We start from the raw sequence: 72,089 nt of genomic DNA, 5'->3' as shown, positions 1-72,089 counted from the left end.
TGACTTTACATCAAGTTGGTATAAGGACCAATGTCTATTGTGGGCTAGTGCTATTACCAACCTTATGGTTTCCAGCCTAGCTACTGGAGCAAATACTTCAGAATAATCCAAACCAGCTCTTTGGAGGAAACCTCTTCCAACTAACCTTACTTTATGCTTGGCTATAGATCCATCTGGCTTTAGTTTCAGCTTGAATACCCACTTCACATCAATGGGAGACTAATTTGAAGGTAGGTCAACAAGATCCCAGATTTGATTTCTTTCAATTGCCCTCAATTCCTCTTCCATTGCAGCCTTCCATTGATCTTGTTGCAGTGCATCTCTGAAATCAATTGGTTCAACATCTGCCAGGAAAGCAAAATGTACAAACTCACTTGCATTCCTCTTTGCTTCTACTTTTTCTTCATCTATAGTTACTGCTGCTTGGCCAAGAATGTTAGGCAACTCCACATGATAGTCTTTAAACTTCAAAGGCAAGTGCCTATCCATTTGTGGTCTGAGATGCACAGCTGCAGACCTATCATTTTCAACTTCAATTCCAGTTTCTTCAATGATTTCTGCCTCAGTATTCTCCTCTTCAACTAGGGTACTGATTGTGGATTTCTTCTTCCAGTCCCATGAGCCATCTTCATCAATTACCACATCTTTACTTATGAAGATTTTCTTATACAATGGTTCAAGCAGCCTGTAGGCACCAGTTGGGTGATATCCAACCAGTATCATAGCTACACTCTTGTCTTGAAGCTTCTTTCTCTTCTCATCAGGTACATGTTTGAAGCATAAAGACCCAAACACCCTCACATGCTTCACTGTTGGCTTCCTTTGTGTCCATACTTCTTCAGGCACTTTATTCTTTAGCTTCTTAGTTGGACTCTTATTCAGTATATAGACTACAGTGGACACAGCTTCTCCCCAAAATTCTGATGGCAGGTGTTTCTCCTTTAGCATACATCTAGCCATGTTCATTACAATTCTATTCCTCCTTTCAGCCAGCCCATTATGATGAGGAGTATATGGAGCAGTAACTTCATGAATTATGCCATGTCGGATATAGAAAATTCGAAATCCTTTGATGTATACTCCCCTCCACCATTTGTTCTAATAACCTTGATTGCCTTTCCACTTTGTTTTTTCACTCAACACTTTAAACTCCTTGAATATAGAAAGCACTTCCCTCTTGGCTTTTGTCAAGTACAACCACATCATCCTACTAAACTCATCAATGAAGGTCACAAAATATTTGTTACCTCCCATTGAACACACTTCCAGTGGGCCACATACATCAGAGTATACAACTCCTAGCACTTCAATTGCTCTAGTAGGTGATTCAGATTTGAAGGAGTTCTTAGGTTGCTTACTTGTCAATCATCTTTCACAGATTCTGTGAGAAATTCTGATTCTGGGCAGGCCATCAACTAGCTTCTGTGACTGGAGTTGATGCAGGCCCTTGAAATTCAAATGCCCAAGTCTTGAATGCCAAAGCCAACTCTCATCTTCATTGGCATTTGATGCTAGACACTGCACATCAGCATTATTCATATTCACTTGAAAGGTTCTGTTTCTAGAAAATGGAACATTGAACACTCTTACATCACCTGGGTCTAGTAAATCCAGAAACTTGTTCTTCAAGGATGCTGAGAAACCCTTTTCAAGAAGCTGACCCAAACTCATCAGATTACACCTCATATCTAGCACATACATCACTTCTTCTATTATTGCTAGACTTCCATCACTCCATCTGAAAGCAACATTTCCAACTCCCATGCTCTTCACAGTACTGTTATCTGCAAATTTTATGGTGCACCTCCTGTTGTTATCAAGATTCACAAGCCAATTCAGATTGCAGGTCATGTGATTCGAACATCCATTGTCCAAATACCATGTTTCTGCATCCACATTGCTGCTGAAATTGCATATGGTTGTCATCAACACAACTGCTTCCACATCTAAACCACTTTCACTTTCATTCTATTGCTTTGCTTGTGCCATATGAGCCTCATTTTTGCTGTATTTCTTCTTCTTTTCTCTTACATCTGCACTTCTACATTCATTTGCAAAAATGACCCCAGCCTTGACAATTGTAGCATCTGATCTTGCTTTTGTCAAACCTTCCTTTTCCAACTTTATTACTTGAACCAGATTCTCCTTTTCTTCCATATGGCATTGAGTGATCTAGAGCAAAGTCAGTTTGATCATTCTTGCCTTGAAATGAAGGATTCTTTCCTTCATGCTTGTTGCTATATCTCTTAGCATTTCCTCTCCACTTCTTGTTCTTCCAACCTTGCTTCTATTTTGAAGCATACAAGGCCTGATCTTGCAATCTTGCTGGGCTCCTCTCATTCATCTTCAACTCATGTGCTTCTAGAGAGGCTTGCAGCTGCTCGATTTTCATCTCAGACAGGTCCCTTGCCTCTTCGATAACAGCAACTCTCCCATCAAATCGAGGGGTTAGAGTTCTCATCACCTTTCTACCAAATCTTGATCCTTGAATCTCTCACCACATTCTTGCATTTGATTCACAATTTTGAGCAATCTTGTGAAGTAATCATAGATCCTCTCATTGTCTTCCATCTGGAGCAGCTTATATTGTCTCTTCAAAGCGTTTAGCTTCACTTTCTTCAACTTGTCATCACCAGAACATGCTTTTGCTAGGATATCCCATGCCTCCTTCGACGTTGTGGCAGCTGCAATTTTTTCAAAATGTTCAGAGTCCACACATTGATGCAAGAAAAAGAGTGCCTTACAGTCTTTCTTCTTCAAATCCTTCCAAACTTGTCTTTGAGCATCTGGTGTGCTGACTATAGGCTCTTCAATCCCATTCTGAACCACCTCATAGACATCCTGAAAATCAAAGAGGGCTCTCATCTACACACTCCATTTGGACCAGTTTTTCCCATCAAGAACTGATAAATTTCCAGGTACATGGCCATTCATGATGCTATCTTGATCTATCCACACTCAAGCTTTTCCAGCAATCACCAATATTCTTTTGCAAGATCCAACAAGATCCAGAATCTACCAAATATTGATTCTCAATGCCTCACAGATTGCTTCACTCACAATCTCACAACTCTCAGCTGTTTCACACTCGAAGGATTCACACTGTTTGAATCTCTCACCACTCTTTCTCAATTCCCACCTCTCTTATCCCACCTAGTCCCAAGACTTAGTGCTCTTGATACCAAATCTGTTGGGGAGAAAGAGAGAAAGCCAGGAAAAAACATATACTAAAATGAGATGAATTGCATTATGAATTGAATTACACAGAGGCTATTTATACAACTCAAGTTCAGTCTCAATCACTGCCTTATCACACTCAACTAACTAAACAAACTACCAAACTTTACATATATTGAATTACAACTAACATAATTAACATAAATCCTTCTATCAAGACATGTTAACCATTTTTTCAACATCATTTGAAGGTTGTATTTCTGTTTTTTGTTCTGTTTAAATCTTTGTCGCATACTTGTTTCCTTCTAACAAAAATATTAGCAACACATTTAGTTCTTTATTTGAAATTTATTAAGACTCATAACTAAGGTGCTCATAATTTGAGTATTTATATAATTATAACCATATCTAATAAATAACTAGATTATAAGTGGATATTATAACTATAATTATAACTAATTTTTAAAATATGGATATATAACTAATTATAAACAAACTAGTTATATAACCAAATTATACAATAAATTATGTCTAAAATTAATTATATAACTAGTTATGGATGAATAAAAATAAATTATTTGAAATATTCATTTCTATAAAATTAATTATAGTTTTATAACTACAACTAATTCTTAAATAAAAATAAGTTATTTGAAATATCTATAACTATAAAATTGAGTATAATTTTACACTTATTTTTATATAACTAGTTGTAGTTATACGTATTTTTTTAAAACTAATTTTTGTAGCACCCCTACTCATAACATGCATGATACGAGTTTCACTTCTTTTATAAGTAGTTAATAAAGTATACCAATGATTTTTTTTTGTAACTCATAATAAAATTCAACAAATAACAAAAAAAATATTAAAAATAATATATAGTGAAAAATCGTATTTGTGGTTATTCTCAAGGTCAAGGGGATTATGTAAGGCCAAATTACTATATTTATCAAGATAAACTCAACGCCAAGATATAGCTTGATAACTTGAACACCTCAGTCCATAGCCACAAAACATATAAGCTTAGTTTACTGCATATAAAACAAAAATAAAGACCTACAAGAGAAAATTCGTAAATTGAGGAGTATATTCAAAACTTCCAATGCCATATATATGAAAATCGTTTCTGGACACTTTGGAAGCTTGTTCTTCAAACCGCAAACAATATTTACTAATTTTGCCAACATTAGACCATCATTTAATCACATGTGTGATTTACAGTTTACAGTTCCAAGTTTCATCGCTAGTGAGACAAACCTATCAAGCACACCTAGCCGCTCCCACCGACAATTCCTTAAGCGAAGTCGTAACATAAATTGATATAAATCTACGGAAAGTTCATATAACGTTATTATTACTTTTTGCTGAATATTCATAATTTTAATATAGCGTAAAATAAAACTCTCTATCACTGAAAAATAATCTAATTAATTAACGCAATATTTAATGTATAGGCTAATTACTTTTAGGCCAATACTTGAGAAATTAAAAAGAACTATACTACCTCTCTTAAAATAAAGAACTATATTTTATTATACTGATGTTTTTGGTAAAAACCAAAAGTACCCTCCACAAAGGTAATTACGCAAGACTAGTATGAACTGTGAAACTTTCTATGCAAAAGGGGGAAAAATATTGTTAATATAGAACATGGTTCCAATTTCATGTTGATTTTGAGAATTTATACACAATTATCAAGTTCATGTTGATTTCGAGAAGATATACACAAGAATCAAGTTCATGTTGATTTTGAGAAGATATATACAATAGATAAGATAGGAACAAAGTTTTTTTTATAAAAAAAATAGAAGAGAGAAGGTAATGACAAGAAAAGGATGTTATTTCTCTCTCACATGGATAGGAAAATTGATTTTTCCTTATATAACAACCTTAATTTCTAGGTACGAAGTGAGGGTGTAATCTTGATAACGAGGCCAGGGAAGACATCATCAGGGTCATGGATATGAGGGTTGTTCTCAACTATAAAAGGGTCACCACACTTGTCACTGATTGTGTGAAGCGTCTCACCTTCTCCGACAACATAGATTTCCTCGCATGGCCGTGACAATAGTTGGCCGCTGGCATATTGACTAGGAATAAGCATGGAGCTGTCTTTGAACATGCTTAGGAGCGCGAGGGCCACGAGAACAAAGGCACAGTACCATGAAGCTGCATTAGCTATGGCCTTTGAAGAAGTTAAGGCTAGTCCCTTTCTAGGGTAATTTGAAGCCATCATCACTTTGAGAGAAAAAAAAATAAAATTAAAATGGGTATATATGGGAGAGAAGAGAGGACTTGAAATTGGAAGTGATTATAAAGAAAAAGGTGGGTGCGTGAGGGGTGTGAGAGGGTCAGTTTTGGCGGTTATATTAGAAGAGGGGATGAGGGCAAAAGAAAAGGAGCACGTTACGTAATTCAATCATCTTCTCTCTTTTGGGCCATATAAATAAACTACTTTTCTAATGTTCCGTTTTGTCTTTTAGAAATTTCCTTTCATTTGGTTTTTGAACTTGTTGGGGTTTTCAAAACCATTGGAATTATCATTTTTTTGATTAAAAACCTTTGGAATTTATATATCATAGGTATGGCCGATTGTGCTCATGATATAGGGAGTATCTACGGAACATCTTAAAATAGCCGAGGAATCATGCGCCATAATCACATATAATATTCATTTAGCTGTTAAATTAGTTTTGGTAATATAACTGACGAATTGATAAAAATTATATTTTATATATAATTTTTTTTGTTATAACTGGCTAATATATGTCAATTAAAAAATAAGTATATATAAATTAGGACTAGATATATGGTCCCAGCTCCAAGACCGACCTGTTAATTAAACTTGCGGATAATGTGTCCTTTTTTTAAAATTCGTATAGTTATATCAAATTTTTAAATTTAATTCGTTAAGCTTGCATACTCATGCACTATTCATTTAATTCGTCTATGTGCTATGTAAGTATTATTAATTTGTTAAGTTAAAATTTTGATCTTTAATTTAGATTATTATTATTATTAATTTATTATATTTAAAATGTTAATATATTTTAACTTAAAAAATAAAGTCAAATTTTTTCTACCATTATATATATATATATATATAGTTTTCAAATTATTATTTGAATGAACTTATATGAACTAGATATCAACTTTAAAAAAAGATCATTTAGTTTACGGATTAAACTTATCCAATCCATTTAAAACACAGACTTTACATTAATTTAAATGAATCGGAACAATCAGTAAGTCCAACCCTAATACAAATTAACAAATTCTATAATTATTTGATAATGCACACCTATTCACTTTTCAATGTTGGAGGCTTGGAGCATGTTATCAAATCTCTTTCTCTCCCAAATATATATATATATATATATATATATATATATATATATATAAAATCAATTTGGTACCGTTATGAAAGTGAGATAAATAAACAAAGTTGTAAATCACTTTACGCGGCGGCTTGAGGGTCATAAGTTTTAAAGATATTTGGCTTAATTTATTTTGAAGAAACAATACTTTTTAAGAAATTTTAATATATATATATATATATATATATATATATTATTTTTTAATTTTGACTAATTACCCTCAAAGTAATATCAATCAACCGTTATGATTAATTCACAATGTAAAACACTTATATGCATAAAAATTAAAACTTAAAAGTTACTTATATGATTTTAAAAAATAATTTTTTCCTGCGTAAATAAATAGTTTTAAAAAATTGATGTTTTTTAAACTTGAGCTTTAATTTCATTTATTGTCAGGTGTAGTGGGTCAATGACTGAGGGATTATATATGTAGACTGATAGGATTAAGAAAAAAATAGCCCAAAAAAGAAGTAGGATTAAAAAAATAAAAAAATCGCAATGATATGCATGTTAAAAATTCAATGGAGGCAGGCAATTTGGATTGGCTTGTGTTGGTTCAGGGCTTAATGATTACTTAAACCGCGGTCATGCATGTTCAATGAAGTGCACAAATTAAAGAAGGGTTCTGAATGGGTGGGGTATTGACTAGTTTATGGGGTCATAATTTGAGTGCTTAAATTAAGATATGCCTCGGCCACCAAAGAAGAAACATGGAAATTTTGATTAAGAAATTTGTTGCACATATATATCGAAAGTGATAGGGACTAGTTAAGAAAAAATGGCAACCATATTGTATTATGTGAATAAAAGTGTCAATATCATGTTAAAACGTGTGTAAGACTGTCATTTATTATGATAGTAAATTAGTGTCACATTACCATTTAGATCCATATAAATTAGTAATTTCTATTAAACAATTAATACGATTAGTTTAATCTGTATTTAAATGAGTGTTAAGAAAATTCATTTTATAAAATTAATTTTGGTTAAAATAATTTTAAAGTGATACGATTTATATTTTGATATTTTTATTATAGAATTAAGTTATGAATAAATCTAAGTAAAAAAATTAAATATAATCTAAAAGTTACTTAAAATCATTTTAACTCGTAATCAGTTCTTAATTATTTTTTAACATGAGATAAAATATGTGAAAAATTATAAAAAAATAATTCTAGGCCCAAAATCAATTTTCAAATATGAAATCAAATAACATATAGTAAATCAAAATTATTAAATTTTAAAAAATATGTTTTGATTTCTAATAAATGATCAAATTTTATTTTTGATCTTTATTAATATTTTTGTTGTTGTTGGTCCCTGGTATTTTTTATTTTTTATCTTTTTTCATGAGGTTCATTCTGTTGAATGCTTAAGTGTCCATTAAATTTTAAAAAGTCTAAACTCAAAAATGTAAATTCTAAAGATTTTTAAGACTCCTATTATTTATTTCAAAATTTATTTTTTTAGAATTTTAAAACTGCTAGAATCAATTAAAATAATAAAAAAGAAAACATATTTGATCCATCCCATTCTCTCTCCAACCTTCATCAATTTTTTTGTACTATCCAAAATTTTCTACATTAAACATTCAAGAACACGAATGAGTACGTCAAGCATAGACCAGAATTTGAAATTTGAAACACTCCTACATGCAAGTTCTTTTGCTCATGGTATAGTCTAAAATCCTCTTGATTGTTATATTCCATATTATTTTCCAAAAGAAAATAATCTTATCAATTCTTTTGGTTTAAGGAATCCATCCAAGTGAATATTTAATTTTCACAATATCATTAGGTTTAACATCATCAAGTTATAGTTACTAGAAGTTATTTGAGTAAGTTAGTGTTGGTTACTCAAGTTAGTTATTTTCTATCTTTGTATAAATACATCAATTTTGTAATACTTTGATCAATGAATGAATTCCAAAATTATCTTTAATTTCTTTCATTCTAAATATGGTATCAGAAGTTTTTGCTTCCGTGTCTCTTGCTTTCTATTGAAGCTATTTATGGTTTTGTCCGGTGGTGTGGATAGTGCTGCTAGCCCTCGCTTTGTGGCACCGAATCCTGACTCGAGGGGGCGTGTTGCGAGTCCCACATCGAGTGGTTCACGAGGATGATTAAGTTCTTATATAACTGAGTAGGACACCCCTTTATGCATCATTTTTTAAGGGGATCTTTCGGATGCCTAGTTGGTTCTTTTTTTCTCTCTCTCTCATGGTCATGAATGTCATTGATGATTAAGTTCTTATATAACTGGGTAGACCACCCCCTTATGAATCATTTTTTAAGGAAACCTTTCGGATATCTGATTAGTTCTTTTTTTTCTCCCATGGCCATGGCTGCCATTGATGATTCTAACCCCTTCATTCTTCATTCTTCTAACAATCTTGGCATTGCCTTAGTTTCTCATCCTTTCATCGTGTTCTCGACAAAGACTTAGTTGCTGATGTGGTGTTGTGGATGAATTGGCGTGGAGCGGTTGCGATGCTCGTTTATGTCACCACATTGTGGTACCTCTTCGAGTGGGTCGGTTACAATTTCTTGTCCTTCGTCACCAAAGTTTTTGCCAACAAGCTTTGATGCTTGTTTTGGACTCTTGGAAGCCGTCATAGTTGGTCGAAGATTTCTCAAAGTTTTTATTTTGACCAATGTATTTCTGACATGTTTCGCTATATTTCATGTTTTCAGATTTTTTTTTCTTTTTTCTTCTCTTTCTTCTTTAATGTTGATGTATTGTATTCTCCAAGCTAGAAGTGTTTTCAATCCATTTCAGCTTGCGGGGGATATTAGACATAAAGTTAATTTAGTTAGTTACTAGAAGTTATTTGAGTAAATTAATTGGTTACTAAGTTATAGTTACTAGAAGTTATTTGAGTAAGTTAGTGTTGATTACTCAAGTTAGTTATTTTTTATTTTTATATAAATACATCAACTTTGTAATACTTTGATCAATGAATAAATTGAATGAATTCAAAAACTATGGTTAATTTTTTTCATTCCTAATACTAAATGTACAACATCCTTCTTGCAATATGATTCAAGGACAAGAGTTCATTAGGAAATATATAAACTTAAATTACGGTGAGTATTTTGAAAGAAAAGCTGGAGGATGAGGAGTTTCGAAAAAGAAAGATCCTTGTAATATGTAAATAGTTTGTGGTTTAATTTAAAAAACATATATGATGAACAAACATAATCAAAACACAATTTATTAGTCTATTAATAATATATATAGCATCATGATTGTTTTAAATTGTGATTACAGTTACAGTGTGATAAGTCAAAATAATCTTTAAATTATAGACAATTAAGGAAAAATGTAACTAATGTTACTGTAATATGCAGACAATAAAAAAATGATTAAGGTGTACACGTACGCCATTCTGATTGTGGATTTAAAACTATGATATGCATTATATATTATTATTAACCCAACAATAATTTAATATTTCAACTTCATATATAATAAATCAAACTATATATGATACATTAGTACTAAATAAGATTAAACCACGTAAATGATCAAGTCATACTTAAATTCACAAAATGATAAGTTCCCAATTTGAACTTAGTAAAACACTAACACTGATCAGGTCAATGGGAAGAAAAAATTATAGTTGATTACAAAATCACTAACTCGTTTCTTGACTCTAAGAATTTATGAGAATTTATCCAAAAGTATCCAGAAAAGAACTCATTTTTTCTAACTAGAACCGTAAATTAGAACCTTCATCATGTGAAGATTTTAGGAATGTGAATGGTACTTCATCCATTGGTACACTGTACAAGGAAACTTTGTCAAGTGGCATCAATCAAGAACTGATCAAAGCCTTCAGAAGCTCAACTAAGAAAGAAAGTATCAAGTATCTCGTAACAGAAACTTGCAATTTAATTACCACTAAACAATTTGCATGAAACATGACAGACATAAGTTAAGAAAAACAGGAATTAAAGAAAATGTCATATAGCTAAGATAACTTTGAGCTACCACATTACATATTAAAATGACCAGCAAAAGCCTATCTGGCCTGTTGAGCACGATATAATTCAGCTAATCTCTAGCCTGCTTAAGCCTTATAATATAAGGGCGAAGCAAGTATCCCGGATCATCCATCTGGGTTACCCTATCTACCATTGCATGGAAACATTGAAGACTCTTTTCCAGTATTTGTTTTACCTCAGCATCATTAATGCCCAAATTATTTCGCGACTCATTTGCCAACGTGCTTATCAAACGATTATATGGAAAGCATGTGCGAACACTGCATATCAGTATCGTGTTTTTTTTATCATGTCCTAGTCTTAGCGCGGTATGTTTTCGGACAAGCCTCAGAAGCCGTACTAAATTCTTGAATGCTACTCTCTAGCTGAGTTTACTTAAACGTGTGGAGAACAAGTCTTTCGTTCTAATCACTCAGCAGATCAATGTCTCTATCGGAGAGGTCGAATTTGGACAGCTTTATGTATGAGTAATAATCACTTATTAGAATCTAAATGAGCATAAATGTTAAAAAATTGTGTAGTGCAAGGTGTAGTTGAAAACAATTAAATTTATATATTTTTATAGGGCAAAAGTTCATAAACATTATGTATAACGATCAAATCCGAAAAGTTTCTTACATTGAATATGTTTCTAGTGTTTTTTTTTACGTTTTAAAATTTTAAATATTTATTTTATAATTTAAAATTAATAAAAATATATTACTTATATTAAATTTATTTTTATAAACTAAAATATTGGCTTTAAAATCTTTTATTGAAATTCCTATCTTATAATATTTTATTTTTAGTGGGTCAATTTGGTTTGTTATACTGAAATTCCTATATTTTAAATTTTACTTTTAATGGGTTAATTTGGTTTGTTATATGTGATACAAGAAATCTATGTCTATATATATTTTCTTTAGTTAATAGACACAAGTAGAAAAATAATTCTTTATTTTTTTTTTAAAATTTCTTTTCTTAATATTCTTAGAACTAATTTGATTGTCATATGTTGAGAGAGAAACACAATCAAATTTTTCTGTCAATATAATGAAAGATATTTTTTTTTCTTTAAAGACAATATTTGAACACTTCAATCTAAATTATTTAAAATTTCTCCTTTTAATTTAAATTATTTTTTCTTTGTAGTTATTGTATGTTATATTACAATGTTAACATGTTTTATCATTTTGTGAAGTTGTATTACTATTATTATTATTTTATTTTATTTAAGATTTTGTATCTTCTTCTTGTTTATTTTATTTTATTTTATTTTCTAATAGTATCTATTTTAATGGAAACGACCACTAAAAATCACGAGAAAACATGGTAGAAGAAACATTCCCTAAAATAGCGTTATACAGAAAATAAGAAACATAAGCAACAAACTGAAATAATAACAAGCTAAAATGTTATACAATAAAAAAGGAACAAAAGTAACATACTGAAATAATATTAAAAAAATAGAGTATCAATTTAACTACAAAACTTTCTTCAAAAAAGAAACAACAAAACTTTAAAACAGCAAAGCCTAGCCAATATATATAACACTGAATCATCCTAGCTCAACAAATTAAATAGAGTAATTCTAAAACGAGGCATAAATCAAATCCAAAAGTCAATACCCATATTAGAAGTTCAAATGAACACAAATTCTTTTTTTTTCTTTTTTGACAAAGTTATATTTTAATCCTTTATGTTATTAAAAATTTTATTTTAATCAATTATGTTTTTAAAATTTTCATTTTGATATAACATTAGTGTGGGGTCAACAATGCAAACTTCATCATTACTATAACTTAAACAATGCAACATCCATCCACCAAACACACCATCACATTATCCCATAACCACATGACGATCCAACGCTAACATAGCAATATCAAGTTTAGTCGGTGATGAGAAACTTTATATATGACATCTCAATGATAATTTTAGATCTTACTTTAATTTTTAGTCACACTATTTTAAATTATTTATTTAAAATTAATAAAACACTAATGTTTTTGTTAAAGAAAATCAAAAGGAAAGATTAAAATAAAACTTTTAAAAACTTAAAATCAAGATAAAATTTTTAAAAATATAATTAAAATAAAACTTTTCAAAACATAAAAAAAAGATAAAAACAAAAAAGTTACATTTAACCAAATAAAAAACCCCAGGAAATAAATTTCAAGTAGTAATAATAATACATGGAAAACGATGGCATGAATGCGTGTAGAAAAAATGAGTAGCAGCTTGTTGAAAATATAGAAGAAAAGGTGTGATCTGTAATGAGAGTGATCAGGAGATGAAAGAGAGGGAGGAGACGAAAAGAAAGAATTGGGAAGAGGCCGGCTTGCTTGGAAGTTAGGGTAAATCGAGACGAGAGACGCCTTGTATATTGAGGCTGTTTTCTTCTGTGGTTCCTGCGTCATGCGTCAGGCTTCGCAACCTCCACAATATTTACAATTATAATTAGTATTAAGTGTACTTTTTAAGAAAAATATTTATTTTTGTATAATTAAATATAATAAATAAATATTTTAAATATATAAATAATATTTTAAATTTATCAAAAAATAACTTAAACTGTATTATAAGATTATTTTTTAGTTGATAAGAAACACATTTATATTAATTAAGGTGATTAAAACGAATATATATTCTTTCAATCAATTAAATTATTAAATATCATATTTGATTTTATATATATTAATACGATATCAGTCTGGATATTAAGTCGAGTATTGAAGATTGTGACCAGTCCACACTTCTCTGGATCTTACATTTTACGAAATATTTTTTGTAATTATGATAATCAATTGGGTGAGTTTTTAATTTTAATTCATTAATTTTCTTTTATGAAAATAAGATATTTTCATGGTTAAAAGTTATAAAATCAATCCCCTTAGCTCTCTTTCTCCTCGGAATTATTCATCTAAAAAAGAATCCTTTCTAAATACATATAATACACATTACATCTTATTTTATTTTATTTCAAAATTGAATCAATTTTATAAGTTAAAGAAGACTAAGTTAGAGATGTCTCGATAGGTAATGTTGTTCCAATTCTTAACCAAAAGGCAACTACAGTACCAATAAAATAAAAACATGATGATCACACTACTGGACGGCCAAATGGATTTTTGAGACACTATTAATAATCCTCTATATACCGATACCATAAAAGAATGCCCAATAACTTATTGGGCGAAAGGATGTGAAAGACCCACTAAGGCAACCGAGATCTTTTATAGAAAATGAATTTCTATTGGCAAGGTACATATCCCCATGGATAAACTTACATTAAAAGTAGAGTATCAACTAAGAAGAAATTTCTCTCTCCACATGTGTTACTCTATACACATGACCAAAATTAAATGATTTAAATTATTTCATTTGTGTCATGTATTGTGAGTTTGATTAAAAATATATATAATTATATTAATTAAAGTAATTATAATTAATATAATTTTTTATGATTTCAACATTAATTTTCAAACTAATAACACATGTATATTTTGTTTGGGAGTAAAAATTTGGGATCTATCTAGTTTTTGGGATAGATGGCAGTAAAGAATTGAAAGTCAATTTTTGTCCACACGATGTTAATTGGTTTGATGTATTGATTATTGTATAACATTTACTTCATTTATGATGGCTACATCAGCAGCTCCACAAATGACACAATGGGTGACAGCACAGATCCCTTTGTTTGGTCATGGGGTAGTCAAAAGCTTCATGAAAGTTTCTCATGTGTTTACCATTTGCTTGCTTGTGAAGCATTGAGATAAATAAGAAACATGTATCAAATCCTTGAATAGAAAGTGAAGTACCCCTCATAACTGAAATAATCTACCAAATCAGTAAGAAGTTTAGATGCGGTAAACAAGAATAATTACAAATTATTTATTTATATGGATGATTGATAAGTTGTTGGCAGAAAATATACAAGAAAATATACAATTGAAGTCCAGATCTCCTATGGTTGTACAAAGTTTATTTGTTTGTTCATAGTGTGATTGGGGGAGATTTTGTTTGCTCAGCAAGGTAGCCAGAGCCGGCCAGTTTTACATTAAATATCGTCATATAGTCTTCAACAGCAGAAAAGTAGTAGTGTGGAGAACTAGGCAGAATTGTGCCTGCCATCAAATATTCCTCCATCACTCTATGAATGGAGGCTCAATAAATGTCTTCATCAAATTCATTTGAGAACTCATCTAATCAAAAGATGCACACAATACTTTGTAACCTTTACATCAACCATCATAGATGGAAAATCATCCATCATGAATGGAAAATCATCTTCCCTCTATATGGTTTACCTCAAAATGAAGTTTGAGTGATTTTCATGGATTAATGATAATAGAGAGATGTTATAAGCTTCCATGGGTTAATCCTAAACTTAAAATAATCTCCACACTTTGTCATTTAAAAAATGGAGCTAAACCAAAGAATAGAGAACAAACAAGCATTCATGCCTATACATATATGGAACTAATAATGTTTTAGGTCTATAATTCGTCAATTTAATTAATTTTAGAGATCCTATTCATAAAATATAAATCAAACCTTTCTTTACCCAAGCGAGCACAAGTTCATTAAATTATAACTTTTTATATTTGTATTATTTTTTGAATTTAATATTATTTAAATAAAATAAAATATGTAATAAATAATTTTATTATTTTAAAAATATTTAGTATCATATTAAATATAATTACATCAAAATTTAGTAAAATATTAATTAATTATATTTTTAATTGAGCAAATATCATCTTCAAATCCTAACCTCTATTGTAATTTATCATTATTCATCTTTTCTCAAAGTAATAATAATGATTCTCATAGATAAAATATAATAATAATGATATAATACATATATCAAAGGTATAAATTCAAAATAAAAATAATAAATTTAAATTTATAATTATTTAAATTAAAATCTATTAAATATGTGTGTTGCATGGATTTATTTAATTAAATATAAGAAGATAATTTAAATATATAAAATATAAGAAAATAGTTTATTATACATAATTCATTGTAAACAAAAATTTTAAGTATTATTTGTATTTTTTAAAATTAAGCATATTAATTGGAAATTTTTTTTCATTAGGTTATCATTATAAAATAAAATATATTAAAAGTATTATAGTTTATAAAAGTAACTTATCAAGTATTTCTTTATAAATTATGTATTTCATGCATATTTATTAATATTTAAGTAAAAAAAAATATAAATTATAAAATAAATAACCTACCTCTAAAATTATCAAAGATGAGTATAGTTTTATGGCACAAAATCATACCAATGGTTCCGAAAAAAAAAAATCATAACAACTGTATGAGTAATTTTAGGTTTATATAAGTTTTCACTCATATATTCATTGTGAAGGGAGTAAAAAAGTATGATGAAACATTTATTTTTTATTTTCAACTCTATTTTTTCTATATGAAAGTTATAAATTCAAAAAGAATTTAAAAATAACACATGAATATATAATGTTTCCTGAGTCCTTTTCCATCCTAAGAAACAAGGGAGTTTATTGTTTTGATCTTAACTATAAGAAACCTAAATTTACTTTAAGATGTATCACTTGTTAATTTTCTTTATACATATTGTGTGAAAAATACATATTCATTCTTTATGCAAAGTGGATTCATTTATTGACATATTACTTGCAACCACATTTGTTGTCGGACAAAAATATCATCTCTTTAATCATGAGTTGTCTCGCTCATTAAATATTATCACTATTCTTGAAATAATATTTAAATTTATAATACTGTGAATTAAATTAACTAACTTACCTAAATTCTATGTATATTCGTTTTTTTATATAAAGGGTTCAAGTGAAATTTACTTACATACATAGATATGTTGTTCAGCCTGATTATTTTTATCCAATATCAACTTTACTTTTACACTTCTCATAGTTAAAAAATTAAAAAATAATCATCAAGGGTCAAATACTTTTTTACGGCAAAAAAACACATGAATCAGCCCCAAACAACAGTAGAACTTTACTTGAACTTACAATAGAAAAGAATAAAAATAAAAGATCAACTTAGTACGAAATTAAAAGAAAAAGATAAGGGCCTCCTACTCTACCAAAGTTGTGTGAGCTCCATTAAAGCAAGGGAGGGGTTAAGAGAGGCAATCCCACCACGCAGTAGAGCAGAAAAGCATACCCATGTTTCCCGAAGCAACACTTTGTTTCACTTCTTTCATCTAAACTCCAAGCGCGATTGCTATAATATATACTTCCTTGACCACTCCAAGACAGATCGATCTTAAGAAGATCATTGCTTACTCCTCAGTAGCCCATATAAATCTGGTGACTATTGGTATGTTCAGTCGGGGCGGCGGTAGGTCACCGTTATGGACACACAAGACAAGGCCAAAACATGTGTGCCGGGCGTGCGACCCATCAATCTACTAGCAAATGGGGGAGAACACTTGATTCAAGGCGTCAGCAAAACATTGCCGCCATAAACAAAAGCCCCTTAGCGCCCCGGGACGGGGTGGGGGACACCCTACGCGCAGGCAACAGCCAGCACCGGCTCTACGAAATCAGAATTGAATCTTTGTGTTGGCTTTCCCAATTCATTCGTGAATAAGAATTCAAGGGCTACGGTCTTAACAATGAACATTATGGTATAATATTATACAATTAAGTCACAATTTTACATTAATGCATGGGTGGAAATTAATTTGAGTACCACAGACATTACACACACGTGATCTGAGGGTTCAGGGTAAAGATTGCTTCTTGCCAGTTTTTCCAAGAAGGAGTCCATGATCAAAGCCCAGGATACTACAAGATAGGTGACATTCACCTAAACTGAAGAAGCTTGTTATACATGAAGCATGAGAAAAAGAATAACTTCACTTCTTCACATGCCAGAAACTGAAAACTGAAATTAGTCCGGCATCAAACAAAAAATACAATTTATTTATTGGATTATTGACTTAAGTTACGGGCAGAAATTGTACAATTGAAGCCGAAATTTCCAATGAGAAGTCCAAAAGCATGATTAATCATCTAACCACTCACCTTTACATGCAAAACTAGAGAAAACAGATAATGACAAACAACAACAAAACAACTTTAACCGTTTACCGAAGAAAATTAACCAGCTAAGTATATGCACATGTGTCTATACTATATATATACATCTTACGTTACATATGCCATTAACTAGATATCCAAAGAAGAAACCAGAAGAACAATGAGGAATTGTTGCCATTTGGGTCTGTGAGAGAGAGAAATTCCAAATAAAGTACGAGGTAGCTCTGAGTTTGACATCACTGCTTCTTCTGCAATGGTCACTACACTGTCCCAAAACCAAGGTTCAAAGAAAGAAAGTTGACGCGTGTGGACTTTGCTGTCCAAGAATCAGATAAAGACACAAATATATATATATATATATATGAGAAGAAAAAAACGTGGTTAATGTATGTTCAGTCCATAAGTGGTGTGGTGGGTATACTTGTACAAATAATGTAGTCTACACTTAACATGTGGAAGAATATTTGTATCTACACGGAATATACAAGTTGAGAAGTTAATTACGGAGTAGAATAGTGATAGTCGTTGAAAATGTGAAATGAAAATCACTAATTAATCTTTGAAATGATAAATACAAGTGGTACTGAACATTTTGGGGGATTAATGTATATATTATGATAATGATAATGATAATTTTTTTACTGAGGAAAGGAAACAAATAAAGCTACCTTAACCCATCCTTGAGAAGATGATAATAATAACAAGTACTAATATAATTCAAATTTATGATTTTTAGAAATTAATACAAAATTTTTATAACATGTTTTTATCTATTGTGACACCGTTGCAGGCCTCTCATTTATAATAAAAAAAATGAAAATTTTATATTATCAAAGACTAAGTATATTTCATGTTAAAAGTTTATGAACAATTTTTTACAGTAAAACTGTTCAAAAATTTATAGAATTATCATTTATCAAAGAGTAAGGAAAGATAACGAATTGTGACTTGTCACAAAACTAAATAATAAAATAGAGAATTGAAAAATAATGTTATAAATAATCTCCTTATATAGATAAATGTATATAAGTTTATATGTGCTTCCATTGTTTCACACTCTCCGCTATCCTTTACATACACTTTCATTTTGAATAATTTAAATGTAACTCAATATTAAAAACTAATTTCAAATATTAAAAATTCAACTACACTCTTTTATATATATATATATATATATATATATATATATATATATATATATATATATTGTCCAACATGACTGTGTATGTGTCTGTCTGTTGGTTGACTATCCCATTTATTCCTATTGTATAACGTATGATCGGCTGGACTGGTGCTTAAAAATTGCACGAGATTTTTTTTTATTAATATTTGTTGGACGGTGTTATATATTTTAAATTTATATCGTGAATTTAACTTTCATACTTAGCATAAAATTTGGAATTTCTAGAATTAAAAATGTGAGCTAATGTTCATCTCATATTTTCTAGAATAGGAAAATCCAGTACAGAAAATGTTTTATCATACATTACTTATATTCTTTAGGCACCTCTTCTGAATTTTGATTGGTTTTATACCAGTATTTATCTCATATTTTCATTAATTTTATTTTATTCATCTTTTGTGATTTGAATTTTTTATTTAATACATCAGGAAAAAAGGATTTTTTTATTTAATACTTATTATTTAAAGTATATGATAAGATAAATAATAAGGAAAGACAACTGAAGTGTGGATGACTTGGCTCGTCTAGGCTCGTCATCTTCAGAGTCTCTAGATGTTCTTGATTCTTGTCCTTTAATTATTAGTTCTCTTGTATTAATTAGCTGATGCCTTCAAGGTTTGCTTCCCTAATACAGCTTGATAGTACTCTGTTTTTCCACTCATAAAAAAAATAAAGATAAATAACAAAGGATAGTATTAATTTTTTAAAACATAATTACATGTGATGAATTGGTTTACAATAGAGGAAATAGAACCATGAATGAGACTGGATCCTCTTAAACAATGGCTTAGGTTTGAATCATATGGATGAAAAAAATATCCTTATAAAAGAATCTCATTAGAGGTATTTAACTAGATTTTTCAAAAAAAATTATTATTACTAATCAAAGGAAAGAGAGGAGATTTAGAAGAAAAAGAAATTTATATTAATTACATTAAATTATTCTTAATTTAATAATTTTATTTGACCATTTTAAGTATGTAATATATTTATTTTCTTTTTCTTTCTCTTGATCCTCCCCAACAAAAGAAGAAGAAAAAAGAACAAGATATTAAATAACCACTTCAAGTCCTAAGTTCAAAAAAAAAAAAAAAAAAACCATATGCGACTTTGAAATCTTAAATAAAAAATAAATTAAACTAAAGTTGTAGAAAATTTTAGGACTTTAATTAAAAAAAAATAACTAAAAATTATAATAGATTTTACAACCCTTAACTTAAAAGTCATAATACCTAGTACCACTTATCTCTTTTGAGTAATAATTTGAAATCCACTCCCAAATGTAAAAATCAAAATTTTTTCACCTCCTTTGAGTATAAGTCCCAACAAAAGCCTGTTAAATAAAACTAAATATGCATTTAGTTTTTTGCAGAGGAAGTCAATAAAACTTCGAGTATTTGCTATAAAAGAAAACGGCCCTTTTGGCAACCCTATAAGCTCATATCAATCGTACTTTGTTTATTCTTCTACATAAAGCCAAAACTATATCTTATGACTTTTAGGAATTAATTATTGATAATAAATGATATTAAATATTTTTTTTGTGAGTAAGACTCTATAAAGATATTTATAATCTAATTATATTCAATTTATGTTGTTAAAATCAAATAAAAATACATAAATCAAAAGTTAAAAATATGTTTTTGCAACCCTACTGTACAATAGCCATGCGATGCACGAATAAACTTAGAGAGGATACATTCTAAAATTATATATAAAATTCTACTAATCTTTTTTTATATTATTAAAAAATATAAAATCAATTCAAATGCCCATAATATAGAACTTAATTTAAAATTTTATAAAAGAAATATTAAAAACAAAATTAACTGAATTAATTGAAAAAATGTAAAATTACTTAAACAATTAAAAGTCATCAGCATAATATTATATTCAGGTTAATTTATGTTGAATTTAATCAGATATCACATTTATTATTTAATATAAAAATTTACATAATTTTTTATGATTTTTTAAATAATGTAAGTTAATAAGTATGAATTTAGTTATTTAATTTCAAATATTCTCAATTTAAATTAAACATTTATAACATCTTTTAGAAGTTTATAACAATTTTCTATTAATTAAAATTACTTAATTTCAAATTATTAATTTACACAAATTGATAATGTTTTGTCACGTACATAAAAAATATTCTATTTTTTTTAGAAATTCATTGTAAAGTAGTGATGGACCATGCTCCTCACACTATACAACACATATATACATTAGAATATTTGAAGTTTTCCAGCAAAAATATATTGAAAAATTCAACAAAAAATAATAATAAAAAAAATTCATTTCTTATTTTTTTAATGAGATATATTTATAAAATTAATGTTTATTATGTGCGTAATATTTGCGATGTACAAAAAGTCTAAAAAAATTATAATAATTGTGATATACATGTAATTTTTTCTAAAAAAAAATTTTAGAAAATTTTCAGACAAAATAAAGTAGAAAATTAAATTATAATAAATAAAGTTTTTATAAATGATCAAATATAATTTAAATTTTTGTGTCTGGTTTTTTTTATAAATAATCAAATGTAATTTAAATAATCAAATGTTTTATATAATATATTGCTAAGGTCATATAGTCATATCAATCGTCCTTTGTTCATTTTCCACATAAAGTGAAAACCATAGCTTACGACTTCTTGTAATTAATTCTCGATATTAATGAGTTTTTTTTTTTTTTTGTAAGTAAGACTCTATGAAGATATTTATAGTTTAATTATATGCAATGCAAGTAGTTAAAATCAAATAAAAATACATAAATCAAAAGTTAAAAAAAAAAAACTGTTTTGGCAACCCTATAAGCTCGTATCAATCGTACTTTGAATATTCTTCTACCTAAAGTCAAAACCATATAGCTGATGACTTTTAAGAATTAATAATTGATAATAAATTATATTAATTTTTTTTATAAGTAAGACTCTATAAAGATATTCATGAGTTAATTATATTCAATGTAAGTAGTAAAAATCAAATTAAAATACATGAATCAAAAGTTAAAAAAAAATTATTTTTTATCCCCACTATTTGTAAGCCTAAACTCATCTTAACTTTTGTAAGCCTAAACTCATCTTCACTTTTGTATGGATAGAAATAGTTCACTTTTGTATGGATAGAAATAGGAGAGTCAAACTTATTCTTAATTTGTCTTATTGTCATGTCTATCAAAAGTTTATTTAGTCCTCTTATAATAAGTTGAAGCTTTTATTTCGTAAGACACTATAATATCTACCTTAACATATAAATCAATAAAATAACAATATATGGAAAAAGAGTTTTATAGGGTTGTATGGATGAGTTACAATCCTAATAAGAAAGCACACATATGAAGTAAATCCAATGTGGCATAGACTTTATAACTACTGAATAGTTTGAAAGCTTTTGGCATGAGAAGTGTGAACTAACTTTTATCTTATTTTTCATTTGTAAGAATTAAAAAAAATATTAAAAAATTTATGATAATTCATACGTCTTATTGAATTAATTTAGATTTTTTTATAAAATGTGAGCTAATTGGTAACTATTTTTTTTGTTTTTGTTTGAGTGATATAAAAAACACTACAATTTATAGTGCAAGTCAAGTTATTTAATGGGCTTCAAATGACTCAACAAATTTTAAGTTCACTATATTTTTTAGTCAATCTTTTTTTAGGCTTAAATATGCTTTAAACCCTTATAAAATTACATTTTTTTTTAGTTTTATTTCTTTAACTTTTATTGTAGGTTTTAGTATTTTATAAACATTTTTTTATAAAATGATTCTCATAATCATTTATGCAATATGTTTAGAAGCATGTCATCTTATCTTATCATACATCAAAGAGCTTTGATTTTTGGACACTCATATAGTATAAATATAACATCCCGAACGAATTATATCGGTATGAAAGGAATCAGTTGTACATGTATGAAACTGTACAATTAAGAATAACTTAAAGGAACTAACTGGTACTTTTTATACCAATAAGATATATATATTTTTTTATAGTCTATCACTTAAGAACTCCACATTTAAGTGTACTTAAAATAAATAAAATTTTAGGAAAATAATAGGCCTTTTGTAATTAAATAAATAAGAGAAATAATTTTATTAATTAAAATAATAATTTTAAGGTAAATAAAATAAATGTGTGTTTTTTTAAAAAATATTTTATTTATTCATTCAATAGGGAGTAAAATAAATTTTCTTTATATAGAATGATAAAATAAAGAAAAAATAGAGAAAATAATGGGCCTAAAGTACTCAAGGTAGACGTAATATGTCACTTTTTACTTTTACAACATTATTCTATGCCATCTCTTCCTCTCAAATCCATTCTTCATTCTCTAAAACCCTTTCTTTTCCTGTATACACTCAAATTTGTCTCAGTAAAATGACGATCCCAGACTTTCTAATAGTTGGATCATTATGAAATTTGAACATGTGATTCATTATGAAATTTGAACATGTGATTGGGAGGTTATTTCTGTACACACCCACCATTGGAATTTGAAAAATAATGTCTATGGTGGAAAAAATGTCATTCGCACTAAGCTTTCTCTTTTTCCACATACACTAAACATGTCCAAGTAAAACTATAATCTCTGACTCGTCAACCGTTAGATTATTGTGAAATTTGGACACCACCTTTGGTACCCCCTTTTACACATACTCACCAATTGGATTTGTGAAATAATATTTTTCCAAAGAGAAATTAGTCTTGCACCTTAGCAGTAAAATAGAGGCTACAATCTCTTTTCTTTCTCTGTAATGCTTGAAAATCCTAACAGAACAATTAGAAGAAAAACTTAAGGAGTCTCACAGAATCACTAGAGATGTCGCTATCACTATCGGACTTCACCCATGATCCCGCTTAGAGGTTAGGGATGAGTTTATCGTAGGTTAGAATGAACATGTGTAGAGATCCTTAGAGGAATAAATTGAGGTTTATTTTAGTATGTTTATTGTATTGAAATTCTTCTTATATGATTGTGTGAAATTGTTTGATGGGTTTTACTCCCCATGTTGTGAGAAACATTTTTGTTTAAATTTTTTATACTTTGGACAAGATATGCTGGATTGGCATGATAAATTGTTATATTGAGATCATGAAATTGTGATTCAAATTGTGAGCAAGTGACTAATTGAACCTGTGATGAATGGTGAGATACATGTGTATGGAGATATTGTATGTATTGAGTTGTGAGTTATGAATTGTGCAATCAAACAATTGTAAGACCCTTTAAGACAACAAGTTTTTACACAACGAGTATTGTGATGGAATCCACTATGAGAACTTGATGACTTGAATCACTTTGAGGGGCGACGAGTTAAAATGATTTTGAAAACAATTAAGTAATTGTGTCTATTGCATAATTTATAGGTAAAATGTATATGATTCATAAGGTCTGATAACATTTTACTTTGGGATTATACCATTGTAATTGTGATTGAGTGTATGTGATAAATTGAGTATGTATTGACTTGTAATACATATGTGCATTGAGATGTTGCGTGCATTAAGTTATGAGCTATGAATCGTACAATCACACGACTATAAGACCCTTTAAGTGTGACGAGTTAATGCGCAACGAGTATTATGATGGGAACCACTATGGGGACTCGACGAGTTTAATCACAAGAACAACGAGATAAAATTATTTTGAGAATAATTGAAGAGTCGTGTGTTTTGTACAGTTCATAGATAGAGTATGTGTGCTAAAATGTTTTTTGGGTTGGACCTGAATTAGGAGGGAGAGACTCGGACGGACTCTTCGGAGTCTAAGCCTTAGGGTAAATATACTCGCTTTGAGTGCTTCTTTAAGCATGTGTCGATCCCACATGGTTGGAGCATTCTTGCAAAACAGCATGACTCTAACTGATCTCCTTATGATTTTACCTAGTAATAGTGATCTGACTTACTAGTGTATGGTCTATCTTGTTATGTACTCCAAGGCGCCCCACGAGATTTTTCATTGGTATGGTACCACATTGCATATAAGATTGAATCTTAGAGTATCTATTGTATAATGTTTGTGTATTGATCGATATTGATTGATTTAGTGATATTGTGTTTTGATCCTTGAGTACGTGAATGATGTGAAAATGAATAAGACGTGTTGTGTTGAGATGTGATGTTACGCAACAAGTGGTGGAATAATGTGAGTTATGTTTAAGTAAGTTGTATTTCGTGTATATGATATGTATATATGCATGTTGTCTTGTTTCTCTCTATTAGGAATGTGATAACTCACTCTTCGTGTGTTGTTTCTGTTTGGATCCTGTGATAATCTCGAACTTTGTGTTCGTGAGAGTAGATAACTAGGTGCATCGCTTTAAGTAACCTTGTACTGAAGGACGTTGGGACACAATGCTCTAACAGAATGTAACTTGGGGCATGAGTTTTTGTTTAAATACATGATATTTTGAGCCAAAAAATTTTCTAACACATTTTATTTGGTAATAATAGTGAAATAAATGTAAATTTTTTACTCTCGTGAACTATTTTATGTTAATCAAATAAAATATCATTTAATATAATTTCGTATTTTCATGTTATATATATATCGGGGTAGAGAGTCACGGTTATGATTATGGAATGAGTAACATTTGAGGAAGTTTTTCAAAAATGTAAGTGAGAATAAAACACATTTAAAAATCTCATGTTGGTTTGTAAAAATAGTGAATGATCTTGAGAATAGGAGATCTTAAAAAAAACTCACCTATAAAGAATTCTAATTGATGAAAGATTTTAATCAACAAAAATATTAAATAAAGTATTATCATATAAAATATCATAATGTAAAGATTATAGAATAATTGATCATCAAGACATTACACTAAACAACTTATTTTTTATTAGATCATAATTACTTATTCTATTTACATTTCTCTTTCTTAAATCTCCTTTTCTCTCTGGGTTTCTACTTAAATGGGACATTCATCTAACATTTTTCTACAATAAGTTTCGGGAGACCACCAGTAACTAAATATATATATATATATATATATATATATATATATAAAAGGTTACGAAAAGCATGACTGATTTAATTATTTTTTCAAGAATTTAATTTTGATTAATAAAATTGTAAAAGTTTTATCATACTTTATATTTATATTATCATATCAAATGAGTTTGCCAATCACAGTTATACATAAGATTAAATAATTTAAAAAATGTCATCAAATAATAGTAAAACAGTTATATATACTCATTTTTAGCTTCAGTGGTAGAAATGCTTTGTATTTGAACTTTTTCAACATTAGCCTGAAAAGAGAAGTGCTACATGCTGATTAATTTCCTTTACAGATATATAGAACAACAGCACAATCAAAAGACTTCCTCAGTACCTGTACCTTAACAAAAGTAGGCATGAGTTATGCCTTGAAATCCACTAATTAATATGCTACACTCCAAAGTCCAAAATCTAATTAAGCCATAACTAAATTTAAGTACAGTACAGCCCAATCATGTACTTATGTCCACTAGCATCTCATTACCCCTTCATATAACAGTATCCAAAACTCACCAAACTCTGACCTATATGTCCTTTGTTACCACAAAAGTAGGCATCCCTCTGCCCTTGGTTGGTAGGTATCCTTATTTTTCTGGTCTGGTTGGTAAGCCTAAAATCTAAATGGGTGCTGTAGGATGAAACCTACTTTTCTGATTCGGACTTCAAGTGCGGCCAGATAATTTCTGTTGAGAAAAGTGAGGCTAAAGGCCCAGAGATCTTAAAGAACTTGAGGCAATTGCTTCCACCTAACCTGGAATGTAAAATTACATTTCGAATTAGTCTTTCTGGAATGTAATTTACATTCCGAATTAGGTGTTTCATAAACTTAAAAAGGTACACGAAGCCATTATGGAGGCGAAGAAGCAATTGCCAAAACTTGATTTGAACTTTGAAAAGGGAAACTATTAAGTATTAAGCATCCAGGTCCAGAAGATCAGCAATCAAACTATGCAATATAGCTGTCTCAATTTCAAAGGCCAATTCTTCTTGATCCTCCTCCAACCTACTCCACTGATCTCTCCTCTCCATGTCCTTTATGTAAGCATGTTTGTCAGCATGCCCTGCATCAAAAGCAAATGACCCATTTATCCAATCCTCAGTTATTCTCAATGTCTCCAACTCAAACTCCTCTTCATTCTTGTATTGGTTTCTACTTCCACTTAGTTCTTCCCTGAAAAAATCCAACAGAAGTGTATCCAAATAGTCTATACAGCCATGTGCTGAAACTCTTGCTTTGACACAATGTAGCAGCTGCTTTGCCTTTTCCTCAATCCAATCTTGTTCTTCAATGTCATCATTATCATCATCTTCTTCTTCTTCATATTCTTCATCATAGCCAGAGTTGTCATCCAATGAGAGACATTGGTCTAAGTTTGCAAGGTCAAATTTTGCATGACTCTCCAATTTTTGAACTGTTTGTATGAACTTCTGTTTTCTCCCTGCTCAAAAGTGAAAAGATTATTATTTATTAGTACTATTTTCATATGAAGCTCCAATTTGTCTATACAATTAGGATTGCACAATTGATGAATATCCATGGCAAACAAGCTAGTTGATTGCATGTATAGTTCATCTTATTTCAAAGAAATAATTATTTTTTATTCAATTATTAAGATAATTTTTCTTCTTCTTTTAAATGATTATTTTCCTAAAAATAGTAGTACCCAAACATGTCCTATAGAATGCATTGGTTGATAAATTTGGACTTAAAAGAGACAATTGAAGGGAAAGAAGGAGCTCATTACTTAGAATATTGGCAAGACTTTGATCAAAAGGTGAGAAATCATCTTCTCCAACGTGAAGAACTGAAACTGGACTGTGTTGTTCTTCTTGGCAAGTTGAAGTGTCCTGTCAAGATTACATACTAGTTTATATCAGTAAAAAAAATATGATCCCAATAAACAGTTTGCATGAAAATCAGCATTAATGTAAATTAATTGTGATCAGCACCTGCAACTAACCCCATTTATCATGTATAATTCGCATTAGAAAAAATAATGAAGGAAAAGACAATCTAACCAGGTGAATTAAAATCTTACAATAATAAGCAAGATAAATTTGCAAAATGTTTCCAAAGGTCTTATAGTCATTACCAATACATATATTCATATAAAATAGTATATATTCTTATGTAATTTTGTTACCACGATAAAAATATATATGAGAATGAAACAAACAAAAATTGGATTATTGGAAAATATAAAAAAAAAATGAAAAAGTGCTGCACAATTCCCACCGACAGAAGATAAAATAAAATATTGTCCACAAATTATTTCCTACCAAACTCCTTTCTTTTGTCCTTATGTGATAATTCGTAAAAGAAATTAAAAAACAGAGAAAATTCTAACATGAAACGTAACAAAAGACAAACAGGCAAACATAAGAGCCTCAACCGCAGACACACGAATATTTGTGAAGATGCGTTGCAGTAAATAATTGCTCACCGTAGCCCCGGAGTCCTTGCCGACAACAAGGGGTGAAAAAAATGAAAACCTTTTACCCGCTTCAACGTTGTCGTTTTGTGGTTCTTCCCAGGACGAGGTTAAAAAAAAATCACTCTCAGTCCAACTAGAGCCACTGCTACAGCTACTACAAGTGGTGTTGGTGGACCCCACCATGAAATCCAACGGTGGTGGTGGAAGAGAAGGTTCCACCACGATATCCCTGAATGACTTCCACCGTATGATGTCCTTGATCTTCACCACCGTTGTGATGTTGACATCGCTGCTGCACACATGGCTCCTTCTTCTTCTTGTTCTTGTTTTTCTCCTTGAAGATGATAGCTTGCGTGAGAGGCTCCTCGGTAGAGAAAGCACGGAGGGTGATTTTGAGGTGAAGAGAGAGATGCTTCTTATGGTGTTCATGAGTGTTTGAAAGGGTGATGAAGATTTGAGTTCCATTTCGATGAGGCTGTGCATGCTGTTGTTGTTGGTTGGTTTTCTTGGAAGTGATTTGAAGCCGCTTGAGGAGCACGAGTTTAGATTCTCGCTGAGGAAGTCCTTCAGCATTCTTGGCCTGCGTTCCATTGAGTTGAACCTTTTCAGCTGCGTGCTCATTTTGGAAGGAATAATGTAATATGTGTAGTGAAAATGATACAAGGAGAAATTGAGTTATGTAAAGAGAGAAAGAGAGAATGGGGTTGGTGGAGAATTGAGTGTGAGAGTGGAATAAGAATGAATATATATATAAAAGGGTGAGGGAGAGAAGAAGAAGAAATAGAGAGGTAGGTTCTAGGTGGAGATCTCCATAATATTATTCTCATCAAGGTAAGGTAATAATATGGATATAGATATATATATGAATATGATAGGTGGTGCTTGCACGCAAGTGAATTTCTGGAAGTTGCTGTGAAGAAGCAGTGAGGAACTAACTAATAACTACAGTGGTTGATTGTTGTGCAATACTAAAATGAAAAACACTTTTTAGTTTTTACATTTACGTCCGTACGATTATTGGTTCACTTAGTTAATTATTTGGTTGAATCGCATAAATTAAAAAGGAAAATTTTCCAAAAATCACTTAGAAATGTGTTGGGTCATTATCAGTTTACTTGGATTAGTTTTATTAAATAATTTTTCAGCTGAATTGAATCAAAGAATTTGTGAGAACAGATCTCAAACTTAAAAAAAAACTTAATTACCAAATACTCAAGAATGATCCATTAACAATATTTTTATATATGTAATGAGATTCTAACTCATGTTCTTATATAAAATATGAGTCTAATATTTAACTGGATAAATTTTTACTAACTTAATTTGCCTGAATCATATATGTTAATTCTAGCTATAGCATTTCTCAATTGAATTATGATGTATGGTGTATTTGGATCAATGGTAAAGGACATAAAATCACAATATGACACTAAAAACTAAAAATAATGGTGTGCTTGTTTTTGCCTTCAACGTAAATAATCTTAATCGACTTTGACTTAAAACTTAAAAGTGAAACTAAACCAAATATCTTGTTAGTTTGACTAGCCTGTCCTAACTGCTAAGCTAGTTTTTATACCACTACTAGTATGTATATCTAATAAGAAGAAAATGAAAGGAAATAATAAATACTATGAGGGAGAGACGACAAATTAAAAAGGGTATAAAGTTTAGGGTGTAAAAAATGAGGATTAACTAAAAGAAGGGTGTGGTTATTGAGGGGGGAAAGAGACAAAAAAGTGTAGCCAAGTGGATGGTTCTGTGATTAATTCGTGGGCAATATTTTATGTGTTTTGGGAGTGAAAAAGTGACAGCGAGGATCAAGTTGGAGGGTCTATTGGACTTGGAAGCATGTCGTGTAGTAATTGAGTTGACTAAAATGAATGTGCAACCGTGCAGGGCCCGGATTTGTCTGATAGTATCTCCAGCACATGCAGCAATCGGGACAAATACCTACTGATCAGTACTACTACTATGCCCTTGTCTAGCCGGAAGTATAATAGGAATACCCATAGTGTGTACCTTTTGTCAATATATAGGGATTTGCTTTGGAACAAGACCATGCAAGGATCTTATTTTAATATAGCTAACACATTCACATTTCTCATAATGAAGCAAAAATGATATGGAGAGATATTGTTATTTGTTTATTCACACTCTCACTAGTCAATAATAATTTGTTATTATAATTTGTTTATTAATTATGTAAAATAATTTTATATTTTTATTTAATTATAAACTATTATATATATATATATATATAATTTTTTAATTATAATAAAAATGTTAAAAGTTATGTGAACAGTAATTTCTCTGATGATCAGTTGACAGCATAAAAGTTTAACATTGATAATATATAGCCGTTAAATTCTAATTTTAATGGCTTGATAGTTTGAATTCTTTTAACAAAAAAAAATTAACCTGGCTAAAGCATTACGAATTTTCAATTTTTCTTGATTTTTTTGCTCAATATTTCATGCTAAACTAATAGAAAACCATCTTTTGATTTCGTACAAATTTGTGATTTGTACCATAAAACATTATTCTTTCTATTATGTCTTTACTTACGGGCCCAAAAGCCCATAATAGAAAACCTAATAAAACTAAGACATGCTTTTTTTTCAAACTCTCACTTTTACTATTCGCACCCTTCAAATTTTTTGTTAACTTTTATCCCAATTTATAATACCTTTATACATGATTTTGACTTGCCAAGATTTTGGTTTGAGTAGAATTAGGGTAGGTCCCTTTAAATAAAGTTTTGTGGATAAAAAATGTATGTGATTGAGGGAGATTCTTCATTAAAGGTGATCATTCAAGTTTTTAATTGATATTAGTCATCAACAAAGAGATTGAACACTATTTTACACTAATAAGTAATAACATGTTGCATCCTCATTCTTCATTTCATTTAATGGCTTTAACAAATGGATTAAAGGAAAATAAAGGATGAATTGGAGAAGAGAAATAACTCTTTCAAAGTTGTTTTTCGAGTAGCTTGATCATTCTTCATGTTTATTCTATATAAATTTTCAAATCTTTAACTAAATTATCTTTAGTAACAAGTCTTACTCTCAGTGTTACTAGGTATGGTCTCTTAAACAAAATTACAATAGCCATGCGATGCACGAATAAACTTAGAGAGGATACATTTTTAAATTATATATAAAATTATGCTAATTTTTTATATTATTAAAAAATATAAAATCAATTCAAATGCCCATAATATAGAACTTAATTTAACATTTTATAAAAGAAATATCAAAAACAAAATTAACTGAATTAATTGAAAAAAATGTAAAATTACTTAAACAATTAAAAGTCATCAGCATAATATTATATTCAGGTTAATTTATGTTGAATTTCATCAGATATCACATTTAATATTTAATATAAAAATTTCAATAATTTTTTAACATTTTTTAAATAATGTAAGTTAATAAGTATGAATTTAGTTATTTAATTTAAAATATTCTCAATTTAAATTAAACATTTATAACATCTTTTAGAAGTTTATAACAATTTTCTATTAATTAAAATTACTTAATATCAAATTCTTAATTTACGCAAATTGATAATGTTTTGTCACGTACATAAAAAATATTCTATTTTTTTAGAAATTCATTGTAAAGTAGTGATGGACCATGCTCCTCACACTATACAACACATATATACATTATAATATTTGAAGTTTTCCAGCAAAAATATATTGAAAATTTCAACAAAAAATAACAATAAAATAAATTCATTTCTTATTTTTTTAATGAGATATATTTATAAAATTAATGTTTATTATGTGCCTAATATTTGCAATGTATATAAACTCTAAATTGAGTTAGGCTCATTCACTCGAGGGATCTTGGTTTGGGTAATTTCTCAGCATAAGAACACTAGGATAACAATTAAATAGAGAAAAATATTTAACAACATCAAAGGAAATTCAGTAGAATGACCCAACGCTTTTTACTTGACTATTTTTACTTCTCAATCTATAGATATTTTGATTTGTATTTAATTAGATTTCCAAACAAAAACCCAAGTTAATATTTACTTGCTTTAAATAAATGTTTTCTCATTGAACATATATTTTCTGAGTGAAACAAGTTCTCTGTGGATTTGATACTTGATTCTTACCATTTTATATTACTTGCGTGACTTGGTACACTTTTCGATTAGGTTTGCCGAAGAGCGAACAATGATATGTATATATACATGTTGTCTTGTTTCTCTCTATTAGTTAGGAATAATATGATAACTCACTGTATTGTTTGTATTTAGATCCTCTGATAATCTCGAACTTTGTGTTTGTTGTGACACCCTCTACCCTGACATTTATATAAATAAATAAAATATATAAAAAATATTGGTAAACAAATTCACACGGGTAAAAGGTTCACATTCACTTCACTATTACCAAATAAAACTCATTAAAAATATATTCGGCTCAAAACAAGGCTGTCAAAATTTACAAAAATGTTTTGTTAAATTAGTGAGGTAAAGTAAAATAGACTAACATCATGCAATTAATATTAGAAATTTATGCCCCAATGTCACATCCTATCATAGCATTGTGTCCCGACGTCCTTCAGCACAAGATTCCTTAAAGCAATTCACCTAGTCATCTGCTCCCCAAACACAAAGTTCAAGATCATCACAGGATCCAAACACAAACAACACACGGGGAGTGAGTTATCACATTCTTAACTAATAGAGAAACAAGACAACTAGATATACATATCATATAAATGAGATACAACTTACTTAAACATAACTCACGTAATTCCGCCACTTTGTCATTTAAACTTCACTTTTCAATCATCAATCACATTACACAAGAATCACACACTTCGATCAAGACATAATAACACATCAATTTCATAGTAAACAATTAGCAAGCGGCATGCAACAGTTATGCTAAGACTCAAGCCTATATGCAATGTGGTATCATGTCAGTAAATAACCACCCTGTGACGCTTAGGAGTACATAACAAGACACATAAAAAATGAGTATGTCAGGTTACTCTCACTAAGTAAAATCATAGGGAGACCAGTCAGGGTCACGCTGTTTGGCGAGAATGCTCCAATCATGTGGGATCGGCACAAGCTTAAATGAACACTCAAACTGACTGTATTTACCCCCAAGGCCTACACTCCGAAGAATCTATTAGGGTCTCTCCCTCCTGATTCAGGTCCAACCCCTAAAACAAATTTTTTGCATGCAAACACTGCTCATGAATTATACAATACCCACGACCTCACACTCGTGTTTTAAACACGTTTAACACATTGCGCTATAATTTAACACTGGTTCCTAAATAGAAAACCTACACTTTCTCTTTAACACTGCGCATCAACACTTTTCTCAAGATAACACTGGTCAGGTTATTGTATAATTCACAGCTCACAACACAAGTAATGTCATATCAAGTGTTAACCACACACTTATTCACAACAAAAACTCATATTCAAGATTTCACATCTTATAATGTCACAATCCACCATCACATGTTTACATGTATCTCACAAATTAACACATGTTCACTTTGCACTACTCAATCTTCATAACAATATTTTAAAATTACATCAAAAGAAATTACTATTAGGCATTAACCTTACAACTTTCTTCGATTTATTATTTTAGTTATATACACATAACAAGTTGATCATCATCTTGGAAAATTAGAACAAGATAATTTTTATAAAATAAGTCATTAAAAAATATTATTTATAGTATAATTCACGTTAAATAAAATAACTCATTTTTTTAAGGGCTCACACTCAACATAAGAATACATTAATTTCAAAGCAATTTTTTAAATTGGAACATCAATTGGTTCATCAAACATATATAATTTACAGTTATAATTATAAGGATAGAATCAAAATTGGTAGAAACATCTCAAAACTCATCCCAATTGATACTCTAAGGATCCCTACACATGTTCTCACTATCCCCAATTGTGAATAACTCATCCCTTACCTCGATGTAGTCGCTCAAGCATTCTCCATTAAGTTCCTTCTCTAGTTGCTCTGTTAGGATTCCCAAACGTTAGAGAGAAGGAGAAGAGATTGAAGTCTTCATTTCATTGTCTTTGTGCGATCCCATTTCCTCCCTCTGCAGATATTATTTTGTAGGTCCCAACGGTGAAGACGTGAGGAATTGAATCGTGAACCACATATCAAAATTTCATGACAATCCAAGGTTACTGAGACAATTTTGGGTTTATGCGGGAAAAGAAAATTCTACGATGTCAAGGACATGTCTCTCAGATCCGACATGTTTTCGTAATTCCCAATGGTGAGAATGTTTGGAAATGATTTCTAAACCTGCTGCCCGAATTTCATGACGATCCAACGATGAATAAGTTTGAGATCGTCATTTTTCTGAGATAAGTTTGGTGGTATGCGTTTGGGAGGAGGAGAGAGGAAAACGAAATTGAGAGAAAAATATTTATAGCTAGAGTATTTGCAACTTATTATTTACTCTATTTTATTTATTTTTATTATTTTATAAAAATAAAATCTATTTTATTCTCGAAAAAATGAATAAATAAAATATTTTTTTCTTAAATCATTATTTTAATTAATAAAGTTATTTCTCTTTATTTATTTAATTATAATAACCTGAGAATTTTTCTAAAATTTTATTTATTTATAAACACAATCCTTTTTAAATTAGTTTACCAAACGAATGGGATGTTACATTCGTGGGAGCAGATAATTAGGTGGATTACTTTAAAAAATCTTGTGCTGAAGGACGTGAGACACAATGCTAGAATGTGATATTGTGGTATGATTTTTTGTTTAATTACATGATATTTTGAGCTAAAATTTTTTCTAACACACTTTATTTGATAATAACAGTGAAGTGAATGCGAACCTTTTATCCACATGAACTATTTTATGTTAATCAAATAACATCTCATTTTATGTAATTCCGTATTTTCACACACACACGCGCGCGCACACACACATATATATATATATGGGGATAAAGAGTGTCACAAATATAGAATGAGTGAATGAGAACAAAACATATTAAAAAATCTCACGTTGATTTGTGGAAATAATCAATGATCTTTAGAGCATGAGATCTTAAAAAGAATTACCTACAAAGGATTTTAATCGATAAAAGATTTTAATCAACAAAATATTAAATAAAGTATTACCATATAAAATATCTTAAAGTGAAGAAAGTCGGATAATTGATCATCAAGATATTATAATAAACAATTTATTTTTTATTACATCATATTACTTTTTATGTTTACATTTCTCTTTCTTAAATCTCTTTTTCTCTTTGAGTTCTATTTAAATGGGACGTCCATCTAACATTTTTCTACATTAAAGTTTCGGGAGACCACCAATAACTATACGGTCTCCCCTTGCCTCCACCTATATATATATATATATATATATATATATAGGTTACGAAAAGCATGATTGATTAAATTAGTTTTTCAAGAATTTAATTTTGATTAACAAAATTGTAAAAGTTTTATCATACTTTATATTTATATTATCATATCAAATGAGTTTGCCAATCACAGTTATACACAAGATTAAATAATTTAAGAAATGTCATGAAATAATAGTGAAACAGTTATATATACTTATTTTTAGCTGCAGTGGTAGAAAGGCTTTGTATTTGAACTTTTTCAACATTAGCCTGAAAAGAGAAGTGCTAAATGCTGATTAATTTTCTTTACAGATATATAGAACAACAGAACAATCAAAAGACTTCCTAAGTACCTGTACCTTAACAAAAGTAGGCATGAGTTATGCCTTGAAATCCACTAATTAATATGCTACACTCCAAAGTCCAAAATCTAATTAAGCCATAACTAAATTTAAGTACAGTACAGCCCAATCATGTACTTATGTCCACTAGTATCTCATTACCCCTTCATATAACAGTATCCAAAACTCACCAAACTCTGACCTATATGTCCTTTGTTACCACAAAAGTAGGCATCCCTCTGCCCTTGGTTGGTAGGTATCCTTATTTTTCTGGTCTGGTTGGTAAGCCTAAAATCTGAATGGGTGCTGTAGGATGAGACCTACTTTTCTGATTCGGACTTCAAGTGCGGCCAGATAATTTCTGTTGAGAAAAGTGAGGCTAAAGTCCCAGAGACCTTAAAGAACTTGAGGCAATTGCTTCAACCTAACCTGGAATGTAAAATTACATTTCGAATTAGTCTTTCTGGAATGTAATTTACATTCCGAGTTAGGTGTTTCATAAACTTAAAAAGGTACACGAAGCCATTATGGAGGCGCAGAAGCAATTGCCAAAACTTGATTTGAACTTTGAAAAGGGAAACTATTAAGTATTAAGCATCCAGGTCCTGAAGATCAGCAATCAAACTATGCAATATAGCTGTCTCAATTTCAAAGGCCAATTCTTCTTGATCCTCCTCAAACCTACTCCACTGATCTCTCCTCTCCATGTCCTTTATGTAAGCATGTTTGTGAGCATGCCCTGCATCAAAAGCAAATGACCCATTTATCCAATCCTCAGTTATTCTCAATGTCTCCAACTCAAACCCCTCTTCATTCTTGTATTGGTTTCTACTTCCACTTAGTTCTTCCCTGAAAAAATCCAACAGAAGTGTATCCAAATAGTCTATACAGCCATGTGCTGAACCTCTTACTTTGACACAATGTAGCAGCTGCTTTGCCTTTTCCTCAATCCAATCTTGTTCTTCAATGTCATTATTATTATCATCATCTTCTTCTTCATATTCTTCATCATAGCCAGAGTTGTCATCCAATGAGAGACATTGGTCTAAAAGTTTGCAAGGTCAAATTTTGCAAGACTCTCCAATTTTCATATGAAACTCAATTTCTCAGCAAAGATTAATACTAAACAAAGTTATGAATGTTCCACGTCAATGTTATCTATAATTATTAATATTAATAAAGATAATTATCTCATTTGGTATACACATTTATTATTCTTAATTTACCTTAGCTGCTTTTAAAAATCACTCACAAGCACATATAGTTATGTCTAGTAATTTTTCATTTTTTTGAACATGATAGTTATAGCAATATCTAACTAAAAAAAAATATAGTTAAGACACAAGACACGGAGTGCCAGTTTTTCAACCATTAGATATAAAAAAATACTTGTCATCAAGATAAGTTTGGATAATATTACTATCATCAAAATAATATTATAACGATATAAAGCTTTTTAATTATACTTATAAGAGAAAAAAATGGAATGAATTAAATTTGAAAATAAATTGATTTTTCTTTAATTTAAAATTAATTTATGAATCTTAATTTTTTTTAAATCTTAATATATAGGCAAAGTCTTTATACTTTTATATTGATGAATCAAGTCCTCAAATTTTAAAAAACATGTGAATTTTCTTCATCTTTTCTAAAAATTCATTGCATCTTTTAAAGTTAAGAAAGAAGTAAATTTATATATTTTTTAAGGTTTGAGAACCAAATCTCCAAATTGTATAAAAGTCCTAGACTGCATTTAACCAAAAAATAAAAGACCAATAACATTTTTCAATTTAAAACAGGCCAATCATCAAACATTTAAATGAATCATATTAGATTATTTTAACTTAATTTTTCCATTTGAAAATCCTAATTGTATCTCTAAGAGAAGATTTCGTTTTGAGATCTTAGTCATTTTTATGGATATGCATTGTCACAATATTGTCTAAGATCTTCTCCATCTTTTATTCTTATAATAAATCTCATTTTAACATTTTAAATATTTTTTTATGCAAATAATTTTTATAAAGAGAGAGTAAATTTTTTTTTTTTTAAATAGATGTAGATGATGACTTTTTATTTTATAAGAACTGATCTTCAGATCTTTAGACTAAAATCCTTATGGAAGATGAAGGAAGTTTCTAAAACCGCCAACCCTTGTTGTTACTTATTCATCGGCGGATGATAGAGCTTTTCTTGTTCTGCTTTCCTATGATATGGATTCGGTTGATTCTCCTGTGGTATCGACTGCCTTTGTTCGGCTGAGACTTCAGCGTCTGCGGATTCTCTAGTAGCTGCTATAGCATCTGCTTCGTCGGGTGCTGAATCGGATGCTTTATCTACGCGGTTTGAAACTCTTTGGAAAAGAAAATGCTTTGCCCAGGAATTCTAGGTTGAAAGCCCTCTCTGACCAAAAAAACCAGGAACGAAAGTCTTCATCCTAGGCTTTGGAATCAATCAAAAGAGCCGGAGTCGAGTAAGGATACAACGCATCAGTATAAGCTGCTACAGCATCAGGCAGGGCAAAGGTACTTTCCAGACCTGAATCTACAAAAGATGGAACCTAAATAAGAAGCCAGATGAAAGGGTCACTACCATTTGTCACGGTTACGATGTCGTCGTGATCCTTGATACTGCAGAAAAATATAGAGAAAATGGGACTCATGCAGTTGCAATTACTACTGCATTTGCATGTAGTCTCGATGAGTAAAAAAACTTTACCTTGAGGCCGCAATCTAAAACCATGTTTACGACCGACATCCTATTCGTCTTGAAATCGCGATTCATTCACGATTCAGGGACAAAAACGAGACAACCTCCGATTCGCATCGGTAGCAGCTGGAATCCTATCGAATCGTGCGATACTTATCGTGAATCGTACGATACTAACTACCATGGTTCCAAATTGAAAATTTTCCTTCCAATGACTCCTGTGTGTGCGTGTGTGTTTTGCTTCCATAATTATGTTCAGGGTAGAATGGTTGAGTTCAGGGGGACAGGAGATGCATTATAAATTTGTGAGCAACATAATTGGCATTACATGATTTATGTATATCTCTTGGAGTGTCTGATACCCATGTCTCTCTGGAGAAGCAGTTGGCGAAATGATGCTCAGGGGGGAAGATAACTGAAGGAAGAAAAGAAAAACGACAATGGGAAGTTGAGATGGTCAAGATTTGTTCTTCTTCTGGTCAAAGGTTTGTCTATATTAAAGTTACTTGTATCCTTCTTTAGGCTACTCTTTGTGTTGTTGTTCTTGCAAGTTTGAGTCTAAGAGTACACCTTGACTTTGGTGCTTTAGATGTGCAGGAACTGAAGGATTTTTGGAAACAAGAAAAAATTCAACCTTTCTGCCCTTATAAGAAAAATGGAAAATCAGCATCAACAAACTCAAGAAGTAGCTGGATGAATGTGAAAAGATTCTAGCTAAACCAGTGAATACCGAGAGAAGAACTATCCAAGAACTTTGACAGTGAAGGCAGTGGGTCTTCAAATGATGCCTCAAAAACAAAAGGGAAAGTCTCAAGCTTTAACCTTTCAAAATGTGTGAAGTGTTTTCTTTTATCTAACTCACACGGTTGGCTTTGGATCTCTTGGTACCATTAGGAGTTTAGGAGAATATTGAACAAATGACAGTAAAATTGTATCGATCTTTGGATCTTATAATTTAGGTTATAGTTGAGCTTACGCTAGTGAATATATGTAATCCAATATTAGGTTTCATTACCTTACTCTAGATGTGTCAGAGGAAAGATCCCATTATTTTATCAGCTTCTCTCTTTATTCCTTTAGCCATGTTTAGATCTAGTTTTCTCTTTTCAATTAGCTGTTATTCTCAGTATGAGTTCTTTATATTGCCCAATCCATAACTACTATCCATATTATACTGTCTTATGTGTAGCCAGAACCAGGGGATTGCATTGGATGCATCAGAAGAAACTTTACAATGTAAACAATAGCATGCAGTGATGATAAAATTCTATTGTCAAATTCTTGCTTTCAATGCTAGGTCTACTACAGTCTGTATCAAAATAGAGTTTTGACACTGAAACTCTGCAAGTTTGCAATTCCAACCAGTCATGAAACGTCAACTGAGTGACTGATATTGGCATTGCTTTTACAAAACTGTAGATTTTAGTGTTTTCTACAAGTAATGATAGCGCTATTTGGCCAGGGTTGATAATGGCTTTAAAATAAATGAAACTTAGTATGAGTGCTTCAGATTCTTCAAAGAATATTACTCTGTAATTGCATGGTCTTACCACACAGAATTTGGAATTTTCAGTTGAAGAGGTTGGATTCATCTTCAGCATGACATTTCTAAGTAAACATCCTGCTGCCTATATATGAAGTGGTAAGATAAATAGGTGGTTGATATTTGGTTCTCATTTGGGTGATACTATTCAATGCTAATGCTACACCAATACACCATGTATATGGATCTTGATTTGGTACTTGAAATATGAAGGAGGCACACCATACAAAGTGACCCAAGTCAATTTAACCCAATGCATCAACGTGTTGGCTAGCCCAATGGTTGATCATTGGGTTCCCTAATCTCTCATGTTAAAAATTATTGGAATGGTGTATTGGAAGCTGGTGTTGGCAATTGCAGGGTGGGTATTCATGCTTCTTGTCGTGATTATTAGAATCTTACAATTCATGATTTGGATCACATGATTCAATACGAATTGGGTAGCCAACAATTCATATCATATGATAAATCATAGATAACTTTGAATCTTGCTATAGATAGATAAATTAGTTCAATTTCATATCATTGATACAAATCACATGATTAATCTATTAAATGTTTTTTATTTTTTAGTTTTCTTTCACTATTTCTTATTGAAGACATCAATGAGTTAGATAAGTTTAGTTTAAATTGTTCAATGAACCGGAATTGAAGGAGCATTATTGAATGCACCTTATTTAATTATTCAAATGTTTTATTTTCATTCTCTAAGACAAGGATTTCACACCGTCACTCTTTTTTATGCATTATATTCTGTTTTTCTATTTTAGTCCCTTGAAATAAAGGTTTCACTCACTCAATTGTGACTTATGATTTTGTTTCATGATATTGATGATAATTTTCTAGATTAAAATTATTACATTGAGTACTATACATCATTTATCATTTGATATATTTTAGCCATTTTTATTGTCTTTGAATTTTACAATTTGATATCATTTATGATTCATAAATTAGCTTAACAATTCATTTAATGGAAATTTAATAACCTCGGTTATGAATTTAAGATTGTACTATATTTTCTAAATTCATTTATTTCATTGTATTAGCCGTTAGTCAAATGCCTATTTATTTACTTCTATCCTTAGCGAATTACACAAGTTTAGGTTATAAACAGAAGTGCAAAGCTAGAAACCCTAGGAATTCATCAGATCCGCCGCATCTTCTCTTTTGCTTGGGTTTGCTTGGGTATAGGTGAGTACCTGACAAGAATCATCGGGTTCAAAAGATTTTAGTAGCGCTTGTTGCAGGTAAGTTCTCTAGTTTCTTTATTTTTCTTTTGAAGGTAGTTCGCACACCTTCTCTGAAACTTTGATTTTTAATCGTGCTGAATGACGTCGTGTGATCCATGTAGTCAACCTCTTTTAGTGGGATAAGGCTTTATTGTTGTTGTTGTTGCTGCTGCAGTTCACTCACCTTTTGTTTTTATATATTAATGTTAAAATAGTTTCCTGGATCATATAATTAACTTGAGTTGATTTATATATAGTGAAATTTTAGTGAAACATTTTTTTCTCAATTCTTTAGGTGTTCCCTTAATAGTTGTCATTAAGGTTTTAAGTTATGGTAGTGGTTGCATCATTGTTGCATTGTGACTGTTGTGGGACACAAAAGTGATATGATGTGGTTGTAGAATCACTTCAAATCAACATTAAGTGATGTTAAAACCTTAAACCTTGTCTTGTCTATATCCTTATCCACGCCTCATTTCTTTTGCTACACGATCGGTGCTTGAGATGTCACATGCCCAACAAGTCTTTTCAGTGAGGGAATTTCTGGTGGAACGGTGAAATGCGTAGAGATTGGAAAGAACACCAACGGCGAAAGCACTTTGCTGGGCCGACACTGACACCGAGAGACGAAAGCTAGGGGAGCGAATGAGATTAGATACCCCAGAAGCGTAGATCCGGAGATTCCCGATATAGGTCAACCTTTCGAACTGGTGCTGAATCCACGGGCAGGCAAGAGACAACCCGGTGAACTGAAACATCTTAGTAGCTAGAGGAAAAGAAAGCAAAAGTGATTCCCGTAGTAGCGGCGAGCGAAATGGGAGCAGCCTAAACCGTGAAAACGGGGTTGTGGGAGAGCTATATAAGAAAGGCTTATGGTGGATACCTAGGCACCCAGAGATGAGGAAGGGCGTAGTAAGCGACGAAATGCTTTGGGGAGTTGAAAATAAGCGTAGATTCGGGGATTCCCGATATAGGTAAACCTTTCGAATTGCTGTTGAATCCTCGGGTAGGCAAGAGACAAACTGGTGAACTGAAACATCTTAGTAGCCAGAGGAAAAGAAAGCAAAAGCAATTCCCGTAGTAGTGGCGAGCGAAATGGGAGTAGCCTAAACCGTGAAAACGGGTCCTAGCCGTAAACGATGGATACTAGGCACTGTGCGTATCGACCCGTGCAATGTTGTAGCTAACGCGTTAAGTATCCCGCCTGGGGAGTATGTTTGCAAGAATGAAACTCAAAGGAATTGACGGGCGCCCGCACAAGCGGTGGAGCATGTGGTTTAATCCAATGACAAGCGAAGAACCTTACTAGGGCTTGACATGCCGTGAATCCTCTTGAAAGAGAGGGGTGCCTTCGGGAACGTGGACACAGGTGGTGCATGGTTGTCTACTTTTTTCACCCCCATCTATGTCGTCACACGGGGGCGACATGGATGGGGTGAAAGTGGAAAGAGAGGGATGGGGTTTCTCTTGCTTTTGGTATAGTGGGCCCCAGCGGGAGGTCTGCATGACGGGCTAAGGGCTCTCAGCCACATGGATAATTTAATGTACTCATCGAGACGTGGATCATCCAAGGCACATTAGCATGGCGTACTTCCTCTTAGAATGTGAGTTTGGGCCTAACTCAACCCCAAAAGTTAGCTTAAGTGGTGAGGGTTGCCCCTCACTTATATACTCTAACTTGACTTTATTTCTAGTCGATGTGGGACTTGGGTTTCCCAATACACCCCCTAACGCCCAACACTTCTTGGGCTTGATGCGTGGATAACAATGATGGGTGACCCTTTGAATTAATCTTGGAGATGGTCTGACACCATCTTAGAATCTTAGAATGTGAGTTTAGGCCTAACTCTACCCCAAAAGTTAATTTAAGGAGTGTGGGTTGCCCCTCACTTATATACTCTAACTTTACTTTATCTCTTGAAATTTTAGAATGTGAGTTTAGGCCTAACTCTTCCCCTAAAGCTAACTCAAGGGGTGTTCCTTACTTATATACTTTAACTTGGATTTATTTTTAGCCGATGTAAGACTTAGGTTTTTTCTATTACACTCCCTCATGCCTAACACTTCTTGGATATGCTCTGATATCATCTTAGAATATGGGTTTGGCAACCGCAAAAACTAGCTCAAGGGGTGAGGGTTGTCCCTCACTTAAATATTCTAACTTGGCTTTATTTTTAGCCAATGTAGGACTTGGGTTTTTCCTAATACTTCCTAACTCTACAAGGTTACCCATCTCAAATCGCTCCAAGTCAAGTATGTCTAACTAAAGAATTTTTAAGTGATGGATTATCAAAAAGTAGACTCATGTTGTTGGTATATGTAGCAATTTATCAGTACCGTATGATTTGCGATACAATACATATGATTCAAGTAGTTGGCAATACGAACCGGTGAGCTAATCATTTTGGTGCATGAATTGCAAGAATCACAACCTAAAGAAGAATCACACAATTCTTGCATAGGTTGAGGCCTTGGAAGGAGTTGTGATACCCTATTGCTCCTCCAAGGGTCGTTGTGCCTAGCCATCATTACTGGAGTAGTGCTTTTATCGCCAAAATTGCAAAAAGTGTTGGTTGTAGTAGACAAATTGCATTGCACTATAGTTCTTACTCCTTTCAATCATGGTCAAAGAAGAGAGATGACCCAATTCACAACCCTAACCGTAAACAATGACTTCTTTTTTCACTTTAGCAACTTTTGTGTTTTAGTTGCAAGATATAAACCGTGTTTCAACTTTGGACTGTCAGTTTTAACTTATTGATTGATATTTAAGTATTGACTGGTATCAAATAAAAAATATTTAATTGATGTGATAATTGTTTTTTATTTCAATTATTTTTTTTATCATAAAATCTATTAGAAAAAGTAGTAAAAATCTTTCAAATACAAATATTTAATACTATATATTAATTTTCATAGCACAATATTTATTATGAATTTTAATGTTATTCTATTATAACAATTTTTAACAGAGCTCATACTTCTTATGCTCTTAGAGTTATGATTCTTAGTTATTGATCATGAATATGTTCTTTAGAGTTATGCTTCTTTGTAAGTTGTATATGCTACGTTTTATTATGATCATGAATCTTACCATTCATAATTCGGAAAATGAACCTTTTGATTTACTATTTGAATATTGATTCTACTACAATGATAGGTAGTACCAATCAAATCCATTTTAAGTTATCCTTAACTATATAATCTTCTTGCACAACCTTTGGATCCTTCACATTCTGATGTGTATTCGGTTCATTTATGTTCCTTACTGTTGGAAGTCTTCCTGTAATTGCTAATTGTTTGTGCGACTGTGCCTCATTTTTTTTTTTTGCACTGATGATTACTCCTTGACCTCATTAGCTATTAGGATGTCGTAACTATTTTTTTGTCTCCCTCTTGGAGTTGCTTAGAGGGTTCAGAATGTTGTGAGGGACTTTTGTGGTTAGGAGGAGAAAACAAGAGAGTGATTGGTTAGTTGGGACTTGGAAGGTTATCTACAGAACAAGATAATTCAGAAATTAGGCTTCTAAAACACGGAGAAAGTATTTAGAGTCCAGTTAGTAACCTAATATTTGATTAGAATAGTTCTTGGATTGCTATTGTGAGGAGATGTGATTGAATGGGCCAATGGGAATAGTATTGATAGAATAGTCCTGAATTTGTACAGAGATTGATTTCTCATTTTATCAAAAATATGCAAAGCTTGTGGGGATGTTACTGTTAGAACTATTTTCTACTTGTTGGGACGAATTTTGCAGTGTTTCAGTTTGCAAGTACCACCACCTTGTTAAGTCCATTTGTGTCCATTCGCAGAAGAGTTGTCACACACCAACAATTGTCTCTAACTGTTATCCTAATAAACTAAGATTTCTTTGTTCTTAAGAAATTTCACAAAAGACATGTAACTCTTTAAAATCTTTATTTTAGAATATACTATTCATCACTGAATAGCCCAAGTTTTAATTTAGTTCCAATGTCACAAAATTACAGTTTGATCTCTATTGTTATCTTTGTTTCTGACCAAATTGTCTGTAATACATGTAACTCACAGATGTCAATTGAGATTGTCAAATTTCAGTATATTAATGGCAACTTGATGTTGCATGTGCAGAATGTGGAATTAAAAATTCGATGACAAAAATGAAACTTGCATTGAAAAGTTAATTTTAATTGAAATTATATTTATATTTAACCTCTAAGAAAGAACCATATAAAAGTATTAAATGTTAAACATTAGAATCCTGTTAATTACAAGTAGCATACTTAGTTTAGAAATGAAACTATGAGATAAAATTTGAACAAACCAGAGCTACCTTTTGATCAGTAGGACCAGGAGCAAGGTTTAAAAATTAAAAAGTAAACCAATTCCTAAAAGAGAGGTACCTACACGAGGGAGATAAATAACAGGCCTAATGTGTTGTTGACTTGCATGATTTAACTGTGTATCTCTTATGTTGCTTGTTGTTTTTTTAATTTAAAAATATTTTAGTGTTGTAGCTAGTGAATCAAATGATATATTTTTACTGACCAAATGTGAGTCTGAGTCTATGATTCTATTCCTATTTCTTCATTGCCGGAATTTTTACTACAGGAAAGGAAATGAAAAAGCTACAGTCATTCATAATGAGCATTTTCTTTGGAATTACGTTGCTAATTTTACAAACAAAAGTTTATAATATTTATCTGCTGTCTTTTTTAACTGAACTATAAAGTCAAACAAATGCAAATGAGAATCTTGTTATAACCTTGATTTTTTTTCTTTTTGGCAGTGGAGTTAGTTTTGGTTGACTAATGTTATACAATTATGTGTTTATTGCTAAAAACATTTTATAAATAGCAATATAGTAGATGCATGTGATATTTTTAAATGTTAAATTTCCTTTCCTACTCTCACTCAACAATTTTTCCCCCAGATACTTTCGTTGTGTTATATACTCTCTCTGAGATGGATTCTGACAATTTCCAGTCAGTTGATTTGAGGAAGTACATATGTCCAGTACCGGGTATCCAAGTTTTGGTGGTAGATAACAACTTGACATGCCTAGCAACTGTATTGAAAATTCTTCAAACCCTTGGATATGAAGGTAAGTAGCAGTGAACATATATTTCTGGAAGCTAAAAGTTATTTTTCTTTTATATATCTGTGGCTTATATGCTGTTTAACTGCATTCCGATATATTTGCAACCACAATTTCAAATGTTCCACAATGATAGCTGTCATATATATTAACACTTAAAAGTCAATCTGATTATCCATTGTGAATTAAGTGATGATAAATTGATCACATTCATAGTCTATGTTCAATCATCCAACAATGTTTATTGTTTAGTACAGGGTGGAGCTAGATTAGTAGATTGTTTTAATTGGGCTGGCCAAGGTTTAAATTTGTGGTCTGCAACGGCACATGTAAAAGCAATGTTATGATTTTGGAGGTTTTCAAATCTTATCACAATATTAAGGTTTTGGAAGTCTCCACAACTACAACTGTAATAACAATTTAAAACCTTCGGGGTGGCCAAATAGAAATACCATTAATTGAAAAGGTTTAGCTAAAAAATAATACTTAAAAAAAATACATGTAAAATGGAGTGAATAAAAAACTTTGGAAACATATTAGAGACATAGATTAATAGTGTTACTAGCATTAGTTAGTTACTCTTATAACCAATTGTATAACAGTTTACTAGCATTAGTTATATAAGGCTCAATGTATTCATATAAAGATTTGATTTGCTCATTTGAGCATTATCCTAAATAATATTCAGTTTTTCTTCTCTCTTTTCATCTCTATACCTTGAACTTTATCAGAACACAACTCTGCCTGGGACTATGCATATATAAATTGTGCATCTTTCTTTCTCTTCTGAGATTATCATATGATTTGATAACATATTTTAATGTAGCCATAAAAGTTGTTTTTAATTTTGTTACTTGAGGCTAAACTATTGGGATATTATTTCTTCTTCTCACTACTTGTTAATGAACTTGATGACACCCACAGTATATAATTATTATTTTGGATTGATTTATTATTGAGTTTTTCCTTACTTTCTTGTACTACTAGTTGTGACTGCTTCATTAGCTTCTGAAGCATTAGCGATTATTGAGAAGAAGAAAGATGAACTTAACCTTGCACTTTTGGAGGTTGACTTACCAGACATGAAAATAAATTCCCTGACAGAGAAAATAAGAGAAATCTCTGACCTTCAGTATTTTCGTTAAGTCCTCATATTCTTTGGCTTGTTTTACTTTAAACCACAAGTTCCATTCATGAGTTAAATTATTAACTCACTATCTGTTCATTATTTCTGTAGTTATGACTGCTAATGATAATCCATTGTGCAATGGATCTAAGAGGTATTTTAAAAAGCCAGTCACCATTTATGATCTAAGCAGCCTGTGGATGTATTTGAAGTGGAAAATAGAAGATGGAAGCATAGTTACTGAAGATGTAAGAAGCTATGTAAACAACAATCAAGAATTCCAACCATTCCTGAACGCCAGAGGGCAGACTCTCCAAATTGGGAAAAGAAAAGAACAAAGACATAAGATAGGGGGAAATCAAAGTGAATCATTATTGCTGAAAAGGAAAAGGCTTAGCTGGACTGGTGACTCACATACGAAGTTCTTGGGAGGTGTTGAATTTTCAGGAACCAGTGGTAAGTTTGGACTAAAGTTTATTGTTTATTTATTTCTGCTGTTACTTCCAGCTATAAGAGTAACACTTGCTGTCTTTCTTAGGAGAAGCTCCTCCAAATCAAAGACACCAGCTTAGAAATGTGCCAGGACTTGCAAAACAGAATGTTAAAAACCATTTGCAGGTTTGTTCTTTTCAATGGTGCATGTGTCCTCATTTAACTCTTTTCTTGAATTTTTTTAAAGTATCTTGCATCCGGGGAAATGAACAAGCATTGCTTCATGTAAACTCTGAAACTCAAAATAGGCAGAATTGAGGCAAACCAACGTATGGGGTTCTCATCATTGTGGTGCTTGGGGAGGGTCAATTGTATGCAGCTTTATGCCATGGCCTGTGAGTGAAGAGTTTGTTTCTGTAATTAGAATCCATGATCACCAAGTCATATGGCAGCAACCTTACTGCTGCACTTGAGGCGTTTCAAAATAGGCAGTATATACTTGAAAATTGGTTGTGCTTATTGAAAGCCTGCAATGCGGTTTCAGTTTTAGTGCATTACCTAGTTTTATGAAACTGCTAAATACTACAGTTTGGAATTTTGTTTCAATTGATTGTGTTCACTGTTCAGGAAGTGAAGAAGTGAGGAAGTTAGAGAGTTAGTTGAAAATTATTCATAGAATTAGTCAGGGATTATAGTTAAAACTTGGAAGGGCTGGGGCTTATCTGCAATAGTGGGAAGGATAAAAGGGATAAAGGCATTCAGATTCGTTAGCATTTGCACTGTTGTAGAATTTTTTGAAGGGGAAACTTTTGGAAGAGTTTTCTCTTTTCTTTGTTGACATTTAATACTCAATAACAGAAGCATACTCTCTCTCTAAATTTCATATTCTTTTTTTTTTTTGGTTTCCCTGGTAATATTTTTTTCAGCATTATCATGTTGTATTTGAATCATGACCTATCTGTATATGTATCTGTTTCAGCAATCTCTGCAACAAGCTAATCCAATTCATCAGCACAGCAATATACATTCATCTGATTTGAATTTGGGATCGCAGTATGTTTCTCAGACTGACAATTATAACGGTAAAATACACCAATTGCCCAATTGTCACGTTAAGATCTGTAATTGCATGCATCTGCATTCTCAACGCAACCCATTATATGAATTATCAATTTTAAGTCCAAGTGATCAGACATCAACTGGGCAAAATCAATTGTATCCACCGGGGGAACTGTTCGGTGCTGCACACTACACATCCGGGTCTGGTGAATTTATGAACAATGGTAATGGTAAGTCGGGGGAGACATGTGCTGAAAATACTACTGATATAAAAGTTTTCAGTGAGGACACACATGTATACTGTGTGGATGATCTTGCTGTGCAAAGTGAAATGGATTTTTCAACTCTGTTAGCCAATGACATGTGCCAACGATTTCACCCATTCCTTCCCGTTCCTCTTCCACCATCAGATGGAAAAGAACATGGCATTTCTGGGGCTGAAGCAGGACAGATTGATGAAATTTTTTATCCTCCAAATGGAACTCAGCAGTTTAGTGATGAGGATTTAAATATCTGGTTATCAATGGTTAAATCCCTGGTAAGAATATGCACGTATGCTCATGAATATATACACATAAATATTACTTTTTTTTTTTTTTGTTTCTATTCTCTTTTTTTTAATCTTTTTTCTTTTTGTTGACTTTTATACAGAATTGCTCAATGGTGTTGCTTGAAGCTGTGGAAGGCTGAAAAGAGAATAGAGTTTATCATATGATTTGTCGATGTTTTTTTGTACTTTTGCTTTGAGAATTTTGTCTTATTCGAAGTTGTTGCTGATTTCATTTAGAGTAAGTTTGACAATTTCTAGTTTTATTTTACTATTTGAAAAGTTTCTTTAACTACATATTTCTAATTGCTTATATTTTAGTTTTATAAAATTGAATTTCTTTTTTACCTTTTTCTTACATAAGAAAAGGTTTTATTGTTCCATTTTGACTTTTATATTTTTTCTTGATATTTTTTTTATATTATTTATTTCATTATTTTAATATTATAGTTCAAGATATTGATAATAGATTATTATATGAAAATATGATGTATACTTAAACATATGTTTATTTTATTTTTAAACTTAGTTAAAAAAAATTTAAGATGTAAAATTAATAGTAGAATGGCCAACATGAAAAAAATAATTAAACTAAAAATATAATCAAAATAAATTATCTTTAAATAAAAAACTATACGAGTTTAAAATCAATTAAAAGATATAATTATAATTATCTAAAAATATATTTATTAATAAAGTTAAATTAAAATTTATATAAAAAATGTCATAAATATGTTGATTTATATTATGCTTTTTTTATTGCATTTATATTATGTTATTATGTTCTAGTATTTGTCAAGAAATTTTAAAGAATACTTATTTTAATAACTTTAATAACTTTTAGTTATTAGTTAATTTTCTTATCTTCATTTTATCTCGTATAATGGGACTTAACAATAATAGTAGTAGTTAAACAGTTAGTAAAATTTATTTTCTATTTTCATTCTACCAACACCTTGAGCAAGTGGACTCCAGATATGGTTGATTTCTAGTTCAAAAATGTGAATTTGTCACATAATTTGAACAATAAATTAAAAAAAAAACATTTGCAGCTGAAAATATCTAGGGCAGATACTAAACTTTAAGGGTGTGTTTGGATAAAATAATTTAATTAGGTAATGTATTTTTTATAGGGAATTAAATTCTTTTTTATTAAAAGTAACTGTTTGGATATTTTAGTAAAAGAAATTCAAAATTTTAGAATTTTAAAAGAGATTTTAGTTAGTTGAAAGAATAAAATTTTAAATTCTATCTTCAAGGGAGTGAATTTGAAAATTCTGACTTTTGAACTTCCTCTCTCCGTCGCCGTCATGCCCCTCCTCCGTCACCTTCACCTTGGTGACAACTTCTTCTCCAACCAGATCCCTCCCGAGTACGGCACCTGGTGGCAGCACCTCCAGTACCTCACCCTCCCCGGCAACGAGTTTGTTGAAGAGAGAGGTTGTATCCAAACACAGAATTTTAAAAATAAAGGAATTTAAATTGAAGCATTTGAAATTCTCAGAATTTAAAATTCTTTTTAGAATTTTAAATTGCCTTATCCAAACACACTCTAAAGCCAATTTAAATACCTTTTCGGTTTGCTGTTTCTTATGCTAAAGAAGACTTTATAATTATAAGGTACAATGGTACATTTAACTACATTTAACTAGTGGTAATTCCTCAAGATGAAGTCTACCCTCTATTGCTCAAATGTGCGTTTGAATAGCTGTGTGAATGTTTTCTGATGCGGTCTTTTGGTTTCTGGTTTAAATTCTGGGCTAACTCATTTCTACCCAAAATTTTGCCAAAGTTGTTGGTGGTAACTTGATTCAACCCCTCTTCCCCCTGATGTTTTCTTCACCATCAAAAAGAAGGGAAATTGAACCAAACAAGATAACTTTGGCATTGGTATAACGCTTCCATTTCATTGAATGAGCTCATTAGGGAAATGTAAGTAGTTCAGTGTACTGGAAAAGAACCTCATTCCTCTACAAGCTTGATGATAATGCACGCAATCCTAAGCTTTTAAAAACGCAAGATAATCATCAATTATAGGCATGGCTGAAGACCGGTATCCGGAACCAAAGAGATTATAATGATTTAAATAGTGATACAGCATATAAAGGTCTCTCCTCTCAAAGCCTGGCTGTTTAGGCATCACCTGTAGAGACCATTTGAAAATTGACATAACTATCAGAAAATTATTGTATGAAACTGACATTTCACATGCCAACCCAATATCATTAAGTTTCTTTGAAACATGCAACTATATCCAGCTATAAACTAGTTCAACAAGGATATTGAGAAACCAAACCAAACTATTCACTTTATTGAGGATTTGAGGTAGAATGTTTTCCATAAAGTTCACAGAAAAACATATCACTAAATTTGATAGATCTTAGTTGACACAACGGAAATTGGCTGGACCAAGAAGATTGCTGGAAGCATTATTTGTTGTTTAATATAATATGATCTTACATCAACAAATACAGATAAAAAAAAATCATATATCATGTTCAGTTTACCATGAGATCAAATTTTGATTGAACTTACAAATGACATACCCAACTAAGGTTGTAAGAGTATCAACATTCAGACACAGAGGTGGGGACCCGGAAATGGAATGAAAACACAATTACTAGAAAACAAATTTCATCGATGGACAGTGAGTTCAACAGACAGACACGAATTAGGGTTGCCTCTTGTTAGACCCTAAATACCATGTATAAGAGAGTAAACAAGAGGCATCTGATTAACTCTGTTTTTGAAATACATATTGGAAGCTCTATTGTATAGAGTCCATGTAATACTTACAAGAATCACCAATATCCTAATTACCATAATTACATGATTATGGTTAGCAAACAGTATTACCTCAAAAGAAATAAACAAAAAAGAGAAAGAAATCCATGAAGGGAGAAAAGGTGGTGTTAAGATAATTATGAATTCCATTATATCATATATCAGCAAACAGTATAACCTCAAAGTAAGAATTATAGAATGATCCTCCAAAGCCAGCACACCAAGACATACCAAATTCTGCTTCACTGTGTCCATCGACAGAATAAAACAACAGTCACCACAACTGTCAGCCAATTTTTTTCTTCAAAGTTTGTATGAATATTGCAGTCTCACATTCACATATTTGCATTAACCCCACTATGGAAAAATTTAGAGGACCAAGATAGCACCCAATAATTGTGGGGATGCAACTTAATTGAGCTATGCTTCCTACTTCCCATTCTTAGCTCAATAAAGGTCCTTCAAAATGTGTCTGATAAAATATCAAATTACACTAAAAATTTTAGCCATTGACATAGTAAAAAATAGTGGCTACGAAAGCTCACAAGAGACATTACAATTTACAACTCACTTAGAAATCTACACTTCAAGTTTTGGAATTTTCTGTTGACTATTTTAGCAGGGAATTAAATAGTGGGTCACCCATATCAAAAGTCACAATTTTCCAAATTTTAACAAGTTCCTTTTAATTTTCCTTTGTATTTTTGTGTGTTAAAACATCCTGTGACACAAATTTCAACTGCTAATCTGGTTTCAAACTTTAGCTGCCATATAAGCAAATGCTTGACTTACAATAACATGCAGGGTCCAATATGATAGGCTCTCCATTTATGTCAGAACTGATGTTTCCACTCCAGAGGTCTCCATGTAGTAAGCATGGTTCTATCACCACATTGGCAAACAGGGGCCCCATGCTTTTCACCAGTCTCTGTCCTGTAGAACAAGTCAAGCAGATATATATGGAGTCATTTTCGGAGTTTTAATACAAACAGAACATTATATGTCAATATGATAGGCCACTACAGGTTTATGTCAAAAATAAAAGGCAATTAAGACAGTTATTGCTAGTATCATCAGAAATAGACAGTTATTTTCTACAAGTGGTAGTTATTGTTTAGTATCAGCAGACATAGGCAGTTGTTTTCGACAAGTGGCAGTTATTTGTGGAATACGGATAAAGGAAAAGCGATCAGTTAGAGTGTGTGTGTTTTTTCATTGCTTCTGCAGTGTTGAAGGAGGAAACTCAGTAAGGGAAGCAGCCTGTGTTAGCAATTCTGTACTCTAGATTCTGGTTAAATTCCAGAAATGTGATCAATAAAAATCTTTTATTTGTACTGGAGAATCTTGAGTCTAACACAGATCATGAACAAATGGCAAGTTTGAGTGACATAACTACTAGTGCTCAGTGGTACTTACTTTCTTACGTAATGTTTCTATGATATATATATATAATACTTACTCGACATTTAGATTCTAAATTAAATAAAATATTTAGAATGCCTTAATAACTTCTTCCCTAAAGGTACTGCATTCTTACTTCCAGTCAGACTCTTAAAAGACATTTGTTCTATGGTTATTACTCCACCAAGAAGGATGTGAAAACAGGAAATTGTCACTAAATGAAAGGTCAAAATATATACAGTTATCCACTAGAAAAGAATAGCCTCCTATTCTCCCTGTGTCAATGAACTTAATGTACTCTATCACGTATCCAATCTGTCTCTGGTTTAAATCCTATTGACCTGCTTATTTTATTCAATCTAAATATTCGATAGACAAAAATGTGATGTACAGCTAGAATTAATTAATGGGAACCCAATCTATGCTCTCCATAAAATTGAACCCAATCTGATGATCAGGTGTTTATTTCTGGAGTGCTACAGCATAATATACATAACATAATTAGAAAATTAATTAGAACAAACAAACAAAAGATGATAATTGATAACTGATATATCCTGACAAGTACCACGTGCCTTGTTAAAATGGAAAGATTCATGATAAATGATAACAAAAACAAATTACAACAATGATAACTTTCATGAGGAAGGCGCATTAAACCTCCCAATGGTGTTATCAACATCGAAACCAAACCCTTTACTAGATTTTCCAGCTTTATGCATTTCAGCAAGCTTCCTCCCTAAATCAGACTGGGAAGCAATAAATCACAATTAGGATGCACAAATTTTCCTAATCAGAAGCAATTTCTAGGTAACTCACCTGATAGCCTCTGGAGGCACCAAATTGTATGAATTCCATAATGATGAAAGAACCACCAGTAGGTAGCAATCCAACCTACAACTCCTAGCAACAAGTCAACTCAAGTTCCCTCCACCATGATATAACTAGTAAATATTAGCTCTCACAACACTAATGGTAAGCATTCTCACCTTATAGGGCTTAGGTACACGGATAGTCCCGGTTTCATACATAGCTCCTAAACCAAGAGCCTCTGCTTCAAACATGGATGGTCCAATATGCTGAGCCAAAAAAAAAAATGGATGGTCCAATACTCCTGATATAGAGTTTCAACTTTCAACAACATAGAACTTGTCATATATAATATAAGAAGCAAAGGAATGAAGCTTTTGCTCCAAGATAATTGAAACAACGCAACACATTCAAAAGGAAAAATTCAATCCCAAGGCACAACTCAACCACGAAACCAAAAACAGAAGGTCCCATCTCCGGGTGCTATACCTATTTGTTTTAATAAAGAATAAACCAGCATTGGTATCGAAGCGACAAGCAAGATTGATACAACCCCACCAACAGGGCTAATTTTGGTTATCTCCGTAGCTTTCCCTTCAGAAAGAATCCACTCACGAACCGGATCTTTGCTCATGCTCATGCTCATGCTGAACTCTAATAAAGAACTATAAGCTCAGAAACCACTGTTATTTTTCATCAAGATATATCTAAATGGCATTAAATTACTCAAACCAGGGTACAAATTTTGCAAAGTCATAGCACAAAAGCTGCCACACAGTCATTATAATTTGTTAGACTGAGTTTTCATCAGTCTCCATACCCTTTTCACAAAAGCCATAACAAAAAGAACAAGAATTAAAATCAACTATATGGCAAAGGTAAAAGGGCAATTTCAATTATTGAGGGACACCAAAAACATTTTCGAAAGGGCAATTCCATTGTAATCAACAAAGTTGTCACAAACTACAAATACATTGTCATTCCTTAAAATTGTGTTGAGTAATGATTGGCAGTGTGTCAAAAAACCTCGTACTGTGTTCCAGGACAAGTGAAACTGAGCTCATGAAACTAGAATCTGTTGAAGTAACGGAATTATGAGTAAGTTAACTTACTTGGTGATGATTTGGTTTTGGTGAAAGAAGGTCGAAGAGGTCGAGAAAGTGAAGAGAAACATGTAGAAGACGACATGGCTCCCACGTGTGCACTCGTCATCCACTTCCTTCCTCTTCTCCTTCCCTTTACCAACAGTAACACTACAACCAATCACACACGGCTGCTTATGCATAATTTTTTTCTGCATTACTACCAAAATAAGAAAAATACATACACTCTGTCCGTCCGTCACATACAGGAGAAAAAATATTTCCTAAAATAAATGTTACGTGTTAGTTTTTTTTAATGTAACATTATATTTATTATTTTTTCTGTATAAAAAAAAGAAATAAAATTTAACTTTTTTATTAATAATTATTTAAAATTTAATCTAATAAAAAAATATATCATATATTTTATATGAAAATAAATATAACTATTTTTTATGCAAAGAAAACAAACAAACTTGTGGCATACAAATAACTTGATAGAGTCAAAATGATCAAGGTGTTTGTCTTTCAACTCATTTTGTTTAATTTTAAAACATAATTCAATCAATTTTGATCGGTTTGTTTCGGTTTAATTTTTATAAAAAAAATTTTAAAACTCAACTTATTCATGAAATATTTGGTTTGGTTCGAACTAGCAACTTATCTATTTAAATTTGATCTCTTTTTTAAAATTATTATTTTATATCATGATTCATCTTAATATCTAGCACAATTAATACAATATTATCACATATTTGAAAGTAGTAGAATTGATTCATTTAATACCATCAACATAATATTCTAAACTAATAAAAATTAATACAAAATATTCTTCAACGAGATTTACTATAATATTCTAAATTAATACAAATCACAACTATTTCTTACAAACTAATTTCTTACAATAAATTTTGTTACAATCATATTTGTTGAAACAAATGAACAAAATATGAGTCATTAATATTATAAACATGATAAAAAAATATGAAAATAAAGTAAAACAAATAATAATGTACTTGAAAGTAATATATTTTAACACTAGTAGTTCAAATACTTGTTACAACACTTGTTGATATTAATAGTATTTAAAGTCAAACCAAACAATTCTAGCTATTTTGATGGGATCTATATAAGTCTAATCCGTGACTCAACCCGTACATGAATAGTTTTGATCCGTTTAATTTTGACCTAAATATATAAATGAATCAACTCAAACTATTTGTCTGGAATCAATCCGAGTTTGCAAATGATCCATACCGATGAACACCAGTACAAATTATTGATTGTTTTTAAAGGAAGAGTTCTTTGAATTGTAATAGAACACTTCAACTACAATTTCTTTTTGTGAAACACGTAAACATCAAAATAACATTGAAAAAGTAATTTAAGAAATCCAGATAAAACAATAATTGTATACTTGAAAATCCTCATGCATTTGCAAAACATTTGTAGAGAGCCTTCCAATAAGAAAGGTTGTTATAATTTATAAATATCAAATATCAATATTCTAATATTTAAATTTAACTTTGATATAAAAAGTTACAAATATATTTAATAGTCTGAGCCATATATGCACACAGTTTGATTGCCTATCATTTTTCTATCTAATGTATAAATATTTTGTATAATTCGTGAATGCATATTATAATGCCTTGTTTGTTCTATGTTTTTTATTCAAGTTATTCTTTAGGAATGACACTTTTCGACCAGCGAATTAAAAAGGAATCATTTTCTTATTTCTAACTTTCTTTAAAGGATTTTTTTTTTAACTTACCAAGCGTGTGTTTCGTTTTACATTAAATTATCTTGAATCACATTGACATATACCAGCTAGCCTAATTTTAGGTAGATTTTTATATGTTTAATTTTACACAAAGTAATTTTTAGATTTAGAATTGATTTTAAGTTGGAAAAAATTTTGTGTAACTTTTTTTTTTTATAAAAATATATATTGGGCCTTACTATTAACTTGTTTTCATAATAAAAATATTCAAACATAAATTATATCTCTTTAAAATAAATTTTAACTAATTTTTTTTTATCAACACTCATTCAAATACACACTAAATGTTAAATAATTTAAGAGCAAATATATGTTTACTTGTTCCCTTTTGGACACAAATTTATTGATTATTTTCTTTTTTCAATTGATATATAAGTATATGAATATTTACTTTAATTTCTAATGATATATTAATAACAAAATCTACAGCTTAAAAGTAGTAAATAAATAATAAAAAAATCATAAAAAAATTTATGACTTCAGTTAAAAAAAATACAAAAATAGAAGTTATAATCGTTGTTAAGACTTTCAACTTAAAAATCACAACTTCTGTTATCACTTATCCCAAAATGAATAGTAATTTAAAATTCACCCAATTGACGATTTCCAAAAAAAATGACTCCTATTTAGTAAATCGGCCGATTATATTACTCGTTTATCCACCCTTGAAAACTTTTTCTTGATCCCTTCCTGTCAAGTAGCATTATTTAGAAAAGTGGTTGTTGAAAAATAACGGTGCAAGAGACATAAATCATTGTTAATCTTTAACACGTATTTAACTATTTATAATATTAGTGTGCTTGCCCAAGTAGGTAAGGATAAGGATGCCATAGTCAACAGATATCAGCTGGTGGTACCTAAGTACATATTAGTGGATAAATTAGCTAAAATTAGCTAGATGGATGTTGGAAGTTGAAAGTTGATCAAACTATTTAATTAAATCAACGCATTGTTTGTTGGGAGAAAGGAAACAAGGAGAAAGTAGATATGATAAAAGATATAGTAGTAATTATTTCAAAAATAAGAAAAGTTATAGTAGTAACTATTTCAAAAATACATGTATTTACCAAATTAAAATTATAACTAAAATAAAAGATATATTTTTGTTATTTTACACTTCTGAACTAGCTAGTTTAATTATAGGCTTTCCAGACCCTTCTAATTCAATTAATTAGTTTATATCATCTTTTAATTTCCATCTTTCAATTAATTTCACATTGCATATGCTACAAAAGGAGACACATGCTGTACAACTAAAACTAAAAGGCAGAAATCGTTGTAGGCATACATCCCCCGTTTTACACTAGAGGAAAAGGCCATAAAACGAACAAAGAATTTGAATTTAATCTATTTAAAGCATTAAAATACCAATAAAACACACCCTAACACTTTTTTTTTTATTATCATCTAAAATAACTCTCTTTTATCATCAAATCAATTTTATATGTGTCTTCCTTAATATATTAATATATTGAAAATAGTTCTGGGTTATTTAGTGAGACTAAAAATAAAATTTGTATTAGTATAATATGGTGATCCAATTTAGTTAGTTGAACAAAATATATGAATTATTTTAAATTCTTTTATTTCTGTTATCGATTACTACTAATAAAAAATATATTAAATAAGTGTGCTATTAGTATTTCTAGGGAGTTACTAGCCTTGTTCCTTTACATACACAGATTAGGCACACACTACAACAACTCCTTTGATTAGCTTTCTTACATTACTGTCTAGCTTCTGCTTCTCCCAAAGTTGATTGTTGAGAGTTGTTACTAGAATTAAGTTCAACTTGCCTCTGATCACTATCTGTGTTCCTTTCTGGGGCATTGGGCTCATCAAGAGAATGCCTGATGGTAAATGTTACATGCCTCGCATGTTTTGATTCAAAAGCATTCTGCAGTGACAAACGGCACACTGGACATGTGGACTGTTTTCTCAGCCACATATCAATGCAAGAAAGATGAAATGTGTGGCCACATTTTGGTATGATGCGCAATAGTTCTTTTTCTTTGTACTCTGCCAAACATATCACACACCTGTAAAAGCAAAGTGAATAATATATCAACAAATTGACTATTATTTAGAAATAGAAACTGACAATTTTAAATCAGATTTTATAGAATAAAAGGTAAAATATATTTTTATCCTTCAAAATATTTTAAAATATTGATTTTAGTCCTGTAAAAAATTAATACATTTCAATCTCTGCATTTACCAAAAGTGATGTAGTTGTAAGTCTTCATCAAGTACTGAAAAAATGTTTCTATCAAAATATCAAGACTAAACATTAAATTTATATAAAGACTAAAATTAACATTTTAAAATATTTTCAAGGACTAAAAAGCATATCTTTATATTAAATTAAAGAAAGAAAGAACATTGTCTATGACCTACGAATTAGAGAGTAGAGACCGGAAACTAGACTCAACTGTGTAGTTTCAATTGAACTGAAGGCTTCATGGTTGAAATTCAAAGTGGGGATAGCAGCTACAAAACCAGGTGCAGGGTCATGACCATGATATTCTGCCTGTCAAGTAAACAATACAAACATTAAAATCTGAAGCACCCAACATGAACAGAACACCAACATAAAGTAAAAATTCTAGGCAAGAAAAATTACATTAAGGGGCAGTATACATGTTAATTAATAGTACCAAGCATCCATTTCTTCATCTGATTGAAAAATTTTGACCAGGTATTTAAAAATTTTCATCACATATCTAGCATAAAGTTGCAGCTATCATTATTCCTCGAATAAACTACAAGAATAAGTACACCAATTTAGAAACCATAAACTCATAACCAAATAAGAGCTTAATTTTGATTCATTAATTACCTACCTCTAATCATGTTAACTAGCAAAATCAACACACATGAAGAAGGGTACGTCACAGCTGAAATTAATTACCCGTTCTATATCTGTTATTGGTTCAATTTCATATATAGTCCGTGATCGCTCTCGTAGTCTTCCACAAATTATTCTTGCGCAAACAAAAACAATGAAAGTTGCACTCAAACCAAACCCAATAACAGTAGTCACCAAATTGGTATCAATACCCATTGTATCCAATCCCCCACTTCACAAAACTAATCTCCAAGACCAAGCCACAAACCTCAGAAGAAGCTAAAACAAAAAAGACAATAATAAGAAACCAAAACTTGACACACACTTCCCAATTCACATATAAAACATGAGAGCAGAGTGCACTCAGGTGTCACATAAATACATAGCCCACAAGTTTCCAAGAGATAAATAACATGATAAATAAGGGAAACGGAAAAAATAATAGACACCAAAATGAGAACTCTTTCAGAAAAAAATAGTAAAAAAAAATTAAATTTTTATGGAATCCTAGTGGCTTTGGTCTGACTCAAAGGGAAAATATATGGATGGTGGGGAAGAGAGAGGAGAGTTGTGGAAGAAGAACGTTCATTTTTTTCATTCTCTTGTTTATTGGAAATTTGGAATGATATTCTTGGTGGGGTCCACGACATGATTTGACCAACTAACGACAAATCGAAGGGTTGAGGCCTTTAGAGGGTGGGTGTTGAATCTAATGATTTTTGGCAGAAAAATAGATCTCAACGGTGTGAAGAAAGTGCACCATAATCAGGTTTCTCTCCATTTCTCCTTGTCTGGATACTTCAGGATAAGTTCCAATGTTCAAGAATTGCGGTGATGCCATTTTGCTTGCGGTTTTGTCACCCACCAAAGTACGAATAATAATAATATAATAATAATAATATGATGTTAGAAAGGTTTGCATTGTTTTCTTTTCTTTAAGCTTCACGTCAAATGATCAGGTAACTTGTTATTTTCAAATTTTGAAAAATGAGAATTATAAATATTAACTATTCCATAGTATTTCAACAGATAAGTGCAAAAAGAAAAGTGTTATGAATAAAAGATAAATATACATGAGTGTTTCAAGTAATCATTTAACCACTTATTAATTCTTAATCTCTATATCATTATGATTATATGACTTAATTAAATTTATGTTTATTATTTCTTATAATAATTAGTAAGAATTTTCGCTTGATATGTCACACATATATATAAGATATGTATTTATTGACAATTTGTTAAGTGAGAATGAGAAGAATAAATATTAACAATTAGATCATGATTGAGATTGAAGTAAATAATTCAGGTGAATATTTTTTAAAAATCACGTGTGTTTTTAACTTTCATCCACACAACTAATGCATCAATCTTGTTGGGCTTAGAAACATTACCAGTTTTGGTCATAAACTATTATTGAGTGGTTTCGTTTTCAATAATAATAATAATAATAAATGAACACACTCGAAGCACAAATGATAAGCAAACAAAAGCTTATACGTGGGTAAATCTACGAAGACAAATTTCATGGTTACTAGACTTACTCCCATGATGAAACAAATGTATACGGTATACCTCAATTTTGTTTGTTCAACAAATAATAATCAATTTTTCAATTCTCTTTTTCATTTGTGTATGACTAGTACTGTACTAGAAGGGTTCTTGCCTGCGATGCTTAAGAGGACACAATGGTTTGTTGTTATCAATATCAAATAAATATTGGAATAGGATTGCAACAAAGTATTGGCAAATGGAGGAGAGGGTGATATTGTTCAACCATGTGTAGTACTGTTTCTTGATTTTCGGTCATAGATTATTTATTTACGTTTCCATTCATTTATATTGTTTGCTTACCTACTAAACCAACCCCTTAAGGTTTGCATATTAAATTTGATGACTTTTTAACATTAGTAGTTGAGTCACAATTAATCATTATGTTTAAGAAAAAAAAAATATTTGTTATTATCAACATGCTACCGTTTTTATTTCCTTCTTCATAAATTTTAAGTACTTGCCATAAAATATTAATTATTTATTAGTTACCAAGAATCAAGATGAAATATTTATTTGTAGGTTTGAATCTTACAGGGTTTTTTTTTTTTTGAGATCCCCGTTATAATTAATTAATCCTCGTATGTTAAGTTTAGCAGCCGGCAAGATAAGCTTGTAGCTCTGACAAGGTACTTATACTATCACAGAGATAATCCAATTAATCTCATATTCAACCTTTTTACTCTGTTTAATAGATCTCTTCAATATAGATTATCTTTAATGCGAAATTATTAATGACGGGTTACAACAAAACCGGGTGCTATCTTGCTTTGTAAGCAAGTCAACTAATGACCAAAATAAATAGTTAACTTGTGAAGTTGAAAAAGAAATGCAACAAGTTATTGCTTCGTCTCATTAAATTTTTAATTTCCAAATTGCAAAAGCTTCTTTCCTGGACAGCTTTTCGAGGAAACAGGTTAGTTAGCTAGAACAGGTTGATTAATTAGCTATAGTATTTCATCCACCACCTATGCCAAAAAAATTATACCTGTATCCTTTTTCAACAATAGAATTTCAATTCATGTAGTCTTGTCTTTAAAAATGCTTCCATATGTTAAGAGAGTAAGGTGTTTATAAATTATACTTATCTCAATTTCTAAGCTTAGTGCATCAAAACAATATATATTAAGAGAGGAAGATATTTATAAGTTGTCTTGCTCGATTCCTAAGAGAGAAGGGTCTTGCACGTTAAATCCCCAAAAGCTAAAATCAATGAAAATGCAAAGAATTTGATAAGCATATATGTTTCCCAATTATAGCCAATGATGCCTACGGGCCAATTCGGATTTACATAGAGAGAATTTCGAGAATTGCTTTTCATCACTCAGAATGATTTTTATTCTCTTCCGTTTGGTTCCAAAATAATGTAGCTCTAACGTAAGATAGAGACTAAAAAAATTATTCGTCGTCATTTTCACCCGTGCATAAGTATACTCTTGAAAACGTATATATATAGCAAGTGTATTACATCCAAACTGATCCAAGTCAGACATAATTTAAAATATAACAAAAAAAATTATCAGAAAAAAGTACAACAATTTAAAACTCGCATTCAGAGTCGTTAATCGTTATGCAATAACTTGTGATATACAAGTACATGCTCACTTAAATTAAAGCGAAAATTAGTTTAATAAATTCATATGATAATCGCTATGTCAAAATCTTCAAGATTCTAGCTTGTTCAGTTTCAAGCTATTTTATGTTGAATTAACATAGATTTTTGTTCAAGTTCATGAAAAAAAACTGATAAATTGGATAATCAATTTATAAAACGTTAGTAAAAATCTCTTTCACATCTACAAATAAATGTCACATCATATAATTTTTATTTAGCACTTGACAATCTGCTTTAATGAATACCCAATAAGTTTTTTATTTTATGAAAAATCTAACTAAACACTAAACTTTTTTTTTCATTTATATAAAAAAATCTAAAAGTTTTTTTTTTCAAACAAGGATCTAAAGGGTGTTTCGGCCCAAAGTTTAACATTCCATGCGTATAATTAAACCTAACTTCACTTTACCCGCCCAACAATTTTCACATCTAAAGCAATTAGCAACAGGGCACACATGTGCATCACCAAAATCACCAGTATATGAGAAAATACTATTGTTGAATGGAATCAAATAGAATTCTCATAAACAGGATGGGCTTAATAACGCTGACAGCTTGACATCCCTCAAACAAAAAATATGAATTCTACTTAGTTTTATGCCTTTATCCAATGCACACACTATAAGGATATAACTCTTGCAATTACATGAAGGGTGTTGTTAGGTGCACCCAGCATTATTGCTGGTGCACCCAGCACTTAAGGAGAAAAGACTGAAATACTCTTGATCCGTAAACCTTTAAGTTGATCCATAAAAGACATACAAATCAAGTTGATCCATATGCACTTAATATTAACATACGGATTAACTTGATCCGTATGCGTTTAATATCAACATACGGATCTTGATCCGTAAAAGGCTTACGGATCAAGTTGATCCGTAAGATTTACGGACCACCCTTATGCACACGCATCACAAATGCGAAGAAAGCGCAGGGGTAATTTTGGCATTTTAAAAAAATGCTGGGTGCACCAACAATAATGCTGGTTGCACCTAGCAACACCCTTACTGAAAGTATCTGAATTTGAAAGTAACAAGCCCATTAATATAAAATAATGTATTTCACACACGGAAAAAAAGTTAACAGCCAGGAAAAGTTGCAAGCACAATATTAGTTGCTGTGCAAAACCATAATGTCAAGACATTTTTGTTTGCGGGGAAGATTATTCTCAAAAAGTAATGTCCGGAAAACTGAGAATTCATTTCCAAGTAATCAACCAAAGTCATAAAGTTGGGTAAAAGACCCCTCTTTTGGGGGTTTCACCAACAAGTTGAACATTTTGGTTTGCATATCTGATTGACCATTATATTCGTTGAATTGATTTAGCTAATTACCTAAAGTTAGTCACATCAGATTAACGGCAAACACTTTTCATATATGTGGTAAACTGTAAATAAATTATTGTTTAAATGAATTTAACTAATAATCAGAATGTGAACATGTTATGGCCAGGCCAAGCTAAACAGTCGTGTTTTCCCAAGTTACCCTTCTTTTGTTAGCATTCTCTATTATACAATTATCCCAACCTTTCACTTGTATAGACCTAGTTCAAAAATATCTCTCAAAATCAAAGAAAACAATAAAACTTGTCCCATTTTAATTTTTTAAATAAAACATTTTCCTTCCTAATTAATTGCCATCCAATCCCAACTTGTGATAAAGCTGAGTGCCCTTGCATGAAGGTTATTCAACACATGATCATCAATGTCCTTCTTGGTGGCTTTAATTAAGCTTAACCAGAAATTAAATACAAGCATGTTGCTGTCAAGCTAGACGAGAAAAATGGTACAAGTCAATGTCCATCAGCTTGTGCTTAATTACGGTGAGGACTGACTTAGATAGACTGAATGAATTCTCCCAGCAATGTCTCAATATCAAGTAACCATTCAGACGGTTCATCATAAACTAAATTTGAGAACCTGACCATCATCAGGGGAAACGAGCCTAGAATAAAAATGTAGAAATTACCAAGAAAACTAGTAGACCCTTAATGTATATTAACGCATTAAAGGTCAGTGTATAAATAAGTACTAGTATGCAGAAGAATCAGAAACTTGAAATTGACCTCTGTTTCATAATTCAGATTGGAATGTTGCATTCTGTAAAATTTTCATTTAATCACTGAGATCATGTCAATTAGGATGGGTTTAATTTCCTAAAAAATGAAAAATAATTACAATACACATGCACCACCTACGCACTATATCACCCCCAAAATTGTTTGTGCTATAAGCAAACTTCAAGATAACAAGCAACCTAAAATGTTGTACAATAGCTCAATTTCTTGGATTCTGCTCATAACAATTATTAAGTCATTTATTATAAAATCAACAGGCAATGTTACCTGTATATACATGATAAATTATCAATGTATTGAAATGTCAGTTGTTGATTTCATTGTTAACAATAAAAATTACTTTCTTTAATCATTACTCACATTCAAATCCCAATTCTGTATACCGTGCAGTCTCACATTAAGCATCAAACGTTCCCTTGTTTTTCAATCACATAACCTTTTAATTTTTTGTTATAAAGGAGGGCTAAAGCCCAAACCACAAACAAATAGAGCAGGGTGCAGATAAATCCATTACATCCTGAAGAAGCAAACAAACGGAACTACTGGCGTGTGTTTGGATGCCCGGTTCCAACCTCTATTTACATTCAATCTCTGTTTCCAGATAACATCATCTTTCTTGCTTCTGTGGTGAAAGTGTGTTGGACTTTGTACCATCGCATTTGAAACGGCAAAGTTTGGTTGAACTTAACTATGTAAACTTAAGTTTACTTGAAAGTAAGTATAATGTAATTTAATTTATGTTTGGAGCTTCCTACGTCCAACAAAAAAGCAAGTCCAACAAAAAAAACAAGTCAGGAGTAGTTTTGGGACAAATTTCGGTTTGGATGAAAATGAAAAATGTGTTTAACTCAACTAGAAAAATGGTTTGCAAAACAAGCAACGCAACTTTCCATAAGAAGTAAGCCTCATATTGGGTGTCCAAACACCAAACCCAACACACCCTAGGTGTGTATTTGGTTCACAGTTGAATGTGTTGAACATGAATGACATTATATGTTGCTTCCGATTTTTGTTCTTTGGAAAGTGTGAATTCTTGTTTGCATTGATGCAAACTAGTTTCCCTCCTAAGTGGTGTATCTAAGCAATGCAATCCAAGTGCTTGGTCATGGGCTAAAGCAGCAAGGCATGCAGCTATTGTATTCATCTCTATACTGAACATTCATAATGCATTCAATTTATTCCTAATTTCCGATATTTAAAAAAAACACCAGAGAAAAAGCAAAAAAGAAACAATAACGGAACCATACATTATGGCAAACAAGTTATTAAAAAAAAAAAAAAACAACACTCAACAAAAGAATACAACCCCAAAACCACACCACAACTTAACTAGATTAAGAGTCACCCACTTATACCAACAATTTTAAGTGGTTCGTGAGTGTGTTTCTTTAGGTTTGAATTCAAGATTTATAAATAAATAAAAAAATATAATTAAAAGGGAAGAATCTCACCAAATGTCTCTTAGAAGGAGAAAAATTATCGATAAAAAAGAGGTGAATACTCAATCCACAACAGAAGTTCCAACGGGAACACGAATGTCCCTGTAGACACAAACATAAGGCTCATCACCCCCACAGTACTTCCCACACCACTTCCCTTCAGCAACCCAACTTGCATCCCACACCGAAGCGTACAAAAACATAGCCTTCTCCGGAAACCCCTCCCCCTCCTTCCTCTCCTCCCTCCTCACCACCTTCCCATCCACGCGCCACTCGATCGCGTCGCTCCCCCACACAATCACGTACTCATGAAACCCATCGGAAGCATCGAACCCTAAATGGTGAATCCTCTCCTTGTTTCCTGCGCCTTCGGAGTAGAAGTTCGTTTGTACGATGGTCCTGTCGCGGCCCAGAAACTCGAAGTCGATCTCGTCCTGGGACTTGTCGCCCTCCAGGGAGGAGAGGTAGAGGTTGAAGTTGAGGCCGCTCGTGTCGCCGGAGGGACACCGGATGAGGGCGGAGAACGTACCGGAGCGGAAGCGGGAGGCGGTGCGCCACCGCGCGCCGCCGCGGTGGTCGTAGGTGAGGGTGATGGTGTTGGAGGTGGCGCAGTGGGAACAGGCCTCGGGGGTGTAGTCGATCGCAATCTCCTTCAAAGGTTGGGTCGCTGCATCGGCCATTGGAATGTGAAATGAAGATTCCAGAGCTGAGAATTGGAATGCATGCGTATTTAACTTTGTTTATATATATATATATATATATATATATATATATATATATATATATATATATATATATATTACTAAAGTACCAAATTAGTCCTTAACTTTTGGAGGCGCCATCAATTTGATCTCTCAGATTTTAAAAATGTTAAAATGATCATCGACTTTACATTCTATTTGTCATGTGAGTCTGCAAGCGTAATTGGGAAATAATCAATGTCACGTCATAGGGACTAATATGACATAATTTTAAATGTTATATTGAAAAATGAAGAGTCAATTGTTGTATATAGTGTCAAATTGATCCCTAATAGTTTTCAGTCTAATTGAAAACGTGATGAATTTTCTCTCACATTTTTTCCCTCCTATGGTTGAAGGATACGGTTCTTGTGCTATGTTCACGTCGATCATCGCTCTCCCAGTGGTGGTGGTGGTGGTTGTCGTTCTTCGTCACCCTTTGCCAAATGTAGAGAGCCTGGGTGTGATTGAGAATTTTTTTGCAGTAAGAATGTGGGTAGAAATAGCTTCAAAATCAAAAGCTTTGAAGATGAACACAATTGTTGTCGGGGTTTTAGGAACAAACAAGCAACTAGACAATGAGTAGTGAAAAAGTTGGAAGATAAAATCTGAGAGCAACCAAGTTTGAAATACAATGAAGCACTTGATTTTTTTAAAAAGGAGTATGGTGTCCAAATTGCTTTGAGAAAGATATTTAGAGCAATGAAAGAAGCTAAGGAATTGGTTGAGGGGAGTGAGAAGGAGCAATATGGCAGAGTCTGAGATTATGCTTATGAGCTTTTAAGGAGCAATGTCGGATCAACTTTGAAAATAAAGTAGCCTAGTTTGAAATAGACACATTACTTACTTGTGGTAATGGACAAGCATAAAACAGTCTCCGATTATTTCTTGTCGTCCTTGCTATTCGAATGGTAGCTCTTCTACGACAATAGCAAAGACAGTTTGACGTGGCATTCCCCTTTGTGCTTGAATTAGCAGACATGATAGACCACAAAATAATAGAAGAAGAACTACAAAGATGGAGAAAGATGAATAGGAGAAAAATAAGAATTGGATGAGAGTATGAGTAGGAGGAAAAATGGAATGAAAGCGTGAATGTTAAAGTAGCCATTAGGGTTTTAACATTTTGGGGAAAAAGATTATCACCTAAATTATGTCATTTTAGTTCTTTTAATGTCAATTTAGTCCATTCTTACGTAACAAGTAGAAGAAACTGATGTGGAAGTTTCACATGTGCGTCCAGGTGACACTTAACATGCCACATCACACATTTACTAATGGTGTTAAGAGACTACTAACGGCAGGGACTAACGTGGTAAACGAAATGTAAAGTCGATGATCATTTTAACATTTTTTAAATCTTAGGAACCAAATTGACAACGCCTCATTTAGTACTTTACTATATAAACAAAATTAAATAGGGCATGCATTCTAATACTATGTAAGTTTTAATCTTACTATATAGTATTGATATGGGTGTTTGTTGTACGGTTTAACCTTCAAATGAGTTCGAAATCAAACTAAAAAATAAAAAAAAGTAAGTATGGTCAGTTTAAATTAATTATGAAATTTAAATGAAATTAAATTGTACAAATTTTAAAATTTTACTGTACATCTTTAAAATAAAAAATGTTTAAATAATAATCATTTTACTTAAACGAACAATAAAAGTTTTAATAATTAGAGTTAATGTAAAACAGTAATAGTTAAATAATATTTGAATAATAATTATTTAACTTAAAAGTAAAAACAACTAAACTTAGAAAAACATTAAATAACATACATAATACTTGTTTCCAATGGAAACATTAAAAAAAATCATAAAATAACATACATAATGATGTGGTTTAGTTTGGTTTAATTTGATTTCAAGATGTCAAACTCGAACCGAATCAAATTGCACAATTTGAAAAATATAAAAAAAAACTGAATTGGTCCAATAACAATAGATTTTACTATGATTTTTTCGGTTTGGAAAATAAAAACCTACCTCTTATCCTCCCCCTTCACTCTTCACATCCCTTCTTCATTCTCCCTTCGAATTTCTCTTTCGCTATCTAAAATGCACCGCTTTAAATTCTCTTTGATTCTTGTTCTTCTTCTTCTTCGCGATGACTCCACCAATCGAGCCACTACAACATTTTAAGTGATTACTCTCTTTCTCTTTCGCTCTCTCTAATTCTTTTTTAATTCTCTGCATTGAAACAATATCATTTTTTTTGTTTTCACATAAGTAGAGTATATTTCAATGGAAGCAGTTCTTACCAGTAAATGGACCCTGACATCATTCAAATTTCACCTCCACTTGAGAATAATGCTTTCAAATCCATGAAACAGAAAGAGGTATATCTCACTATCTTTCATCCTCACTTGACTAATCGTTTTTTAAATTTAGTTTTATCTTATTTTCTCACAATTATTTTATTTAATAATATTTATTACACAATTTTTTAATAAATAATGGTATATCTCACTATCCTCCATCCTCACCTCACTAATATTTTTTTAAATTTAATTTTCTCTTATTTTCTCACAATTATTTTATTGAATAACATTTATTACACATTTTTTAATAAATAATATTTATTAAAAATGTGTAATAAATGTTATTCAATAAAATAATTGTGAGAAAATAAGAGAAAATTAAATTAAAAAAAATATTAGTGAGGTGAGGATGGAGGATAGTGAGATATACCTCTTTCTGCTTCATGGATTTGAAAGCATTATTCTTAGTTGGAGGTGGAATCTGAATGACGTCAGGGTTCATTTACTGGTAAGAACTGCTTCCATTGAAACACACTCTACTCCTGTGAAAACAAAAAAAAATGATATTGTTTCAATGCAGAGAATCAAAAGAGAATTAGAGAATTGGAGAGAGCGAAAGAGAAAGGGAGTAATCACTTGAAATGTTGTTGCGGCTCGATTGGTGGAGTTGTGGGAAAGAAGAAGAAGAAAAATAAGAAGGGAGGTTTTTATCCGAGGGGATTTGCGCTTTGTCATGAACACCAACACAACCTACAATGACGTTGTGTAAGTGCGTGAGCATTTCCTTTCTCTCTTTGTTTCATCTTGTTTTCTAAATTGACACTATTTTGGGTGAAATTTATGGGTCTGCCACTCGGGTTTGGTTGGGGGGGGGGGGGGGTGTCACTAAGACAGTTCCCTTGTGTTCGGATTAAACTACATGTGTCTTGCATTCACCAATAAGACGCAACGATTACTTTATTTGGAGGTTAAGTTATTATAATTAGTATTAAATAATATTTATTACACTCTATTTTTTAATTGAGTGTAATAACGAATGAAAAAAGGTTATATTTGGCATCATTTTTTACCGGTCAGCAATATAAATATTTTTTACTAATGATACATAAAAAATTGACAAAAAAAATCAAATCTTTTAAAATTCATTATATTGTTTTATATTGTTGAATAAAGTATTTTCTCAACTTTCATCCCACACCTAAAAATAAAATAAAAACCCAACAAATTAAGCTCATAGCATGCAAACCGGCAATCTCGAACTCCACAAAATGCATGTCACGACCACATAAGAAGAAGAAGAAGCCTTTAAAAAATTAAAAAATGCCAACTGAAACCCAAATTGATTAACCGTAATATGATCACCCCCAAATCTCAAATTAAAACCAAAAGAATAAAAAAAAATCAATCAATACTCATCATAAATAAAATAATTGTGAAAAAAAAAGAAAATCAAATTTAATAATAAAAAATGATTAGTGAGATATACCTTTTTCTGCTTCATGGAATTGGAAGCACTATTCTTCTTTGTCGGAGGTGGAATCCCAATGACGTTAATGTCCATTTCTTGATGAGAACTACTTTCACCAAAACACACTCTACTCTCGCAAAAAAAAATAATTGAGTTTCAATGCAAAGAATTAAAAAAAGAGTTTGAGAATTGGAAAGAATGAAAGAGAAAGGGGGTAATCACTTGAAATGTTGTTGTGGCCCGATTAGTGAAGTCATGGTGAAGAAGAAGAAGAGTGAATCACAAAACGGTGCATTAAAGAGCAAAAATGAGAAAGCGCAAGAGAAAATTGAAGGAAAAATAAAGAAGCAATGTGAAGAATGAAGGGGAGGAGAGGAGCGAGGTTTTATTGTAGGGGATTTGTGCCTATTCATGAACACCAACATGACCTACAACGACGTCATGTGAGTGTAAGCGCATGAGCGTTTCTTTAATTTCTCTCTTTGTTTCATCTTGTATTCTAAATGGACACAATTTTGGGTG

General features: G+C 31.2%; 6 protein-coding genes across 16 annotated transcripts; 1 reads left to right on the top strand and 5 right to left on the bottom strand.

The window, feature by feature from the left end:
• Positions 1 to 4,689: 4,689 nt before the first annotated feature.
• LOC100815990 (uncharacterized) lies at positions 4,690 to 5,691 on the bottom strand. Its single transcript, XM_003528839.5, has one exon. The coding sequence runs from the start codon at positions 5,414 to 5,416 to the stop codon at positions 5,078 to 5,080; it is 339 nt and encodes a 112-aa protein (XP_003528887.1). The 5' UTR covers positions 5,417 to 5,691; the 3' UTR covers positions 4,690 to 5,077.
• A 20,361-nt stretch (positions 5,692 to 26,052) lies between these two features.
• LOC100802653 (uncharacterized) lies at positions 26,053 to 29,184 on the bottom strand. Its single transcript, XM_003529920.4, has 3 exons — positions 28,251 to 29,184; positions 27,552 to 27,654; positions 26,053 to 27,245 (listed from the first exon to the last, which is right to left on the bottom strand). Exons 1-3 carry the CDS (start codon positions 28,860 to 28,862, stop codon positions 26,719 to 26,721), a joined length of 1,242 nt encoding a protein of 413 aa, XP_003529968.1. The 5' UTR covers positions 28,863 to 29,184; the 3' UTR covers positions 26,053 to 26,718.
• A 12,841-nt stretch (positions 29,185 to 42,025) lies between these two features.
• On the top strand, positions 42,026 to 49,958 carry LOC100801594 (two-component response regulator ARR2). 2 transcript variants are annotated; one of them, XM_006583292.4, is made up of 6 exons: positions 42,026 to 46,546; positions 47,528 to 47,680; positions 47,778 to 48,122; positions 48,205 to 48,284; positions 49,078 to 49,695; positions 49,809 to 49,958. In XM_006583292.4, exons 1-6 carry the CDS (start codon positions 46,330 to 46,332, stop codon positions 49,845 to 49,847), a joined length of 1,452 nt encoding a protein of 483 aa, XP_006583355.1. In that variant the 5' UTR covers positions 42,026 to 46,329; the 3' UTR covers positions 49,848 to 49,958. The 2 variants fall into 2 exon arrangements, with proteins under 2 accessions (XP_006583355.1, XP_014633334.1); XM_014777848.3 differs by lacking the exon at positions 47,528 to 47,680 and having other exon boundaries at positions 42,034 to 46,546.
• Positions 49,959 to 51,262: 1,304 nt separating this feature from the next.
• LOC100801047 (protein-ribulosamine 3-kinase, chloroplastic) lies at positions 51,263 to 55,994 on the bottom strand. 9 transcript variants are annotated; one of them, XM_026129179.2, is made up of 8 exons: positions 55,812 to 55,952; positions 55,673 to 55,731; positions 55,189 to 55,353; positions 54,879 to 55,003; positions 54,709 to 54,783; positions 54,550 to 54,638; positions 53,281 to 53,421; positions 51,263 to 51,847 (listed from the first exon to the last, which is right to left on the bottom strand). In XM_026129179.2, exons 3-7 carry the CDS (start codon positions 55,343 to 55,345, stop codon positions 53,322 to 53,324), a joined length of 546 nt encoding a protein of 181 aa, XP_025984964.1. In that variant the 5' UTR covers positions 55,346 to 55,353; positions 55,673 to 55,731; positions 55,812 to 55,952; the 3' UTR covers positions 51,263 to 51,847; positions 53,281 to 53,321. The 9 variants fall into 9 exon arrangements, 6 of the variants coding, with proteins under 6 accessions (XP_025984964.1, XP_014633328.2, XP_006583353.1 ...); XM_014777842.3 differs by lacking the exon at positions 55,673 to 55,731 and having other exon boundaries at positions 55,189 to 55,364; positions 55,812 to 55,994; XM_006583290.4 differs by lacking the exon at positions 55,673 to 55,731 and having other exon boundaries at positions 55,812 to 55,979.
• A 3,190-nt stretch (positions 55,995 to 59,184) lies between these two features.
• Positions 59,185 to 61,218, bottom strand: LOC100800505 (RING-H2 finger protein ATL39). Of its 2 annotated transcripts, none has more exons than XM_006583288.4 (3): positions 60,476 to 61,218; positions 59,958 to 60,094; positions 59,185 to 59,603 (listed from the first exon to the last, which is right to left on the bottom strand). In XM_006583288.4, exons 1-3 carry the CDS (start codon positions 60,626 to 60,628, stop codon positions 59,291 to 59,293), a joined length of 603 nt encoding a protein of 200 aa, XP_006583351.1. In that variant the 5' UTR covers positions 60,629 to 61,218; the 3' UTR covers positions 59,185 to 59,290. The 2 variants fall into 2 exon arrangements, with proteins under 2 accessions (XP_006583351.1, XP_003529964.1); XM_003529916.5 differs by having other exon boundaries at positions 59,997 to 60,094; positions 60,476 to 61,212.
• A 5,938-nt stretch (positions 61,219 to 67,156) lies between these two features.
• On the bottom strand, positions 67,157 to 67,774 carry LOC100799976 (probable xyloglucan endotransglucosylase/hydrolase protein 32). The gene has a single exon (XM_026129177.2). It carries the CDS (start codon positions 67,772 to 67,774, stop codon positions 67,157 to 67,159), a length of 618 nt encoding a protein of 205 aa, XP_025984962.2.
• Between the last annotated feature and the right edge of the window lie 4,315 nt (positions 67,775 to 72,089).

This window comes from Glycine max, chromosome 7 (assembly GCF_000004515.6).
Source record: "Glycine max cultivar Williams 82 chromosome 7, Glycine_max_v4.0, whole genome shotgun sequence".
Taxonomy (NCBI): domain Eukaryota; kingdom Viridiplantae; phylum Streptophyta; class Magnoliopsida; order Fabales; family Fabaceae; genus Glycine; species Glycine max.
This window is presented reverse-complemented; position numbering and strand designations above follow the sequence as displayed.

Bases quoted from the DNA above. Each gene is read 5' to 3' on its own strand.
- LOC100815990 (XM_003528839.5), bottom strand. From the start codon at position 5,416: ATGATGGCTTCAAATTACCCTAGAAAGGGACTAGCCTTAACTTCTTCA.
- LOC100802653 (XM_003529920.4), bottom strand. From the start codon at position 28,862: ATGAGCACGCAGCTGAAAAGGTTCAACTCAATGGAACGCAGGCCAAGA. The intron at 27,655-28,250 runs GTGAGCAATTAT...TAATCTTGACAG, and splicing joins GCAAGGACTCCGGGGCTACG to GACACTTCAACTTGCCAAGA. The intron at 27,246-27,551 runs GTAATGAGCTCC...ACTTTTGAGCAG, and splicing joins AAGTCTTGCCAATATTCTAA to GGAGAAAACAGAAGTTCATA.
- LOC100801594 (XM_006583292.4), top strand. From the start codon at position 46,330: ATGTTAAATTTCCTTTCCTACTCTCACTCAACAATTTTTCCCCCAGAT. The intron at 47,681-47,777 runs GTTAAGTCCTCA...TTATTTCTGTAG, and splicing joins CTCTGACCTTCAGTATTTTC to TTATGACTGCTAATGATAAT. The intron at 49,696-49,808 runs GTAAGAATATGC...ACTTTTATACAG, and splicing joins TATCAATGGTTAAATCCCTG to AATTGCTCAATGGTGTTGCT.
- LOC100801047 (XM_014777842.3), bottom strand. From the start codon at position 55,984: ATGCATAAGCAGCCGTGTGTGATTGGTTGTAGTGTTACTGTTGGTAAA. The intron at 55,365-55,811 runs GTAAGTTAACTT...CTGAGCTTATAG, and splicing joins CAAAACCAAATCATCACCAA to TTCTTTATTAGAGTTCAGCA. The intron at 54,784-54,878 runs GTGAGAATGCTT...TAGGAGTTGTAG, and splicing joins GTGTACCTAAGCCCTATAAG to GTTGGATTGCTACCTACTGG.
- LOC100800505 (XM_006583288.4), bottom strand. From the start codon at position 60,628: ATGGGTATTGATACCAATTTGGTGACTACTGTTATTGGGTTTGGTTTG. The intron at 60,095-60,475 runs GTAATTAATTTC...TTTACTTGACAG, and splicing joins CAATAACAGATATAGAACGG to GCAGAATATCATGGTCATGA. The intron at 59,604-59,957 runs GTCATAGACAAT...TTGCTTTTACAG, and splicing joins CTCTACTCTCTAATTCGTAG to GTGTGTGATATGTTTGGCAG.
- LOC100799976 (XM_026129177.2), bottom strand. From the start codon at position 67,774: ATGGCCGATGCAGCGACCCAACCTTTGAAGGAGATTGCGATCGACTAC.